This window comes from Hevea brasiliensis, unplaced genomic scaffold (assembly GCF_030052815.1).
Source record: "Hevea brasiliensis isolate MT/VB/25A 57/8 unplaced genomic scaffold, ASM3005281v1 Scaf33, whole genome shotgun sequence".
NCBI classification, from domain to species: Eukaryota; Viridiplantae; Streptophyta; class Magnoliopsida; order Malpighiales; family Euphorbiaceae; genus Hevea; species Hevea brasiliensis.
The window spans coordinates 226,784-298,872 of NW_026614840.1; the positions used below are offsets into that span (position 1 = coordinate 226,784).

Here is a 72,089-nt window from a genome sequence, read left to right on the forward strand (position 1 = left end):
TGGATCCTAAGAAAATAGAAGCAGTGATGGAATGGAAGCCTCCCAGAAACACAACTGAGGTCAGAAGCTTCTTGGGGCTAGCTGGGTATTACAGGAGATTTGTGAAGGGATTTTTCCTAATAGCTGCTCCAATGACCAAGTTGTTACACAAGAATGTCAGATTTGACTGGAATGACAAGTGTCGCACAGCTTTTGAGAAATTGAAGGCTATGTTGACAGAGGCACTAGTGTTAACACAACAAGGTCCTAAAGGACTTTGTGGTCTATAGTGATGCCTCACATAATGGGTTAGGGTGTGTATTGATGCAAGAGGGGAAAGTGATCGCCTATGCTTCCAGACAGCTAAGGCCACATGAACAGAACCACCCTACCCATGATCTAGAGTCACACCCTACCCCTCTGTAAGGCATAACATGATCCCGTAGTATACCTAATGAATTACCAACTCCGTCTACAGATAACCCATTAAATATACTACAAGGGATTTTAAAAACTTTTCTTACTTCTTTTACCGTGGTGAGCACTATTTACAGTGTTAAAAACTTTGGTGAATCAAGTGAAACAACTAACTCATTTGATTTATTTGGAATTTCAGAAAATTTTGGCAGAGAACCATCAGTATTTTGGACAAAACAGTTTTTCAGAAAACCTGTAAAAAGCACTTCAATAATGTTCCAAATCTCAACTCCAATATATTTCTCAACACAACAATTTATCAACTCAATTCCATAGAAATTTTTCAAAGTCTGAGATAAGGAAATATAATACAATTTTCACAAGTCAAATAACTCATAATTAATTTACAACTTCAAGGTACAATTTGAATTTACAACTCAAAACCAAAAACAAAATGTACATACAAAGGTCATACATTACAAGACAAAATGCAAAATATTGGTATACTCATTATACTGTAATCCTCATTGGATGTACTAGCACCTAGTCTCGCTCGTCTGCCTCTCTACCGCGACAAAGAATAAAGCTATCACGAGACAATGTCTCAGTGGTGCACAACATTAACCAAATACAAATTTAAATCACAATTCATAAATCATGTAAATAGTGGATACTTAAAACCATAGTCAAATTCAAGACAATAAAGGTCAATAAGAATTTAAACTCCATTTCTCAATATCACAATAGATTTTCATAAGTCAGGTCATGTTCGAATTCAAAAGACAGTATATGTCAATGAGAGTTTAAATCCATTTCACAATCTCACAATACACATCAATAAATCACACACAGCTTAATCATGATCCATAGTTCAATTCGTCCCAAAAGCCAATGGCTAATGAGGTATTCAATTCGTCCCAAAAGTCGATGACTAATGAGGAATAACATAGCTAGCTAGCAAAAATATGAGTACTCATCCAATTCGTCCTCAACAGGCACACACCTCAACACTTTAGCCAGAGAGGGAATTCAATTCGTCCCACTAGACAAGCTAATGAGGAATACAATCAATATACATGATAGCTGTGGTTTCAAACCATTTCCAATGCTTTTAAATCAATAAGTATCCATTAATGTCATTCAAACAAATTTTTCACAGTTTCAAACCATTCACAATATTTTTCAATCAATAAGTGTCTATCAAACACATTTCCACAATTTGAAACAATAATATATAAATAGTCAATATTTATTTCAATTAAAAACAATTCAAAAGAAACAGTTGTTGTGCACAAACCTCTGATCGTCCCCTCGGTCCGACTCGATGTTTCCTTCCCTTTTGCTGAGTCCTTGTTAACTGAGAAATACAATTTGAAGTGTTTCAGTGCTAAATTAAACTGTCTCTAACGATAATGTTCGAAAAACAATTCACTGAATACCTTTATTTGCTAAGTCACCTAATATACCGACCCTCGACGTGTTCTAGGTAATTTAGGTCTTAGTGTCATTAATATGTCATATTCGATAGGGTTTTAGGTTTGGTATGTTTTACCAAAGTCATTTCCTTGTTTAGTGCATTTTAATGCAAATTGCTGGATTCCGGGACACTGGTTTGACCTAGCCGGACGATCTAGTTCCCTCGGTTTTCGGGTCTTGGTCGAAACTACAAACTTGTAGATCTAGGTCTTATGGACCGCGATGCAAAATTTTAGGTCAATCCGAGTTAAGTAGACCAAGTTATGGTCATTACACTATTGCTGGTCAAATGGCATCAATTAGGTCATTTTTTTGGTCAATTTGGTCAACTTTGGTTCGGCCAGTTTTTGGACCCGAACTTGTGCAAGCTTTTTGACTTGCTTATGGTCATTTCTGGGCTTTGGTGTCTTCATAAGACTTGTAGGTATGGGTCCTAACTATTCATGGTTAAAATTTCAGGTCAATTGGACCTGTTTTGAGTGAGTTATGGCCTAAACACTCACTGCTGCCCAATTGGTCATTTTTCAGGTCCTAATTGCACCTAATCCGAATTGGTCATTTTCTTACGTCACCTTGCAAGCAGAATTTTGGTATGTTTTCTCAATGAAAGTTGGCACATTTTGTGCCTAGTTCCACCTCCAATTGGTCTCATACCAATTGAGGTTACACATTTAAACTTATTGGCTAAAATGTACACTGCCCTCTATATGTCTTTCAAATCCCAATTCAAACACACATTTACCTTGCAATTTGTTCACTTCCCTACCAATCTGTTTTGGTACATTACCAAAAGCATATTCTACTTTACATTAACATTACTTTGGGTAGATTACAATTACCCTCAACACACCAAATATAATTCACATTCACAAGTTCTAAATACCATTACATACACACCTAACCATTACAAATCTTACATACACTTTACAATATCAATCTACATACATATCCATCAATCCTTCTAGGTCAATATTCTGCCTACACTTCCATAACTACATACATTTACTCAAGTTTTCCAAGCTGCCGAAAATTGTCCTCCAACATCAAAGTGCCCTACAAATTAACCAATTCCCATCCAAGTGCATAAATCAACATATATATGTGAAATAATTCACTAGGATATTAAATCACCATGATCAACATTATTTCTCATCAATTATATGCATAGTAAATCACTAAATGCGTGACCCCATGGCTGTCCAAAAATGGCTATCTCAGTAACTATTTAAACTTTAAAATTTCCTTCACAAAACTAACACCCATAACATGAACATAAAGTTTAACAAAGGAATTCTCAAAAGTGTAAACTTACCTTTGATTGTAACTTGCTAAACCTTCACCAAACTTCTCAAATTTGGTATCAATATCTTCCTTGTGATGTGTAGACAAAGTTTAATGAAGAACCCTAGGTGATTTGGGGTTGAAATGAGGGATTAGATGAGCTTGGAAGAAAACGTTAATGGTGGATCCTTTCTCCTTCAATTCGGCTAGGTTAAGCCAAGTGAGGAAGATGACTTTTGAGTGGGAATAATCTGCCCACTTATAAGTATATTTAATCATTTTAATGTTCTTAGCGGTCCACTAAAAAATTTAAATCATATTTTAAGCTAACTTTCACTTAATCCCACATTAAACCCTTGATTTTAGCTATTTACTTTAGGTACCACCAAATTAATTTTTCATTTCATTTTCTAAGTGTAATATTATTTATTTTTAATGGACATTTAGGTCAAAAGACAATTCGGGGTGTCGAATGACCATAATGCCCCTGTTCGGATTACGTTCCCGATTTTTCAGTAACACCGGGTTTTGTCTGTTTTTCAATTTCTCCCTTTTCTTTATACTAATTATTTAATTTTTCTTTGATCTTTCTAATGATATTTATTCTTCAATAAGGTTCTATTTAAGTCCAAAAAATGTTTTCCAGGGTTCCCCGCAGTCCAGGTCTAGTCAACGGTCCACGCCGTGACTTCCCAAAGGCCACCCATCGTTAGGTTTCCTACTGCTTAACTTGATCACATTTCTTTGCTATCATTTTTCCTTTGTTTTTCTTGTACTTTATTTTCTTGTATTTCATTATTTTATGTCCCCTCACTCATATCGAAGTACGGTTCTAGGCATCCTAGCTGTCCGGACAACACTGGTCACCGAAGCAGTAGAACGCACTATCGAACTTTGGGGTGTTACATCTAGAGCTTGCAGCAATTATCTTCGAACTGAAGATATGGAGGCATTATTTGTGTGGTTAAAAGTGCTACGTTTATACAGACCACAAGAGCCTAAAATATTTGCCAACCAAGAAGGAACTCAACCTTAGACAGAGGCGATGGATTGAGTTCCCAAGGACTATGACAAAGGTAATTGATTACCATCCCGGGAAGGCAAATGTAGTTGCCGATGCTTGAGCAGTAAAATCCATGACACCTTGAGATCATTGAATGCCCGTCATCTTTGGTTCGTGATGGAGCTATCTTGGTTGAGTTGCAGTGAGGCCAAACTCACAGCAGATTTTAGATGGGCGTAAGGTAGATGAGAAGCTAATGGCTATTATGAGCAAAATCCTGCAGGGAAAAGCAACCGACTATGGGGTGAAAGTCGATGGGTGTCTCAGACTACAAAGAAAGACTGTGTGTACCAAATGATGGGGAATTGAAAGCCAATATTCTAAAAGAGGCACACACTAGTGTATATGCTATGCACCCAGGAAGTACAAAGATGTATCATGATCTGAAGCTTCAGTATTGGTGGCCTGGTATGAAGAGGGACATAGCCGACTATGTGACTAAATGCTTGACATGTCGGCAAGTCAAAGCAGAACATCAAGTTCCATCAGTTTGCTACACCATACGCATACCGAGTGGAAATGGGATCGGTCACCATGGATTTTGTAAGTGGGCTACCTCTCACCCTAAGAAACATGATGCAAAGATGGGTGGTAGTTGATAGATTGACAAAGTCAAGACACTTTCTCGCCATTTAGACCGACTACCACCGGAGAAGTTAGCGTAATTGTATGTCGCTGAGATAGTTAGATCGCATGGAATTCCACTTTCCATCATATCCGATCGAGACCCAAGGTTTACATCGAGATTTTGGAAGAAGTTACATGAGTCCTTTGGTACACAACTCCATTTCAAAGATGCCTTTCCATCCTCGACGGATGGGCAATCGTAAAGAGTAATCTGTAAACAATTGAAACCCATGAAATTGATACAAATATAGAAATGAAATGATAATAATAACATGAAATACTTGTCAGATCCTTGAGGATATGCTGAGGAGTTGTGTCATTGAGTTTGAGGGAAGTTGGGATAGATACCTCCCATCGCGTAATTTGCATACAACAATAGCTACCAAGCTAGTATCCAAATGGCTCCGTATGAAGCTACTGTATGGGAGAAAATGTAGAACTCAGCAGGCCGGACTGAATTGGGCGAAGACAAATCGGTAGGGCTGCACTGTGAAACAGCCGAGGAAAAGGTAAAATCAATCAAAGCCAATCTCAAAGTTGCCTCGCATGCATAAAAATCTTATGCCGACCAAGAGAAAAGAAATAGAATATGGGGTTGGCGACAAAGTGTTCCTCAAGGTGTCACCATGGAAGAAAGTGTTGAGGTTTGGAAGGAAAGGTAAGTTAAGCCCTAGGTTCATTGGCCCATATGAAGTTATTGAACGCGTGGGGTCCAGAGCCTATAGGCTAGCTTTACCACCGTGAGCCGACAAGATCCACAATGTGTTCCATGTATCCATGCTCGTAAGATACCGCTCAGATCCTTCACATGTCATCTCCAGAGAAGAAATTGAAATACAGTCGGATTTGACATACGAAGAAGAACCTCTACGGATCTTGGCTCAGGAAGTGAAAGAGTTGAGAAACAAGCAAATTCCATTGGTGAAAGTGCTTTGGAGGCACCACAACACCGAGGAGGCAACTTGGGAAAGTGAAGAGTGGATGAGGCAACAGCCTCAACTGTTTAGCACGTAAATTTCGAGGACAAAATTTAAATTAGAGGGGAAGAGTTGTAACACCCTCCCGATAACCACTCCATACATCCTACTGTTCCGGTGACCGGTGTCGGTCCGGACAGCTAGAATGTCCGGAAAAATATTCAAACTAAAGTCAGGAACCATAGTTAACTCAAATATTAACAAGAAAAATTTAGTAAAAATTTTAGAAATAAAATACAATCAAGTTAAACGAGCCTGTTCTAGCGATGGGTAATCGGAGGGAAGTTGTTCTTCGTGAACGAGGAGCCCTAGACTGGGAAAAATTATAAAATAATTTTTGGGACTCCAGAGAAGGGTAATTGAGGTTCCCATGGCATTAGAATGCCAAGAAAATACCTAGAAAAATTTTTCAATCGGTACAGACGATTTTGACCCGTTAAGCCAAACAGAGGGCATTTTGGCCATTTCGCCTTCAGAGGTGATTTTTGGCCGACTTGTCCAGTTGAGTAAATAATTAATATGACATAAAATATGAAGAAATATTGCTAGAAATTAAATTGAAAATGAGTAGTGGAGGAAAGAAAAGAAAATTGCAACAAATGCAAATTATGACCTCAAAGTGATGTCATTTAAAATGTCTAACCAATCACCATTAAGCCATCCATTGACTAATTAATAAAAGGACTAAATGAAGACTAAATAACCAAAAGAAAATTTCAGCAGCCACTCCTTCCTTATGCAGCCAAAACCCTAGTCTCCATAGCCACCTCCATGAAAGCTCCTTCAACCTTCAATTCTCTCCTTCATTTCACCCTAAAACCCTAGTTTCCTTTCACTAAAATTTGCCCTAGCACCTTGCTAAAGCCTTTGGCAGCCAACAAGAGGGAAGAAAGTAAAGTTTAGGGCTTTGGAAATTCTGCCCAATCAAGGTTAGTGCATATATGTAGTTAAAATACATTAATTCCATGATTTAGGTTTGTAATGAACTAGAAATTGTGAAATAATGAAACAAATTCGATGTGTATCTCCACCAAAGAATTCGGCAGGCCTAATAGAGGAAGGGTTTTGAATGTTTTGAATGGACTTAGCATGAGTTGGAGATTGTATTTAAGTTATATATTTACATATATGTTGAACTAGGGTGCTAATTGAGGGTTTATGGGTAAAGTGCATTGGACATTAGGGTTTTGAGGCATGAAAATGTGACTTGGCTTATTAAACTGTTAAAGAACAATCTAATGGTCAATAAGTGACCATTTGAGGTATGTTGAACACAATTTGGACTGAAAAATGGTATGGTAAACTCAAGGTGTAAACTGCCCTAGGACAGCAGCAGAGGGACTGAAAATTCAGTCCCTTTGCACTGCCATAACTTGGGCTGTGTTAGTCCAATTGATGTTTGGCCAATTGGACATGAAACTAGGCTTATAATGGCACATTTTTGCTGAAGAAACCATGCCCAAAAGACCAAAGCAAAAGGACCAAAACTCAGCCCCAATCCGGATACCCTGCACTGAATTCTGCAGAATTGACCAAATGAACAGTAACTGTTCCTTTGGCCATAACTCACTGTAGATTTGGTCAATTGACCTGAAATTTTTACAGAAACAAGTTAAGACATATACAAACAACTTTCATGAAGGAACTTACCCCAAATTATGGCCAGAACCCATCCAACCAAGTGACTCTAGTTACTGTTAATGCACTGTAGATATGGTAATTTTCTGCAGAATGCACTTTCGGCCAGCTTGGGTCTTTGGACCATATCTAGAGCTTAAAAACTCCAAATGGAGTGATTCAAAAAAGGAAATTCAATTAGACAAAATAAGGAACAATTTTCATGTTTTACATTTCTTCAAATTCCTACAGTAACAGTGTCTAATGGAACAGTGAATTTGACTCACCAAAACTGAAAATTCTGCTTGTGTTGAGTTACACTTTGAAATGGTATTAACACTTAATGCCAACAAGTTTTAAACACAAAATGTGGTATATTGGGAGTGCCAAAGTCAATGTACATATTTGCTATCAAAAAGTCAACATTTTAGTTGACCATAGAGGTGAATAGTAACACCAAAACTTGAAATTCAAAGATTGAAGAATTTAAAAGTTTCAAATGCCCTAGTTTACCTAACAAGATTGGTTTGGATAGTTTGGCATGCCAATAGGGTTCAGTTAGCAGTACTGCACATGGCAAAAATGCCATTCTATGATTTCATGGCTTTTAGCCATTCTGACTTTGCATTGAGACTTGGCCTTATGCCTGAGATTATTCTGACTTGGTAGTCGCTCGTTGCACACCGGTGATGCATATGCGACGATGGTGTGACGGCGAGGTACTAGATACCCAAAGTGCGGCTTACCCGTTATCCACCCAATCGTCTAGTGTAGGTTACTTGGGCAACCAAATGAATGAAAATGAGCAATGTAGAAGAAATAAATGAATGGATATACAAATACATGACAAACAAAACATGTACATGCAATACATATTTATATCTGTTATTTCTTGTTATTTTATTATTGCACCACTAAGCATTATTGCTTAGCGCGTTGCTTTTGCCACGCGTAGGTACTGGAGACCCCGATCGTGAGCCCAGTAGACCACAGACTGGGTGAGTCCATCCGACAGTTCTGCTCAGTGTCTGTGTCACCTCGTCACCTGCAGTGCATTGGTAGGACACTAGATGTCATTTTGTCATTTTGTAATTAAATTTTTATTTCTCGTATGTATTTGAGATTTATGTAATGTATTTTGAGCTTTATGTAAATAATAAAGATTTATGGTCATGTATGGTATTAATTTGAGTATTTAATGGTTGTTTATATATGAGAACCCTGAGAAAGGGATGTTTTGAGCAATGAAAAGGTTGTTGAGACCTGAAATAGAAAAATTGTTGAGATCTTGATATTGAGTTTTATGATGATATTGGAGTTGAGAATGAATGAAATTGTATATTGGAAGTGTTTTTAACAGGTTCCGAAGAACTGTTTTTTTTCATTTTTAGCCGGTACTCCGCCGGATTTTCCTTAAAATCTTCGGAACCTCAAATGAATAATACTTTTGATAAATGGTTAAAATAAATCATATTTCATAAATTAACTTCAAAAGCATGACACAAATTAAGTAAGGTATATTAGAGTGTGCCAGTATACCGTGTGGCATTACTTATTCGGGTATACTGTACACGAGTAAGGGGTGTCACACCATGTGTCACCATCTCATGGTGCCACATGTCACCCTGTGAAATGACCAAAATACCCTTGTGTCTTAATTTTGAGTTCTCAACCCAAAATAATTATTTCTCTTCTTTTAATCAATTTATATCAAATATAAATTAATTAAGTAATCTCTATTAATTAATTTCTCATTAATTAAATTCATATTTAAACACTTTAAATATAAATTTAACTTATACTATATATCCAATAACCTAGATTTGCTTTCAAGCCATGCTAGGGACTTTACAATCTAATTGCAAACCAAACCTACTTAATTAATTACTTAAACTCTTTAATTGATTAATTAAATCATATTTAATTTGGTGATTACTTGTGTATATGTGTGACTTACTGGGCTCATCACTAATTGGCAATGAGACATGATATCAACTCTTAATATCATCAGAACTCTTTCTTACCATAAATGATTTCTCTAAATCATTTTATGCACCTCATAGACCATGTTTAACACCTAGCATAGCATGCCATGGCCACCCAATTAGTAATAAGGTTTACCTTAAGTGAACCTATAATCATATGTAACCATGCACTAGAATCTCTCTGTTATAAAATTCTAATTCAAGCTAGAGTCATGATTTATGTCAAACCCCATTTGCTATGAATATTATGTTCTCTTTTAATTCCAGTTCTTGATTAAAAAAATTTTCTCATCAGAAATTCTTTTCTGAATAAATCTATTTGTCTTGGCCAGGAACTTGAAACATCAAGAACAATTAAATGAACATAGGATTTTATCCCTATTTACTTAGAGGAACAGATTCCATCTTGATCAACACCTACCTCCACATATAACTAGTAGGAGCCAACACATGCCCGTATACACATACACAGTACAAGTATGAAAGCAGTATCAAACTCAAACCACCTATATACAAGATAACTGTGCTATCTCAGGTCTAAAGATTATATGCATTGATATGATTTATGACAATACATTGACAAGAGTAAACTCCATGTGCTTGTCATAAATGTCACTAGTTCGACCTACTTGTCATGTATAAGTGCCTATCATGTTTGTTATATGGCATGAGACTCACCATTCCATCTTATTTACATCTCATATAAATAACTTGGGAACAAACATGATTACAATCTTTCTGGATAAGTTATGTCCTTATTGTGAAGTATCCTCGATTGTGAACCTATTTATAATACTTTGTGCAAGAAATACTGTCACTCATATTCTTTACAACCTAAGAATAGAATTTCTAACAAAATATCAATGGACCTTTTTTATTACACATAAATGTATTATGTAAACGGAAAAGTAAAAATGCTTTTTATTAATAAAATATATATAAGATACATACTAAATGATATGCTCTAGGGCGTACTACTAACAATCAGAACCCTATTGGCATGCCAACCTATCCAAAATAATCACATTAGGCCTACTAGTGCATATTACTAAGTTATTTCTTGAATATTTATGCTTAACAAGTAATGTTACTATTCAATTGATCATTTAAGTCAAAATATTGAATTTCTCATATATAATAGTTACATGAGTTTTACTCATATAGATTTACCACATTTTGGTTCCCAAAAGTGTTGGCATTAGTTGCCAATCCATACTTCCAACCAATGGTGAATAATTCAGAAATTTCAGTTTTTTGTGCTAAAATTCATTATTCCATTAGGCCATTATACAGTGAGAATTTGGCCAAATATTTTTTCATTAAAGTTGTTCCTTATTGTGTCTATTTATATTTCTTTTTTTTAAATCACTCCATTTGGAGTTTTTTAGCTCAAGTTATGGCCTAAACACCATAACTACACAGATTATAATTTTTCCAGAATTTCTAGGCAGAATCAATTCTGTAGTTTTTGTACACTGACTGCAGGTCAGTTTTGGACAAGTTGTAATCAAAATTTGGGTTTATTTTCTTCATGAAAGTTGTAAGGCTATGTCTCAGCTTTCTACTAGTAAAAATTTAGGTCAATTGGACCTTTCTACACTGAGTTATGACCAAATGAATAAATATTGTTTATTTGGTCATTTTCCAGGGACAGCTTGTGTGTTACCCAGAAGCAATTTTTAGGTCAACTTAGGTGGGTTTTCTGGGTAGGATTTCTTCACAAAAAATGTTGCATTATGTGTCCAATATCACCTCCAATTGGCTTTGCACCAATTGGGGCAACATAGCTTAAGATATAACCCCATGAACACATTGGACTCACAGAGTCCATAATTGATCACAAAGGGTAGCACACCAATTCCTAATCTAATGCCACATTTCAGTCTAAATCAAAGTCAATTCATCTCAAATGGTAACTAATTGACCATTAGAACTTTAATGTACCATCAATATGAAGGAACAGAAGCGTGAAAAACACAAGATTATACCATTGAATTCAAAAATTTTCACCTAGGGTCACATGCACCATGCAAGATTTATTTTTATCTATTTGATTTCAATGATAAACAACATATTAAAACTCTTTTAATATGTTTTTGGATCTGTATTTTCCATTTAAGATTTTAAAATTAATCAGATTAATTTTAGAACCCTAGATTAAATCAAGAACGATTACACTAACCTCTTGATGTGCTGCAGCGTGTCTACGCCTTTGAGATTCGTCTTCAGGACACCAGATGTTGTCCCTCTAGCTTGTCCACACCAAGAACACCTATGGCAGCCCTTGAATAGCTTCTAAAGCTTTTTCTATTAATTAGAAAATCAAGTTCTGCCTTTTAAGAGATTAGAGATGTAAACAGGACACTAGAAACAATTTCTAGTGTTCTTAATTCAAGAGATTGATGGCTAATCTCTTTGAATTGATGAGAGATGAAGAGAAATAGCTGGAGAGGCTCAAAGTGGCATGACAATTGAGAGGAGAGGCTGCTGGTTATGTTTTCTTTTCATAACCACACTTAAATAGCTAGGTTAACACATTAAACCCTAGCCACATGTCACCTTTTGATTAGCTCTAGGTTTAAGTGACCCAATCACATTGTGCCAAGTGTCAAACCTATATTTAATCTTGATTTTAATCATCTTACATGATTAAAAAAAACATTTGGCAAGCTTATGTGTTATGCCATGTGTCACCATCTCAGGGTGCCACGTGTCACACTGTGAAATGACCAAAATGCCCCTGTGTCTTAATTTTGAGTTCTTAACCCAAAATAATTATTTTCTTCTTCTAATTAATTTATATCAAATATAAATTAATTAATTAATCTCTATTAATTAATTTCTCATCAATTAAATTCATATTTAAACACTTTAAATATAAATTTAATTTATACTACACATCCAATAATCTAGATTTGGTTTCAAGTCATGCTAGGGACTTTGCAATTTAATTGCAAACAAAATCTATTTAATTAATCAATTAAACTCTTTAATTAATTAATTAAATCATATTTAAATAGGTGATAACTTGTGTATGTGTGTGACTTACTAGGCTCATCACTAATTGGCAATGAGACATGATATCAACTCTTAATATCATCGAACTCTTTTCTTACCATAAATGATTTCTCTAAATCATTTTATGAACCTCATAGACCATGGTTAACACCTAGCATAGCATGCCATGGCCACCCAATTAGTAATAAGATTTACCTTAAATGAACCTATAATCATATGTTACCATGCACTATAATCTCTCTGTTACAAAATCCCAACTCAAGCTGGAGTCATGGTTTATGTCAAACTCCATTTGGTATGAATATTATGTTCTCTTTTAATTCCAGTTCTTGATTAAAAGATTTTTCTCATCAGAAACTCTTTTCTGAATAAATCTATCTGTCCTGGCCAGGAACTTGAAACATCAAGAACAATTAAATGAACATAGGATTTTATCTCTATTTACTTAGAGGAACAGATTCCTTCTTGATCAACACCTACCTCCATATATAACTAGCAGGAGCCAACACATGCCCATATACCCATACATAGTACAAGTATGAAAGCAGTATCAAACTCAAACTACCTATATACAAGATAACTGTGCTATCTCAGGTCTAAAGATTATATGCACTGATATGATTTATGACAAAACATTAACAAGAGTAAACTCCATGTGCTTGTCATAAGTGTCACTGGTTCGGCCTAGTTATCATTTATAAGTGCCTATCATGTTTGTTATATGGCATGAGACTCACCATTCCATCTTATTTATATCTCATATAAATAACTTGGGAACAAACATGAATACAATCTTTCTGGATAAGTCATGTCCTTATTATGAAATATCCTCGATTGTGAACCTATTTATGATACTTTGGGCTAGAAATATTGTCACTCATATTCTTAACAACTTAAGAATAATATTTCTAACAAAATATCAATGGACCTTTTCTATTACACATAAATATATTATGCAAACGGAAAAGTGTAAATGCCTTTTATTATTAAAAATATGTACAAGATACATACTAAATGATATGCTCTAGGGCATACTACTAACAATCTCCCACTAGCACTAGAGCCATTCATTACAATATCTTAGACCTATCTTCTCAAGATGTCAGTCTAACTGAGTCTGTGACATAGGCTTAGTGAATGGATCAGCTGGATTTTTAGCTGATGCTATTTTCTGCATGGCTAAATCGCCTTTCCCAACTATATCTCTGATAATGTGGTAGTGCCTTTCTATGTCTTTGGATTTTGATGAGACCTTAGTTCCTTAGCCTGTATGACTACTCCATTGTTGTCACAAAGGTAATGGAACCGACTCAATGGAAGGAACTACTATAAGTTACATGAACTTCTTCATCGAACAGACTTCTTTTGCGAGATCGATGCAAGAATATACTCACCTCGAGTGGAATCTGCAATGTGCTCGCTTGGAACTCTTCCAACCGATCGCACCTCCATTACAAATGAACACATATCCAGAGGTAGACTTTTTATCATCGATATCCGATCGAAATCGTAATCGTGATAACCATCCAATTGCAAGTCTCCACCTCCATAAATCAAGAATAAATCCTTAGTTCTTCTCAAGTACTTAAGGATATTCTTGACACTATCCAGATGTTCCAAACTCGATTGGATTGATACCGCTAGTCAAACTAACAAGATATGCGATATCCGCCTAGTACACAACATTGCATACATTAAACTTCCAATAGCCGAATCATATGGAATCCTCGCCATCTTATCTCTTTCTTCAGGTGTCTTTGGAGACATCTCTTTAGAAAGGTGGATACCATGTCTCACTGGTAACAATCCTCTCTTGGAATCAAGCATGTTAAACCTCTTTAACACCTTTTCCAAGTATAGACTTTGGGATAAACCAATTATTCTTTTCGCTTTATCTCTATAGATGCGAATCCCAAGAATATAGGTTGCCTCCCCTAAGTCTTTCATGGAGAATGTATTTGACAACCATACCTTTATAGTCGTCAACATACCTGTATCATTACCCATCAACAGTATGTCATCCACATATAAGACAAGGAAAGTGATAGCACTGTCACTAACCTTCTTATATACACATGGCTCATCCTCATTTTTGATAAAACCAAAAGATTTAATGGCTTCATCAAAACGGATGTTCCAACTCCTCGAAGCTTGTTTCAACCCATAAATGGATCGCTTTAGCTTGCATACCTTGGAACCATCTTGGGATTCAAATCCCCTAGGTTATTCCATGAAAATGTTTTCTTCAATGTATCCATTGAGAAAAGCTATTTTGACATCCATCTGCCAAATTTCATAATCAAAGTATGCAGCTATTGCTAATAAAATCCTAATTGATTTAAGCATGGCAACAGGCGAGAAAGTCTCCTCATAGTCTATTCCTTGCCTTTGGCGAAACCCTTTCGCTACTAGCCTTGCCTTATAGGTCTCTGCCTTTCCATCAGAACCAATTTTCTTCTTGAAAACCCATTTGTTCCCTATAGGTACAATACCTTCAGGTGGGTCAACAAGATCCCAAACTTGATTCTTATACATGGAATCAATCTCAGATTTCATAGCATCAATCCATTTTGAAGAGTCTATATCTGATATAGCTTCTTCATAGGTATGTGGATCATCTCTATGATCTACTTCTTCATGAGTAGACAACTCTTGTTCTTCTTCATGAAGAAAACCATATCTCACTGGTGGGTGAGATACCCTGGTTGTTCTACGAGGAACAAATTGTAGATGTTTCATCAATGGGTATAGGTTGACTAGATGGATCTATATCCATCTGATCTGTTGGTTGGTCAGAATTCTCCAATTCTAACTCTATTTGCCTTCCTTTGCCTCCTTCTTGAACAAACTGTTGTTCAAGAAATGTGGCATCTCTACTTATCACAACCTTTTGTGAAGTAGGAAAAAAAATAATATCCAAAACTATCTTTTGGATATCCAACAAATCGACCTTTTTCTGATCTGGTCTCCAATTTATCGTTGTTCACTTTTGATATAAGTCGACAACCCCAAATCTTAACATGCTTAAGACTTGGTTTTCTTCCATGCCATATCTCATAAGGTGTGGAAGAAACTGATTTTGATGGAATCCTATTCAGAATATACAAAGCTGATTCTAATGCAAATCCGCAAAAGGAGATTGGCATATCAGTATAGCTCATCATACTACGTACCATATCCAATAGGGTATGATTTCTCCTTTCAGATACACCATTTAGCTGTGGCGTTCCTGGAGGAGTCAGCTGAGAAACAATGCCATGCTCTCTCAAGTATTCATCAAATTCAGTACTCAAATATTCACCTCCACGATCTGATCGAAGAGCTTTAATACTCTTTCCTGTTTGATTTTCTACTTCAGATTTAAATTCTTTGAACTTTTCAAAGGATTCATGTTTGTATTTCATCAAATACAAATACCCAAACCTTGATTTATCATCAATAAAGGTAATAAAATAATGAAAACCCCCTCTAGCCATTTCTTTAAATGGACCACATACATCACTATGTATTAGCTCCAAAATATTTTCAGCTCTTAGCCCTTGTCCAACAAAGGGTGATCTAGTCATTTTGCCCTGAAGGCAAGATTCACAAGTTGGAGTAGGCTCAGAGCCCAATGAGGATGGAATCCCCATTTTCTCCAATTTTGTAATCCTATCTTCTGCAACATGACATAACCTTAAGTGCCAAATATATTTTGAACTTGAGTTGGTTTTTCACCAAGGCATTACATTCATTTAGATTGCTATACTCTGGCCAGTGGAAACACTTTCTTACTGGCAATGGAAACACTTTCCTATTGGCAATGGAAACACTTTCCTGTTGGCAGTGGAAACACTTTCCTTTGCCTTCATCAGCTTTAGTCTTCCTTTTTTATTTAGCTATTTTCTTAGAAGGACCAAAAATCTGAGGTTTCTTTTTCTTATTGCCCTTCTTCTTGTTGGACTTTCCAGCAGAAGAAGATGCAACCAAAGCTACCTCTTTTCCTTTATTGCCTAGCATATTCTTTTGGGCAATAACCAGCATGTTGAGTAAACTAGCTAAGGTGCATTCCTGTTTAGTCATATGGAAATTTGTCACAAAATTCCCAAAAGACTCAGGAAGGATCAAGGATCAAATCCGTCTGTAGTTGGAAATCCATGTTGAAGTCAAGATGTTCCAACTGCTCAATCAGCCAAATCATCCTGTGGACATGATCCCCAACATTCTGTCCCTCAGACATCCTCATACGGAATAATTGCCTAGATATCTCATACCTAGCATTCCTGCTGTGGTCACCATACAACTCTTGTAGGTGAAGGAGGATCTCACTTGCACTCTGTAAGTTTTCATGCTGCTTCTGTAACTCATTACTCATGGAAGCAAACATGTAACACTTAGCTCTCATATCATGCTCCTTCCACTTGTCCAAAGTTTCATGTTCCTCTTAAGTGGCCTCTGGAGGTAAGGGACCAGGAACATTTGAATCTAGAACATATCCTATATGTTCAAGGTTCAAGACAAGTTTCAAATTTCTTAGCCAATCAGACAGATTAGGTCCTGTCAACCTATTGCGATCAAGTATGCTTGCAAGGTTATTGGATGGTAGTGGTTGTTCTGTGCTCATTATTATCAGAAAATTAATTGCAGAAATAACCAGATTAATTAGTAAATGTATCATTTAATTAACCAAATATGATTATGGTCTTTTAATCAAATTGGTCCTCCCACTAACTTAGCGAATCCTACACTTCCAAAGTAGAAAACGGAAATCCTAGTTGGATGGATTTCTAGTGGGTGATTGAATTCTTATAATTCTATTGATCATCCTCATGTACATCCATTATTGGAATTACAATAAACTATAAGTGAGCAACTCATTGCCCATCACATCTCATGTGAGGTTCAATCCTTTACCTAGCCCCTAATGCTCAAAATCTCAGGTACATCCATTATTGACTTATCTTGCATTAGTTAAGTTGATCCCATTGAGCCAGTAATTATGCAAATAATTTTAATGTCCTCAGGTACATCCAATATTGGCCACCAAACCATTTACATATTTACAACATCTCATGCTTAATAATTATTCTTAAGAAAATCTCTTAAATTAATTGCATCTCATGCAACTATTTAAAATTTCTTAAAATAATTGCCCCAATGGAGGGCTTCTGTTATAATTACTTTAATTATAGCATTTCCAACTTAATCATTTATTTGGAAGATTTTATAGCCATCCTAATTACTATTAAGGTCTCACTTTGTACATTATCCATTTAGCATGCATATATCATATAATTGCATACATTCCCATACATCTCATGCATTCATGGATAAGCAGTAAATATGGTATGATCATGGACTTTCTAAGGGATTCAATTCTGAGCCACCAAGAATTGAATCAGGGCATTCCTAGGTGCATTTCATTCATTCATTTTACAAGAGTTGCTGAAGGAGTACATAATCAACACTTGATATTGAATTCCACCCACTGGTCCCACCAATGCTCTTGACCTCCTTGAACTTCTTGCAATCCAATATTACATAGTAATCCTTGGCATACCAAGGCGAATTTACAATAACTTAAATAAATGAAATTACAACCCAAAAATATTACAAACTTAATAATACATGCCCAAAATAAATTAAAATAAATTAATTAATTTACAATCCCAAAGAAACATAAAAGAAATAAATCCAATCACATTGGTCTTTTATAGTCCATGATCATCCATCATGCATATCACTATTTAACAATTAAATAAAACATACATACTTAAATTAAATTGAATATCTCATATTCAACTTAAAAATCCAGATTTGAATATGATTCAAATAAATTTAAAAATTCAGATTTGAATCTCATTCAAACAAATTTAAAAATTCAGATTTGAATCACATTCAAACAACTTCAAAAATTCAGATTTGAATCACATTCAAACATTTTTAAAAAAATCAGATTTGAATCAGATTCAAATATTTTTTTAAAAATCATATCTGAATTTTATTGAATCAATTTTAAAAAATCAGATTTAAATATGATTCAAACAACTTTAAAAATTCAGATTTGAATCACATTCAAAAAACTTTTAAAATTCAGATTTGAATCACATTCAAACAATTTTTTAAAATTCTGATTTGAATCATAATTTAATTGTGTGATTAAAACAACTAATTAAACACTTTAATTAGTCAAAGAATAGGCCTTAGATCATACAACAATTGCAGAATTAAAAGCCAAACCTTGAACCACCCAAGGAACCATTGTTGCCGCCACCAATGGTGGCTTCACCATGTGTGCCGCCACACCTCATGATCCAACCAGCAATGAATCTCTTGATCTCATGATCAAACACACAATTAAATTATATAATCAACAATCTAAATGACAAATATAGTGGCTTTGATACCAATTGAAGGAACGGAAGCGTGAAAAACACAAGATTATACCATTGAATTCAAAAATTTTCACCTAGGGTCACATGCACCATGCAAGATTAATTTTTATGTATTTGATTTCAATGATAAACAACATATTAAAACTCTTTTAATATGTTTTTGGATCTGTATTTTCCATTTAAGATTTTAAAATTAATCAGATTAATTTTAGAACCCTAGATTAAATCAAGAACGATTACACTAACCTCTTGATGTGCTGCAGTGTCTGCGCTTTGAGATTCGTCTTGTGACACGGATGTTGTCCCTCTAGCTTGTCCACAACAAGAACACCTATGGCAGCCCTTGAATAGCTTCTAAAGCTTTTTCTATTAATTAGAAAATCAAGTTCTGCCTTTTAAGAGATTAGAGATGTAAACAGGACACTAGAAACAATTTCTAGTGTTCTTAATTCAAGAGATTGATGGCTAATCTCTTTGAATTGATGAGAGATGAAGAGAAATAGCTGGAGAGGCTCAAAGTGGCGTGACAATTGAGAGGAGAGGCTGCTGGTTATGTTTTCTTTTCATAACCACACTTAAATAGCTAGGTTAACACATTAAACCCTAGCCACATGTCACCTTTTGATTAGCTCTAGGTTTAAGTGACCCAATCACATTGTGCCAAGTGTCAAACCTATATTTAATCTTGATTTTAATCATCTTACAGGATTAAAAACATTTGGCAAGCTTATGTGTTATGCCATGTGTCACCATCTCATGGTGCCACGTGTCACATCGTGAAATGACCATAATGCACCTGTGTGTTTATTTTGAGTTCTTATCGCAAAATAATTATTTTCTTTTTCTAATTAATTTATATCAAATATAAATTAATTAATTAATCTCTATTAATTAATTTCTCATCAATTAAATTCATATTTAAACACTTTAAATATAAATTTAATTTATACTACACATCCAATAATCTAGATTTGGTTTCAAGTCATGCTAGGGACTTTGCAATTTAATTACAAACCAAATCTATTTAATTAATCAATTAAAATCTTTAATTAATTAATTAAATCATATTTAAATAGGTGATAACTTGTGTATGTGTGTGACTTACTAGGCTCATCACTAATTGGCAATGAGACATGATATCAACTCTTAATATCATCAGAACTCTTTCTTACCATAAATGATTTCTCTAAATCATTTTATGAACCTCATAGACCATGGTTAACACCTAGCATAGCATGCCATGGCCACCCAATTAGTAATAAGATTTACCTTAAATGAACCTATAATCATATGTTACCATGCACTAGAATCTCTCTATTACAAAATCCCAACTCAAGCTGGAGTCATGGTTTATGTCAAACTCCATTTGGTATGAATATTATGTTATCTTTTAATTACAGTTCTTGATTAAAAGATTTTTCTCATCAGAAACTCTTTTCTGAATAAATCTATCTCTGTCTGCCAGAACTTGAAACATCAAGAACAATTAAATGAACATAGGATTTTATCTCTATTTACTTAGAGGAACAGATTCCTTCTTGATCAACACCTACCTCCATATATAACTAGCAGGAGCCAACACATGCCCATATACCCATACATAGTGCAAGTATGAAAGCGAGATCAAACTCAAACTACCTATATACAAGATAATCGTGCTATCTCGTGTCTAAAGATTATATGCACTGATATGATTTATGACAAAACATTGATAAGAGTAAACTCCATGTGCTTGTCCTAAGTGTCACTGTTGTTGCTACTTATCATTTATAAGTGCCTATCATGTTTGTTATATGGCATGAGACTCACCATTCCATCTTATTTATATCTCATATAAATAACTTGGGAACAAACATGAATACAATCTTTCTGGATAAGTCATGTCCTTATTATGAAGTATCCTCGATTGTGAACCTATTTATGATACTTTGTGCTAGAAATATTGTCACTCATATTCTTAACAACTTAAGAATAATATTTCTAACAAAATATCAATGGACCTTTTCTATTACACATAAATATATTATGTAAACGGAAAAGTGTAAATGCCTTTTATTATTAAAAATATGTACAAGATACATACTAAATGATATGCTCTAGGGCATACTACTAACACAATATTGCCAAACTCTAATATAGCTCAAAACCCTAACTCAAGGTCTCAAGGTCAAGCATAATCAATCCATACAACTTTCAATACATAACAACTCACTAGACATCATCACTAAACTTATTTACATCCATAAAAAGCATCAAACTCCAATTAATCCATGGCTGATGAAATTCACTTCCTCCATAAGTTGTCATTTCCTTTTTATTTCATGCAAATTTTAACTCTTCTTAAGTCCAAATCAAGAATAAAGAAGAGAGATAAGGATATTAAGCACTAACCTCTCTTGTGACCTAACTTGGACTTGCCCAACTTCAAAATTTCCTCTAATTTCTGCTGCCTTATGCTTCCTCAAGGTTTAGGGATAATTTTTTACGAAAGAAGTTTAGGATTTTAGGGTGGAAAGCTCAGGGAAAATCAAGCTTGAGCAAGAGCTTTCATGGAGGTCTTTTGTTCTCTCTCTCTCTCTCTCTCTCTCTCTCTCTCTCTTGGTTCAGCTCATATGAAGAAGAAGCGGCTAGTTTCTTTTGTTTTTTTTATCTCATTTTAAGTTCATTTTTATCCCTTTTTATTATTTTATCAAATGGTGATAAGTTGGAAACTTTTTATTACATCATGTGTGCATCATGCATATGTCATAATTCCCAATTTAACTTCTTTTTCTTTCTTTTCTTTTCTACCAAATTTCAATTAAATTTTTAGCAATATTTATTCATATTTTATGTCATAATAATTATTTAATTAATTGGACAAGTCGGTCAAAAATCATCCCTAAAAACAAAATGACCAAAATGCCCTTCGTTTGGCTTATTAAGTCAAAATCGTTTATACCGATCTAAAAATTTTTCTAAGTCTTTTCTTAGCATTCTAATGCTATAAAAACCTCAATGACTCTTCTTTGGAGTTTCAAAAACTATTTCATGAATTTTCTCTCGGGTTGAGGGCTCCTAGCTGCGAGCACCGCAACTTCCCACTGGGTTACCCATCGCTAGTGCACCGGCTCATTTAACTTGGTTGTATTTTATTTCTAAAATGTTTTCTAAATTTTTCTTATTATTATTTGAATTATTTATGACTTCTCACTTTAGTCTAAATATTTTTTCAGACGTTCTAGCTATCCGGACCGACACCGATCACTGAAATAGTAGAATGTACGGAATTACTATAGTGAGAGTGTTACACCATATGCCCCAAACAACGTCGAAGGACTTACCAAAAAACATTTGCCATGAAATGTTGTGGGTTCGTATTTAGGACCGCAGTCCTAAACTACCTACGTATCTCCCTCGCTATCCTGAGGAAGAATCAGATCCCCTCGTAGTTTGACACTTGAAACTGTGGTGATGTATGTTCTTCTGTGCCTTACACACCTACAGGTGACATGTTGATGCATGTTTTTCTATGTCTTACGCAACTATGTCGTGCTCTCTAAAAAACATTCAAGGACTTACCAAAAAAATATCTATTTCATGATTTGAAAAAATTAAGATAATTGTGCCTCAGAACTCTTTTTGTGATTTTTGTGCTTCTTGTATCCTACTTCCTATCATGGGCATGCTAATTTTGCTAGAGATTCCAAAAAAAAACTTAGTCCTCTGGGGGACCTCTTTTTGCAAAAACTTTCTTATAAACTCAAAATTTTTTAGAAGAATTGTTTACCAAAAAAGACTTCCTTAAGGTCACAATATAATTTTCCTCTGATTTTTCTTTTTCCTCTCTTCCCCCATGCTTCATTATTCTAAAGCTATTTCAAAATTTTGTTCTACCTCGACTCATTTCTCTTCCATGAACTCTATTCTTTGTGCCTTAGCTTTTGCCTAAAATGCCTTTTTGGGTTTTCATCTCAACGGGCTTGCTCTAACTTTTGCCTAAGCGGCCCTTTTAGGTTTTCCACTTAGCGAGCTCCTTTTTTTTTTCCTTTTTGTCTCTCTTTTTTTTTTTTTTTTTTAGAAATTAGACAATTGTTAGGGCATTCATATCAAGCACCTATCTTGTCATGCTTAGAAGACATAGATTAAATCAAAACAATGCAGTTCAATTACTTAATCATTTGATGTATCCCTCAAGACACAAACATTTGCAATCATGATTAAATAAAACCTATTCCTAGTTAATGCAATAAAACTTCTTTATTTATTCAAGCACACCATTACTCCCTCTTACATTTAGTTTTGCCAAATTTCTAACCTTCTAAAGTTAGAAATAAGCTTTATAATCTGCTGAATGGCCTTTTCAAGTTTTCCATCCAGATCTTCTCTCATCTCTCCTTTTACCTAGACTACGTTTCGCAGGTTTTCAATCTAACATTTATTTTTTTACCCTTACTTTTGCATAGACCTCCTTTTGTAAGTTTTCAGCCTAGCAGGCCTATCTCACATAAAGTACCATTTGAGCCTGTCTAAGTTGACTGGTTCTTGAAATTCATTTCCATCCAGGTCTGATATTCTTACAGGGCCTCCTGGCAAGATCTTTTTGATTATGTATGGACCATCCCAGTTTGGTTTAAACTTTCCTCTTGGATCAAAAGGGATGGGTCGAGCTTATTTCAAAACCATGTCTCCCTCTTTGATCTTTCTTGGCTTCACCTTCTTATTAAAGGCCCTGGCTATCTTCCTCTGATAAGCCTGCATATGATACAAGACTCACATCCTCTTCTCATCAATCAAAGGTAGTTATTCATATCTTTTTTAGGCCCACTCATTTTTCAAGATCTTAGCTTCTAGTATCACTCTCAAGAATTTGACCTCTAGCTCAATGGGTAGCATTGCTTCAGTCCCATACACTAAAGAGAATGGCGTTGCCCCTGTGGATGTTCTTGTAGTAGTGTGATAACCCCAAAGAGCATAAGGGAGTTTCTAAGGCCAATCCTTATAGGTTTCAACAAATTTTCTCAAAATGGTTTTCACATTCTTATTTACTGCTTCTACTGCTCCATTATTCTGTGGCCTGTATGGTGAGGACTTGTGATGCTTAATCTTGAATTCGCTAATTAATTCTAAGAAATTACCTTTGAACTGACTGCCATTATCTGATACCATCTCATGAGGTACCCCAAACCTGCAGATCAATTTCTTTCACACAAACTTACTTATCTGCTTGGCCCCTACTACTTTATAAGATTTAGCTTTAACCCACTTGGTGAAATAGTCAATTGCCACAATGATAAATCTATAGCCATTAGAAGCCATGGGAGAAATCTTCCCAATAATGTCTACGCCCCATATTGAGAATGGCCACAGTGAGGTCATACTGTAGAGTTCACTAGACAATAGGTGATTCAAATTCCTATAGATTTGGCACTCATGGCATCTTTTCATGAATTTAGCATAGTCAATATCCATGGTAGACCAGTAATAGCCCCAATCTTAAAATTTTGCTCGCTAATGCCCTTCCGTTCATATGAGGACCACACACTCCTACATGTACTTCCTCCATTATCTGCTCAGATTGTTTTTTTGCCATACACAAGAGCAATAGTCCTTCAAAGAACCTTTTATAGAGTTACTCTGCAGCCAAAGTGAACTGAGTGGCTAATCTACGGATTGTAGCTTTATCTCTACTATTGGTTGATTGTGGATATTCTCTTACCTCTAAGTATCTTCTTATGTCCTCATACCATTTCATCTCATCTTCTAGATCTAAATGTGCTATTATTAACCCTTCATAGCATGGGATTCTACTCCTCATCAGGATAACTGGCTGGGTTAGCTTCTGATCGCCCTTCTCCCATAAGGATGCCAGTGTGGTTAGAGAATCAGCCATCTGGTTCTGAGTTATAGGCACATGCTTCACAGTCACTTCCTCAAAGCTAAATAATAGTTTATTAGCATACTCTAAGTATGGCCTCAACTTTTCTTCTTTCAATTCCCATACACCTTTAACATGGGAAACCACTGGCATTGAATCATTGAACACCTCCACTTTTTTAGCCCTAATAGCTATTAATACATCTAGGCCACAAATGCAAGCCTCATATTCTGCAACATTATTAGTGGCTAGAAAACATAGCCTTTTTAACATTAATAATTGTTCTCCATTTAGTGCTTCCAAAACTACCCCTATACCAGCTCTGCTCTTATTCATGGCCCCATCAAAGTACATTTTTCATGCTTGGACCTCTCCTAGCTTGAGACTCTCATCGGGGAAGGCTGTTTTGACTTCTTCCTCCTCATTAACTGGATTTTCAGAAAGAAATTCAGCCACTACATGCCCTTTGATGGTTTTTTAAGTCTCATACACAATATCAAATTCAGATAGTAGGATTAACCATTTGGCCAATTTTCCAACTAGCACCATTACTTCAAATATGTACTTTAAAGGATCCATCTGGGATACTACAATAAATCGATGGGTCTGAAAGTAGTGCCTTAACTTCTTAGTTGCCCATACTACAGTCAGACAGGTTCTTTCTATTAGTGAATAATTCTCCTCATAAGCAAGGAGTTTCTTACTGATGTAATAAGTGGCTCTCTCTAGATTCTCTACTTCTTGTGCCAACATTTCCCCCAGGGCTATGTTTTCCACTGATAGGTAGAGGATTAGAGGGATGCCAAGGATGGGTGGTGACAAAATTAGTGGATTGCTCAGGTACTGCTTGAAGGAGCGGAAGCATATAAATTGTTAGATTAGAGCATTGAATTTCAAAAATTTCTTCTAGGGTTTCATGCATTATGCAACATCCATTATGTGTCTAATTAATCTCAATGCTCAATTGCATATTAAAAAACTTTTAATATATATTAGGATCTATGTTTTCCATTTAAGATTTTTGAATTAACAAATTAATTCAATTGAACCCTAGTTTGAAAGAAGAAAATGTGCACTAACCTTTTGATGCGCAAGTGGTGTAATTGCCACCTTTAGGAAGCACCTAGGACCACAATTGTTGTCCCTCTAGCTTGTCCACACCAAGATCACCAATGGGCAACCCCAAAATCAAATTCTCAAGCCTTGCCAACCAATTGTAATTTAGGTTTTTGCCTTTAGAGAGGTTATAGATGTGTATAGAACACTAGAAATAATTTCTAGCAATTTTAATTCAAAGAAAACAATTGATTTCTCTTTGAATTGATGAGAAAAGAAGAAGAGAGAAGAGGGAGCTAAAGGTGGCAGCACCCATAGACAAAGAAGAAGAATGAGTTTTATTTTTCTTTCTTTTCCCTTTTATAATTAAGTCATCACTTAAAACCCTTGCCATATGTCATCACCACATTGCATCTTAATTTTAATTGACTTAATCACATTAAGCCAAGTGTCAAAGTTAGACTTAATCTTGACTTTAATCATCTTACATGATTGGAAGACAAATGGCAAACTTATATGGTGCCATGTGTCACCATCTCATGGTACCACATGTCACCCTGTGAAATGAACAAATTACCCTTATATTTTAATTTTGAGTTCTCAACCCAAAATCATTATTTCTCCTCTTCTAATCAATTTATATCAAATATAAATTAATTAATTAATCTCTATTAATTAATTTCTCATAATTAAATTCATATTTAAACACCTTAAATATAAATTTAACTTGTACTATACATCCAATAACCTAGATTTGGTTTCAAGCCACGCTAGGGACTTTGCAATCTTATTGCAAACCAAACATATTTAATTAATCAATTAAACTCTTTAATTAATCAATTATATCACATTTAACTTAGTGATTAACTTGTGTATGTGTGTGACTTACTAGGCTCATCACTAATTGGCAATGAGATATGATATTAACTCTTAATATCATCAGAACTCTTTCTTACTATAAATGATTTCTCTAAATCATTTTAGGTATCTCATAGACCATGGTTGACACCTAGCATAGCATGCCATGGCCACCCAATCAGTAACAAGGAATACCTTTGAATGAACCTATAATCATATGTTACTATGCACTAGAATCTCTCTGTTACAAAATCCCAATTCCAGCTGGAGTCATGGTTTATGTCAAATCTCATTTGCTATAAATATTATGTTCTCTTTTAATTCTAATTCTTGATTAATTAGATTTTATTGTTAGAAACTCTTTTCTGACTAAATCTGTCTGTCTTGGCTAGGAACTTGAAACATCAAGAACAATTAAATGAACATAGGACTTTATCCCTATTTACTTAGGGTAACAGATTCCATCTTGATCAACACCTACCTCTATATATAACTAGTAGGAGCCAACACATGCCCATATACCCATACACAGTACAAGTATGAAAGCAGTATCAAACTCAAACCACCTATATACAAGATAACTATGTTATCTTAAGTTTAAAGATTATATGCACTGATATGATATATGACAATGCATTGAGAAGAGTAAACTCCACATGCTTGTCATATGCGTTACTGGTTCGGCCTACTTATCATGTGTAAGTGCCTATTATGTTTGTTATATGGCATGAGACTCACCATTCCATGTTATTTATATCTCATATAAATAAATTAGGAACAAACATGATTACAATCTTTCTAGATAAGTCATGTCCTTATTATGAAGTATCGTAACGCCCTCACTTTACGTAGTCCATACATTCGACTACTTCGATGACCTAATGTTGGTCCAAACAAGTCAGGATGTCTGGAACTACACTTCAGTGATAATAAAAAGGCATAAAATGATGAAATAAATAAAAATAAAGTACAAAAAAAAATTATGAAAAAATAAAAGAGAGAAGATGAAACTAGGTTAAATGAGCCGACACCAAAGCGATAGGTGACTGCACTGGGAAGTTACGGCGAGGACCGTTGACTAGCCCTGGACTGCGGTAAACTCGGGAGAATATTTTTGAGACATAATTAAAGGTCTACTGAGGTGCAATTGACATTAGAAATGTCAAAGAAAAAAATTAATAAGTTAGTATAAACGAAAAACGAAAATTAAAGAAATCGACTGTACAAGGAGTTAATCGGTAGTATCGAAAAAATCTAAAATATAACCCGAAGAGGGGCATTTTGTTCATTTGACATCGAGAGTTGGCTTTTGACCTAAATGTCCATGAAAAATGAGTGGTAGTACATTTTGAAGAATTGAATGAAAAATGAGATTAAAGATAAAATGTGATTAAGAGAAATTAAGTGGAAAAATATGGCAATAATTAAAAGCTTAATTATAATATTCTTAATCTACCTTTAGTGGACAATTAGTGGACCTTAGTGGGATATATATATACATATAAAATGTTAAAATTCTGTCCATTTCCACTTTCTTCTTCCTCATATCTTCACTTTGCCAAAATTGTTTCTTTCCCAAAATCACCATTGTCGTCCTCACTTCAAGCTCCTCTTCTCAATGATCAAGCCACCATTTCTTTAAGAGTTCTTCATTAAACTTAGTCTAGACATCATGGGCAACACATAGGCAGCAAAAAGAAGAAGTTTATGTGAGGTTTTACAAAGCTCAAAATGTTAGTACTAAATTTCCTTCCTCCCTTAATTAATCTTTGATTTAAGGCTGTGATGAGTGTAATTATTAAGAAATTTGAAGAAAAAGATGAGTATTTGATGGGGCATGAATTTGGCAGCCATGGAAGTGTATGGTTATTGAATTATTCTTACATGTATTTGTTGGGATTTAATGTTGATTAAGGTAATTTCAGGTGCTAGTAAGTTAATTTCCATATGAATGTATATTTGAGCATTTGAATTTAGAGTTAAAGGAATTGTGGAAGATTTGTGCCTTTTTGGGCAATTCGGTAGCCTTATGATTCATTGAAGAGTGCTTGAATCCATGAAGTTATTTGATCAATTGTGGTATTAAGGGATTAATGGAAGTGCATGTAAATTATTGTTGGAATTATATGTAATAATTAGGTGTATTCATGTGTATATTATGTTGATTTTGGACTTTGTGATTTAGGGTTATATATTGTACATTGAGGATTTGTATATACTGTTCAAAATGACCTTAATGAGATGTGATGAATGATGTTAGTACATTAGGAGTCCAGAATTTAGGCATGGGAAGTTAAGCTACAGCAAGTTGAATGTGTAAATTGATTAGTATTTGAGGACTGTATTGAGAGCAGTATGCATTTGAGCCTATAACCCTAATGATGTGATCCAAATTGGTATGAGGCCAATTGGAGGCAAAATTAGACATGTAATGAACCAACTTTCATGTAGGAACCTTACCTAAATTCTGTCCAGAAAGTGACTCAAAAAGTGACCTAATTCGAAATTGGCAATTTGCAACCCAGATTTTTTACCATATGAACAGTAGCCAGTATTTTGGCCATAACTCACTCAAAACAGGTCCAAATGATTTGAAATTTATATCATTGGAAAGATTAGACATAGGGCTACAACTTTGGTTAAGACCACCAAGCCCAGAAATACCATTAAGCAAGTCAAATGGATTGCCCAATTTAGGTTACAAAAACTGGCAGAATTGATTTTGACTTAAAAATAACCTAATTATGCAATATAAATGCAACTTGACCAGCTATAGTAAAATGACCATATCTTGGTCTACACAACTCCAAATGACCTAAAATTAGTGCCAAAAGTTCAATAAGACATAGACCTAAAATATTGAAATTTTTGACCAGAACCTAAAAATCAAGGGAACTAGGTCAATTAAATTGATTAAGTTGACACACTAAATCTAGAAATGGTACAATTGACCATTAAGTCCAGAAAATTCAAATAGGCATATCTCCCACAAGAAGTTTCCAAATGTAATGAGTCATACCAATCTGGAAAGCTAAGAAAGAGACCTAAAACTTTGTTTTAGACAACTTCCTCAAATTATAATTGTATAAGGTCAGAATTTAAGGTCAAAACCATTGACCTAATTGAGGACTATGCCAATATAGGACCTTTGAGTCCAAGTTAACAATTTATCTATAAAGAATTCCATACGACTTGAAAAATGGTAAGCAAAATTTCTGATTGACCCTAAGACATAGGGCAACAATACTTATAAAGAATACTAAACCTCAATGTGATTACAAATAGTCCAAATAAATTAGCAAATTCATAACCGAAAATGCCTAAAAAGGAAACTAAAATTTAGATTTGACCTAGTTATGGTTAATTGACCATAACTTGAGCTATACAACTCAAAATTGAATGATTCAAAAAGGAAATTAAAGAAGACACAATGAGAAACAATTTAATGAAGAGAAATCTGTTAAATTTGTTAGTAGTATGCCCTAGAGCATATCATTTAATATGTATCTCGTACATATTTTTATAAATAAAAAGCTTTTCTACTTTTCCATTTACATAATATATTTATGTGTAATAGAAAAAGTCCATTGATATTTTGTTAGAAATATTATTCTTAAGTTGTTAAGTATATGAGTGACATTATTTCTAGCACAAAGTATCATAAATAGGTTCACAATCGAGGATACTTCATAATAAGGACATGACTTATCCAGAAAGATTGTATTCATGTTTGTTCCCAAGTTATTTATATGAGATATAAATAAGATGGAATGGTGAGTCTCATACCATATGACAAACATTATAGGTACTTATAAATGATAAGTAGGTCAAACCAGTGACACTTATAACAAGCACATGGAGTTTACTCTTGTCAATGTTTTGTCATAAATCATATCAGTGCATATAGTCTTTAGACCTGAGATAGCACAATTATCTTGTATATAGGTAGTTTGAGTTTGATACTGCTTTCATACTTGTATTGTGTATGGGTATAAGGCCATGTGTTGGCTCCTACTAGTTATATATGGAGGTATGTGTTGATCAAGATGGAATCTGTTCCTCTAAGTAAATAGAGATAAAATCCTATGTTCATTTAATTGTTCTTGATGTTTCAAGTTCCTAGCCAGGACAGATAGATTTAATCAGAAAAGAGTTTCTGATGAGAAAATATTTTTAATCAAGAACTGGAATTAAAAGAGAACATAATATTCATAGCAAATGGAGTTTGACATAAACCATGACTCCAGCTTGAGTTAGGATTTTGTAACAGAGAGATTCTAGTGTATGGTAACATATGATTATAAGTTCATTTAAGGTAAACCTTATTACTAATTGGGTAGCCATGGCATGCTATGCTAGGTGTTAACTATGGTCTATGAGGTGCATAAAATGATTTAGAGAAATCATTTATGGTAAGAAAGAGTTCTGATGATATTAAGAGTTGATATCATTTCTCATTGCCAAGTAGTGATGAGCCTAGTAAGTCACATACATACATAAATTATCACCTAATTAAATATGATTTAATTAATTAATTAAAGAGTTGAATTGATTAATTAAATAGGTTTGGTTTGCAATTAGATTGCAAAGTCCTTAGCATTACTTGAAACCAAATCTGGATTATTGGATGTGCAGCATAAGTTAAATTAATATTTAAAGTGTTTAAATATGAATTTAATTAATGAGAAATTAATTAATAGAGATTAATTAATTAATTTATATTTGATATAAATTGATTAGAAGAATAGAAATAATTATTTTTGGTTGAGAACTCAAAATTAAGACGCAAGGGCATTTTGGTCATTCCGCAGGGTGACATGTGGTACCATGAGATGGTGACCCATGGCATTACAAATAAGCTTGCCAAATGTCTTTTAATCATGTAAGATGATTAAAATCAAGATTAAATATAGGTTTGACACTTGGCACAATGTGAATGGGTCAATTAAACCTAGAACCAATCAAAGAGTGACATGTGACAAGGCTTGTGTTCTTCTCTTCTTCTTCTTCTTTAATTAATCAAAGAGATTAGCAAACAATCTCTTAAATTAAGAACACTAGAAATTATTTCTAGTGTCCTGTTTACATCCTTAATCTTTTAAAAGGCAGAACTTGATTTTCCAAATAGTAGAAAAAGCTTTAGGAGCTGTTCAAGGGCTGCCATAGGTGTTCTTGCTGTGGACTAGCTAGAGGGACAACATTTGGTGTCCTGAAGACGAATCTCAAAGCCGTAAATACACTATAGTGCATCAAGAGGTTAGTGTGTTTGTTCTTAATTTAATCTAGGGTTCTAAAATTAATCTGATTAATTTTTAAAATCTTAAATGACAAATACAGATCCAAAACATATTAAAAGAGTTTTAATATGTTGTTTATCATTGAAATCAAATAGATAAAAATAAATCTTGCATGATGAATGTGACCCTAGGTAAAAATTTTTGAATTCAATGGTATAAACTTGTGTTTTTCACGCTTCCGTTCCTTCAATTGGTATCAGAGCCACTATATTTGCCATTTAGATTGTTGATTATATGATTTATTTGTGTGCTTTTATCATGAGATGATTGATCCATTGCTGGTTGGATCAAAAGGTATGGCGGCATGCTTGATCTTCCATCTTTGGTGCGTACTCTTTGGGTAACCCATGGTGCGCATGGTTTGATTCTTGATTTTGCAATTGTTGTATGATCTAAAAAAAATCATCCTATGTATAATTAAATTGTTTAATTAAAATTTTACTCACACAATTAAAGTTTGAGTCAAATCAGAATTTTAAAAATTATTTGAATGTGATTCAAATCTAAATTTTAAAAGTTGTTTGAATGTGATTCAAATCTGAATTTTTAAAGTTGTTTAAATCATATTCAAATTTGAATTTTTAAAGTTGATTGAATAATATTCAGATCTGATTTTTTAGAAAATGTTTGAATGTGATTTAAATCTAATTTTTTAAGAAATGTTTGAATGTGATTCAAATCTGAATTTTTAAGGTTGTTTGAATATGATTCAAATCTGAATTTTTAAATTTGTTTAAATAAGATTCAAATCTGAATTTTTAAATTTATTTAAATCATATTAAAATCTGGATTTTTAAGTTGAATATGAGATATTCAATTTAATTTAAGTATGTATGTTTTATTTAATTGTTAAATAGTGATATGCATGATGGATGATCATGGACTATAAAAGACCAATGTGATTGGATTTATTTTTTTTATATTTCTTTGGGATTGAAAATTAATTTATTTATTTTAAATTATTTTGGGCATGTATTATTAAATTTGTAATAATTTTTGGGTTGTAATTTCATTTATTTAAGTTCTTGTAAATTCGCATTGGTATGCCAAGGGTTACTATGTAATATTAGATTGCAAGAAGTTCAAAGAGGTCAAGAGCATTGGTGGGACCAGTGGGAGGAATTCAATATCAAGTGTTGATTATGTACTCCTTCAGTAACTCTTGTAAAATGAATGTATGAAATGCACCTAGGAATGCCCTGATTCAATTCTTAATGGCTCAGAATTGAATCCCTTAGAAAGTCCATGACCATAGCATATTTATTTATTGTCCATGAATGCATGAGATGTATATGAATGTATCCAGTATATGATATATGCATGCTAAATGGATAATGTGCAAAGTGAGACCTTATAGTAATTAGGATGACTATAAAATCTTTCAAACAAATGATTAAGTTGGATATGCTATAATTAAAGTAATTATAACATGGGCCCTCCATTGGGGCAATTATTTTCAAAAATTTAAAATAGTTGCATAAGATGCAATTAATTTAAGAGATTTTCTTAAGAATAATTGTCAAGCATGAGATGTTGTAAATATGTAAATGGTTTGGTGCCCAATATTGGATGTACCTGAGGACATTAAAATTATTTGCATAATTACTGGCTCAATGGGATCAACTTAACTAATGCAAGATAAGTCAATAATGGATGTACCTGAGATTTTAAGCATTAGGGGCTAGGTAAAGGATTGAACCTCACATGAGACGTGATGGGCAAGGAGTTGCTCACTTATAGTTTATTGTAATTCGAATAATGGATGTACCTGAGGATGATTAATAGAATTATAAGAATTCAATAACCCACTAGAAATCCATCCAACTAGGATTTTCGTTTTCTACTTTGGAAGTATAGGAATCGCTAAGTTAGTGGGAGGACCAATTTGATTAAAAGACCATAATCATTTTGGTTAATTACATGATACATTTACTAATTAATCTGGTTATTTCTGCAGTTAATTTTCTGATAATAATGAGCACAGAACAACCACCACCATCCAATATCCTTGCAAGCATACTTGATCGCAATAGGTTGACAGTACCTAATCTCTCTGATTGGCTGAGAAATTTGAAACTTGTCCTGAACCTTGAACATATAGGATATGTTATAGATTCAAATGTTCTTGGTCCCTTACCTCCAGAGGCCACTCAAGAGGAACATGAAACTTTGGACAAGTTGAAGGAGTATGATATGAGAGCTAAGTGTTACATGCTTGCTTCCAAGAGTAATGAGTTGCAGAAGCAGCATGAGAACATACAGAGTGCGAGTGAGATCCTACTTCACCTACAAGAGTTTTATGGTGAGCACAGCAGGAATGCTAGGTATGAGATATCTAGGCAGCTATTCCGCATGAGGATGTTTGAGGGACAGAATGTTGGGGATCATGTCCACAAGATGATTCGGCTGATTGAGCAGTCGGAACATCATGACTTCAGCATGGATTTCCAACTACAGACGGATTTGATCCTTCAGTCCCTTCCTGAGTCTTTTGGGAATTTTGTGACAAATTTCCATATGACTCAATAGGAATGCACCTTAGCTAGTTTACTCAACATGCTGGTTATTGCCCAAAAGAATATGTCGGGCAATAAAGGAAAATAGGTGGCTTTGATTGCATCTCCTTCTACTGGAAAGTCCAACAAGAAGAAGGCCAATAAGAAAAAGAAACCTCAGATTCCTGGTCCTTTTAAGAAAATAGCTAAAAAGAAAGGAAAGACGAAAGCTGAAGGAGGCAAAGGAAAGTGTTTCCACTGCTAGAAAGATGGGCACTGGAAAAGGAACTTCCAAGAGTATCTTGCTTCTCTGAAGGACAAGAAGGATACACCTTCGGAAGGTATGTCCATATCTTGTTATTTAGATTCTGATGATACTAATAGTTAATCTACAGCTTGGCTTTTAGATACTGGTGCCAGTTCTCACATTTCTAATAATATACAGAAACTAGCAAGTAGTAGCAGCTTGCGTTCTCAAGATGTTAGAGTTCAGATTGGCAATGGCTCAACTGTTAAAGCTTTAGCCATAGGATCTAAATCTTTTTACATGTTTGGACATGTTTTGTGTTTGGATAATATTTTATATGTACCTAATGCTTTTAAGAATATTATTTCTATATCTAGTTTGACTAGAAATGGCTATGAATTTCAGTTCACAGATGATGTTTGCAATATTTATTTTGGAAATAAATATGTTGGTTCGGGTTATATAAATGATAGTCTTTATTATTTGGATAATAATGACAAACACAAATTGAATGCAAGTGATCTAAAAGAATGCAATGCCATGGTGAAAACCAACTCAAGTTCAAAATATATTTAGCACTTAAGGTTATGTCATGTTGCATAAGATAGGATTGCAAAATTGGAGAAAATGGGGATTCTATCCTCATTGGGCTCTGAACCTACTCCAACTTGTGAATCTTGCCTTCAGGGCAAAATGACTAGATCACCCTTTGTTGGACAAGGGCTAAGGCCTGAAAATATTTTAGAGCTAATACATAGTGATGTGTGTGGTCCATTTAAGGAAATGGCTAGAGGCAGTTTCCGTTACTTTATTACCTTTACTGATGATAAATCAAGGTTTAGGTATTTGTATTTATTGAAATACAAACATGAATCTTTTGAAAAGTTCAAAGAATTTAAATTTGAAGTAGAAAATCAAACAGGAAAGAGTATTAAGGCTCTTCGATCAGATCGTGGAGGTGAATATTTGAGTACTGAATTTGATGAATACTTGAGAGAGCATGGCATTGTTTCCCAGCTGACTCCTCCAGGAATGCCATAGTTGAATGGTGTATCTGAAAGGAAAAATCGTACCCTATTGGATATGGTACGTAGTACGATGAGCTATACAGATATGCCAATCTCCTTTTAGGGATTTGCATTAGAATCTGCTTTGTATATTCTGAATAGGATTCCATCAAAATCAGTTTCTTCCACACCTTATGAGATATGAAATGGAAGAAAACCAACTCTTAAGCATGTTAAGATTTGGGGTTGTCCAGCTTATATCAAAAAACTGAACACTGATAAATTGGAAACCAGATAAGAAAAGGGTCGATTTGTTGGATATCCAAAAGATAGTTTTGGATATTATTTTTATTTGCCTACATCACAAAAGGTTGTGGTGAGTAGAGATGCCACATTTCTTAAACAACAGTTTGTTCAAGAAGGAGGCAAAGGAAGGCAAATAGAGTTGGAATTAGAGAATTCTGACCAACCAACAAAACAGATAGATATAGATCCATCTAGTCAACCTACACCCATTGATAAAATATCTACAGCTGTTCGTCGTAGAACAACCAGGGTATCTCACCCACCAGTGAGATATGGTTTCCTTCATGAAGAAGAACAAGAATTGTCTACTCATGAAGAAGTAGATCATGGAGATGATCCACTTACCTATGAAGAAGCTATATCAGATATAGACTCTTCAAAATGGATTGATGCTATGAAATCTGAAATTGATTCCATGTATAAGAATAAAGTTTGGGATCTTGTTGACCCACCTGAAGGTATTATACCTATAGGGAACAAATGGGTTTTTAAGAAGAAAATTGGTTCTGATGGAAAGGTAGAGACCTATAAGGCAAGGCTAATAGCGAAAGGGTTTCACCAAAGGCAAGGAATCGACTATGAGGAGACTTTCTCACCTGTTGCTATGCTTAAATCAATTAGGATTCTATTAGCAATAACTGCATATTATGATTATGAGATTTGGCAGATGGATGTCAAAACAGCTTTTCTCAATGGATACATTGAAGAAAACATTTTCATGGAACAACCTAGGGGTTTTGAATCCCAAGATGGTTCCAAGGTATGCAAGCTAAAGTAATCCATTTATGGGTTGAAGCAAGCTTCGAGGAGTTGGAACATCCGTTTTGATAAAGCCATTAAATCCTTTAGTTTTATCAAAAATGAGGATGAGCCATGTGTATATAAGAAGATTAGTGACAGTGCTATCACTTTTCTTGTCTTATATGTGGATGACATGCTGTTGATGGGTAATGACACAGGTATGTTAACAACTGTAAAGGTATGGTTATCAAATACATTATCTGAGAAAGACTTAGGGGAGGCAACCTATATTCTTGGGATTCGCATCTATAGAGATAGAGCGAAAAGAATAATTAGTTTATCCCAAAGTTTATACTTGGAAAAGGTGTTAAAGAGGTTTAACATGCTTGATTCCAAGAGAGGATTGTTACCAGTCAGACATGGTATCCATCTTTCTAAAGAGATATCTCCAAAGACACCTGAAGAAAGAGATAAGATGGCCAGGATTCCATATGCTTCGGCTATTGGAAGTTTAATGTATGCAATGTTGTGTACTAGGCCGGATATCACATATCTTTATTAGTTTGACTAGCGGTATCAATCCAATCCAGGTTTGGAACACTGGATAGCTGTCAAGAATATCCTTAAGTACTTAAGAAGAACTAAGGATTTATTCTTGATCTATAGAGGTGGAGACTTGCAATTGGATGGTTATACTGATTCTGATTTCCAATCAGATATCAATGATAGAAAGTCTAACTCTGGATATGTGTTCATTTGTAATGGAGGTGCAGTCAGTTGGAAGAGTTCTAAACAGAGCACGACTGCAGATTCCACTAGCGAGGCTAAGTATATTGTTGCATTAGATGCTGCAAAGTAAGCTGTAAAAAAGTTCATGATAGAACTTACAGTAGTTCCTTCCATTGAGTCAGCAGTTCCACTACACTGTGACAACAACGGAGCAGTCATACAGGCTAAGGAACCCAGGTCTCACCAAAAATCCAAACACATAGAAAGGCGCTACCACATTATCAGAGAAATAGTTGGGCGAGGCAATGTAGCCATGCAAAAAATAGCATCAGCTGAAAATCTAGCTGATCCATTCACTAAGCCAATGTCACAGACTCAGCTAGACCGACATCTTGAGAAGATCGGTCTAAGATATTGTAATGAATGGCTCTAGTGCTAGTGAGAGATTGTTAGTAGTATGCCCTAGAGCATATCGTTTAGTATGTATCTTATACATATTTTTATAAATAAAAAGGCTTTTCTACTTTTCCATTTACATAATATATTTATGTGTAATAGAAAAGGTCCATTGATATTTTGTTAGAAATATTATTCTTAAGTTGTTAAGAATATGAGTGACATTATTTCTAGCACAAAGTATCGTAAATAGGTTCACAATCGAGGATACTTCATAATAAGGACATGACTTATCCAGAAAGATTGTATTCATGTTTGTTCCCAAGTTATTTATATGAGATATAAATAAGATGGAATGGTGTAAGTCTCATGCCATATGACAAACATGATAGGTACTTATAAATGATAAGTAGGTCGAACTAGTGGCACTTTTGACAAGCACATGGAGTTTACTCTTGGCAATGTTTTGTCATAAATGATATCAGTGCATATAGTCTTTAGACCTGAGATAGCACAGTTATCTTGTATATAGGTAGTTTGAGTTTGATACTGCTTTCATACTAGTTATATATGGGCATGTGTTGGCTCCTACTAGTTATATATGGAGGTAAGTGTTGATCAAGATGGAATATGTTCCTCTAAGTAAATAGAGATAAAATCCTATGTTCATTTAATTGTTCTTGATGTTTCAAGTTCCTGGCCAGAACAGATAAATTTAATCAGAAAAGAGTTTCTAATGAGAAAATCTTTTTAATCAAGAACTAGAATTAAAAGAGAACATAATATTCATAGCAAATGGAATTTGACATAAACCATGACTCCGGCTAGAGTTGGGATTTTGTAACAAAGAGATTCTAGTGCATGGTAACATATGATTATAGGTTCATTTAAGGTAAACCTTATTACTAATTGGGTAGCCATGGCATGCTATGCTAGGTGTTAACCATGGTCTATGAGGTGCATAAAATGATTTAGAGAAATCATTTATGGTAAGAAAGAGTTTTGATGATATTAAGAGTTGATATCATGTCTCATTGCTAATTAGTGATGAGCCTAGTAAGTCACACACATACACAAGTTATCACCTAATTAAATATGATTTAATTAATTAATTAAAGAGTTTAATCGATTAATTAAATAGGTTTGGTTTGCAGTTAGATTGCAAAGTCCCTAGCATGACTTGAAACCAAATCTAGATTATTTGATGTACAGTATAAGTTAAATTTATATTTAAAGTACTTAAATATGAATTTAATTAATGAGAAATTAATTAATAGAGATTAATTAATTAATTTATATTTGATATAAATTGATTAGAAGAAGAGAAAAAATTATTTTGGGTTGAGAACTCAAAATTAAGACACTGGCATTTTGGTCATTTCGCAGGGTGACATGAAGCACCATGAGATGGTGACACATGCCATTACACATAAGCTAGGGTTCTAAAATTGATAAGAGGTTAGTGTGTTTGTTCTTGATTAAATTTAGGATTCTAAAATTAATCTGATTAATTCTTAAAATTTTAAATGGCAAATACAGATCCAAAACATATTAAAAGTGTCTTAATATGTTGTTTATCATTGAAATCAAATAGATAAAAATAAATCTTGCATGATGCATGTGTCCCTAGGTGAAAATTTTTGAATTCAATGATATAAACTTGTGTTTTTCACGCTTACTTTCCTTCAAAATTTATACTGTAGCTTGGTCCAATAGATAGTAAACATTGGCCATGAAATCTGAATAATTGTAATAAAAATGCAATAAGCTTTGAAATGAAATTGGTAACATATGTCAACATGTGAGGAACGAAAAATGGAACATATTAGTGACATTAAAACTAATTCACCTAATGTGCATTAAAGGTTAACATTATAGGTTGACTAATGAAAGAAAAAGTATTAATAAAATTTAATTATTGAACCCTATTACTAGAAACAATTTAAATGAGTACTGAAACACTTTAAATTGTGTGTTTCAATTAGAAAAGACACTGGAAAGGGAAATGACCCAATGAGTCAAGGCCAAGAGGTGACTTATTGGAGGTTTATGTGAAGAAACAGAAGCACGAAAAACACAAGTTTATGCCATTGAATTCAAAAATTTTCACCTAGGGTCACATGCATCATGCAAGATTTATTTTTATCTATTTGATTTCAATGATAAAGAAAATATTAAAACACTTTAACATGTTTTCAGATCTATATTTTCCATTTAAGATTTTAAAATTAATCAGATTAATTTTAGAACCCTAAATTAAATCAAGAATAAATACACTAACCTATTGATGCACTGCAATGTATTTGTGCCTTTCAGATGCATCTTCAAGACACCAGATGTTGTCCCCCTAGTTTGTCCACACCAAGAACACCTATGGCAACCCTTGAACAACTTCTGAAGCTTTTTCTATTAATTAGAAAATCAAGTTCTGCCTTTTAAGAGATTAAAGATGTAAACAGAACACTAGAAACGATTTCTAGTATTTTTAATTCAAGAGATTGTTTGCTTCTCTTGGAATTGGTGAGAGATGAAGAATAAGAGAAGGGAGAGCCTCAAGGTGGCAGCACAAATAAGAACAGCAGCTGGTTGTATTTTTTTTTTCTTCATAACAATACTTATATAGCTAGGTTAACACATTAAACCCTTGCCACATGTCACCCTTTGATTAGTTCTCAGTTTAATTGACCCAATCACATTGTGCCAAGTGTCAAACATATATTTAATCTTAATTTTAATCATCTTGCATGATTAAAAGACATTTGGCAAGCTTATGTGTAATGCCATGTGTCACCATCTCATGGTGCCACATGTCACCCTGTGAAATGACCAAAATGCCTCTGTGTCTTAATTTTGAGTTCTCAAACCAAAATAATTATTTCTCTTCTTCTAATCTTTATTAATAAATTTCTCATTAATTAAATTCATATTTAAACACTTTAAATATAAATTTAACTTATATTGTACATCCAATAATCTAGATTTAGTTTCAAGTCATGCTAGGGACTTTGCAATCTAATTGCAAACCAAACCTATTTATTAATCAATTAAACTCTTTAATTTATTAATTAAATCATATTTAATTAGGTGATAACTTATGTATGTGTGTGACTTACTAGGCTCATCACTAATTGGCAATGAGATATGATATCTACTCTTAATATCATCAGAACTCTTTCTTACCATAAACGATTTCTCGAAATCATTTTATGCTCCTCATAGACCATGGTTAACACCTAGCATAGCATGCCATGGTCACCCAATTAGTAATAAGATTTACCTTAAATGAACCTATAATCATATGTTACCATGCACTAGAATCTCTCTGTTACAAAATCCCAACTCAAGCTGGAGTCATGGTTTATGTCAAACTCCATTTGCTATGAATATTATGCTCTCTTTTAATTATAGTTCTTGATTAAAAGATTTTCTCATCAGAAACTCTTTTCTGATTAAATCTATCTGTCCTGGCCAGGAACTTGAAACATTAAGAACAATTAAATGAACATAGGATTTTATCCCTATTTACTTAGAGGAACAGATTCCATCTTGATCAACACCTACCTCCATATATAACTAGTAGGAGCCAACACATGCCCATATAACCATACACAGTACAAGTATGAAAGTAGTATCAAACTCAAACCACCTATATACAAGATAACTATACCATCTTAGATCTAAAGATTATATGCACTGATATGATTTATGACAATGCATTGACAAGAGTCAACTCCATGTGCTTGTCATAAGTGCCTACTTATCATTTATAAGTGCCTATCATGTTTGTCATATGGCATGAGACTCACCATTCCATCTTATTTATATCTCATATAAATAACTTGGGAACAAACATGAATATAATCTTTCTGGATAAGTCATGTCCTTATTATGAAGTATCCTCAATTGTGAACCTATTTATGATACTTTGTACTAAAAATACTGTCACTTATATTCTTAACAACTTAAGAATAGATTTTTTAACAAAATATCAATGGACCTTCTCTATTACACATAAATATATTATGTAAATGGAAAAGTGGAGTTGCCTTTTATTAATAAAAACATGTACAAGATACATACTAAATGATATGCTCTAAGGCATACTACTAACATTGTGCATAACTAGTTTTTAATTGATTTTGTTCTAAAAATTTCATATGACTAAATGACGTATTTTCCTTATGTGTTATGTTTATCAAGTATTGGATTTAATTCAATGATTATTGAAATTATTATAGTATGTATGAATTTAGCTTTGTGAAATGGTATTTCAACATGTATTAAGCATTGTTGTGGATTGAATAAATTATATTTTGGAAAATTGTGATAGAATATATTTTAAATTGTGATGGGCGATTTGCATAGAAAAATACAAATTTATGTTTTGAATTGCGATGAGCATAAAAATTATTGGATATTGGAATTGACTTTGAATCGAATTGTGTTGTGATTTATGCTCACAAAAAGGATAAAGAGATTTATGATATTGTTTTATATCTCACTATAGATGCTTGACTAGGTTATTACCTGTCTCTCTCATTTATTGAGGAGATAATGGAGTTAGCTTTATTTTGATTACCATGGTATGTGCACAGGCTTAGATTCTCCTCTTATTAGAGGTTAGATCTAAGTTTTTCATAGCCCTTTCGGAAGTTTTATTATTGTGATGTGTACTGTGCATGATGATTCAACCTCCCATATCATAGGGAATTAGAATCCGATTCGATCTCCCCGACCATAGAGAGTTAGAATCACCCCGGATATGACCCTTTCGGATTAGTCTTGCATAGTTAGTGAGATAAAGAATGATTTTTTGAATAGTAAAGAATTTTGATTTCAAATAGGATTTATGCATACTTGATTTTATTGAAATTAATATTTATTTCCATAAATTGCTGGAATTACTTTAATTGTTCAGTTGTGATTTGACAAAGTGAAACTTTTTATCAAGGTTATTTTAACAAATGATTATATTATTGGCAACAATTATTTTGACCTTTGAAATTTTTATGAAGTACAAGATTTCCAAATTATTTGTTATAATTTTGTCAACATATATATGGTATTATATTTTAAACTATAGTTGTGCACCACTGAGTTCACCACTCAGCGATAGCTTTGCATGCTATCGCAGGTGAAAAGAGCATAGAGCAGTTGAGTAAGCTTCCTTGAAGACACATTTAGATCAGCTCCCAGTATATCATAGGTATACCCATGTACATAGATTTTGATGTATGCATGTAAATATATGTATGTAAATTATTTGAGCAGTCGTATAAAAACTCTTGTAAAATATTTTAGTATGTAATTAAATATAAATTATTGTAATATAAATTTGAGATTTCATTTACCTTTATAGTTTTGTAATATTAATTTTTGAGTCTTGTAAATAATGAAATGTTTCTTTTATGATGAGGTTGGTTTGGAAATGAAATGATTTGATTGTTGAGATTGAATTGTGAGATGAAATGAAGTTTATTGGAGTTGTATTTGAGAAAACATATTAGGAGTGTTTTTCTTTTCAGGTTTGAAGAACTATTTTCTCAAAATACAGTCGGCACTCTGCCGAAATTTTGAAGAATTTTTGTAACACCAGATTTTAATCGATGATTTGATATATAATCAAAATTTCACTAAAAGGCTTTTTAAGAAATATTCAACATTCCCACCACTCTTCAATTTCGCGAAAATTGTTTTAAAATCCCTTGTAGTATATTTAATGGGTTACCGGTAGGCGAAGTACGGTAATTCATTGAGTGTATTACAGGATCATGTTACATCTTATGGAGGAGTAAGGTGTAACATATTTAGAGGTATCAGAGCAATGGTTTTAAAGTAAATTTTGAACATGAATTCGATATCTTTTTGTCAGTAAATACAACTGCTCAAATATTTGATACATATAGTACATTTGCATCATAAATATGAACTAATGGGGAGAAATCTCCTTGTGATGGTTGTACAGGGAATAGAAAATCCTGTGAAAAGACAAGGAAGAGAAAGATGAGACAATTGAACAGTCTGTGATGGTGGAAGTATAAGGGGAGGCCCCAGCTCCTCAGAGTGTCGAAGGCTCGACTGTACCAGTTTTATCGGTACAGATTACTACACAAATGGCCCAGCAAATGGCCACTTTCTTTCAACAAATGGCTGATAATCTCAGCCCAAGCCCAAGCACAAACACAACCGCCACAAGGGCAGTGTGAAATAGAGAAGAGGGATAAACCTATGGGTTAGAACTCGAGCAGTAATTTGGGAAAGAGAAAAGAATTTGAGGAGCCCCGAGCTCAGGGAGATGACAGAGGTGGATCATCAGGGCAGAGGTCACCAAGATCTAGTCGTCAAACAACCAGAAGTGCCTATTATGCCCGTATCTGCCATGTTTGTGGCAAGTTACGCGGGGGTATTTGTCGTAAGGCCACTGGAGCCTGCTACAATTATGGAAAGCTCGGACACTTTGTTAGAGATTGTACTAGAGCACCCTGATCTGCTCTCCGAAGTTCACAGACAGTCAGTACAGGTCGAGATAGAAATAGGGTTGGTACTCCTCACAACCATAACACAGTGAATCAACCTGAATATAGTAGCACACCAGTCAGAGCGTCCACTATGCGCCAAGGAGAAAGATCAGAAACTTTGGATGTAGCTGCTGGTAAGTTTTTAATTTTTTAAAGAAACAATGAGTTATTATTTGATCCTAGCACTACTTATTTGTATGTTAGTGTTAGAATTATATGTTTTGTTGCTATTTCTTTACATGGGATTAAATTTTGATGTATTAGTGACTAGTCCTTTAGGATCAAAACTACGATAACAAGTATGATTGACATTAATTTAAAAAAAAAAATTGTCAGTTATAAAAAAGTAAGTTACAGTAATAAAATTGCTCTAGATGAGGGCAAAGATGTTACTGTTAGTAATTGTCAATGGATATTGTAATCAGAATAGGTTTAGGATATTAGTGGATTCGTAAAGGATAAGATGTTAGAAAACCTAGTCCATGAGGTTATAACATAGTGACTATGTAATGTTCTCGATGTTTATATTATTGTGTCGCAGATTCTGATGCAGACATGGGATTATTGTGTAGAGCTACGTACTTCCTCGTGGTACACCAAGATAAGGATGTTTGTAAGTAGTCTTTGATTTGGTATAGAAGAGTACTATTACGGAAAATAAATATGAAAATTTTAGTTAGAAATTGAAAACTTTAAATGTAACACCCCTATTGGTATAGCCTGGTCTATTTCACTGTTCCGTTGACCGGTGTCGGTCCGGACAATTAAGGAGATTAGAACCATACTGAAGACAACTTGAGAAACCATAAACACAAATAATTAGTAACGTTTAATTAGTTAACTATGAATAAGAAAAACAGAACATAAGAGGTTAAACGAGCCGAGAGTCACAGCGATGAGTGACCTCCTCGAGAACGGCTGCGAAGTCATTTTAAACTCAAATTTCGAATCGTAAAAAGTGACGCTGTTGTCCTTAGGACCCTTATGAACATAGTGGAAAAGAGTAAATAAACAGTAACTGTTAATTTAGTCATAATTGGAGCTAGACAGGTCAAATTGACCTGAAATTTTACCAGCAATTAGATAAGATATAGATATAAAACGTTCATGAAGAACACCACCCAAAATTATGCCATTAACCCATTCAAATTATTGAGCAAAGTTAAGTTACTGTACCTGCAACTCTGCAGAATTGCCATTGAGCAGTAAAGTCCAATGCCTATAACTCTCTCTAGAAAACTCTGATTTAGGTGATTCTTAAACCGATGGAAACCTAAGACATAGTAGAACATTTCATATGAAGAAAGTTAGACCAAATTATGAACTTAACTTGATCAAATTATCGAACAAAGTTGGACCAAAAATGCGGAACCAAAATCTCGGCATGAGCGATTGCGTGAGCGAATTGTATTTTGGCTATAACTTGAGCTAAAAAACTCCGATTGGGGTGATCCAAAAATGAGAATACACTTAAGACAATAAGGAACATTTTCTATGAAGGAAGATTTGCCAAATTCCAACAGTAGATTGACCAATGGAACAGTGCAACTTCGGAGCACCAAAACCAAAAATTGGCAATTTCGCCAAAATGACCTAAGCTTTGAGAAAATGACCAAAACCAACAAGTTTAATGACCAAAATGTGGTATGTGGGTGAAGTTGGAGTTCCCATACCTATTATGCCTTAAAAAGTCAACAATTTGACTTGAATAGTGTAGTGAATAGTAACCCGAAACACAAAAATTTCAAGAACGTCGAATTTAACACAATAGAGCTAGTTAAAATGAAGCTAAATTTATTTTTGATTTATGTTAAGTTCTAGTACTGAAACATTATAAAATTGTGTGTTTCAGTTGAAAAGAATATCGGGAAGGAACCCGAGGAACGGAGTCGAGGCTAAGGAACGACTTGTTTGAGGTTTGTGCACAATAAACCCTATTTAAGCATTTTATCCTTGAAAAATTGATTTAGTACGCATTATGAATTTATGAACTTTTGTGTTGCCACCTTATGATCAAATTATAACTTTGGAAATTGATTTGATTTTTGTATGCAATATTTGAATTAAATGTTTGAAATAGATTTTTGATTCACACTTAGCATGATAGTTACTTATTATTCCTCCTCCATTTATGGGGTTGAGATCGTTTATTTTCCTCCCTCTCTGGCTTGCCAGTTGAGGTTGTAGATCGAATGAGTACTCATTAGCTAGCTAGTCACCTCCCTCATTGATTTCGATTAATGGGGTTGTAGATTGCTTTATCGTGGTGTACAACGCGGCATTGATCAGAAATTTTTTGTCATGGCTTAAGTTGTGTATGACTTGGCAACACTGTGTTTATGAAATTGTTTGACTAAACTGTGTTTAATAAATTATTTGACAAAATGGTGTTATTATGAACCTGGATATTGTGAAATGTGATTGAGAAATATTTAAAGTATGTTTGGCAATGAATGATTTATTTATGGCATTTTAAATTTTTATTTTGCACCACTGAGTATTTTTATACTCAGCGATGGCTTATTTTGCTGTCGCAGATAAGAGCAAGGAAAAAGCAGCAGAGTGAGCTGCTACTGAGTTGAAGATCACATCAAGCTTTTGTACGAGTATTATTTTATACCCTTGTTGATAGTTTTGATGTAAATATGGAAATATTGTATGTATCAATGTAGTTGAGAAGTTGAAAATAAATTTTAATAATATTATTTTGAATTTTCTACTGTAATTTAATATTTGTACGTATGAATTTCCTACTTTATGTTTTGTTAATGAAGATATTAAATATTTTGAGATGAGAAATCTTGATTTGTATGGTGAAATTATTTTGAAGTGCATTGAATTGAGATGACTGAGTTATTGAAAGTTGGGAGTTGTGAAATATTTTTGGAAGTGCTTTTTACAGGCCTTTGAAGAACTGGTTTCTCAAAATACAGAGGGAACTCTGTCAAAATTTTTATAAAATTGACGGCAAAATTAAAATGGACAAAAATTTTTATTAGTATTTAAACTTGAATAAATGATTTTAAATTCTTACCAAAATGCTCACCACTTCCAAAATGTAAGAAAATCGTTTTAAAATCCCTTATAGGGTACTTAATGAGTTATCGGTAGGTGAAGTTCGGTAGTTCATTAAGTATTCTACGGGATTATGTTATGCCTTACAGAGGGGTAAGGTGTGACATTAAAACTAACATATCGAAAGATCACTATTAGTCAGTGACTCGAATACACTAATGTGAGCTACCGATACGGCAGGAATTACTATAAAATTAGAGATTTTAGTATGACTATAAATTAAAAAGAATACCTTGAGGATAAAGATATCTAGACCTCGATATGGAGTCTTATAGTTATTTTGATATTTTTGTCAAAAAGAAATGATTTAGGCATTTGAGATATTTATGTGAGATAAATGTAGAATACCTAGACGAGGGCAAGCTAATAGGATTGGAGTATGTAAAGGAGACGGAAGGACTAGTAAGGATTATAGTATGAGAAATCAAGAAACTACTAAATAAGAGAATTTCATGAGTGGAAACACAAAAGGCAAAGGACACAGTGACGGGAGAGTGAGTAAAATTATGAGATAACGATATCAGCTATAAGAATACGATAAATTTCGAGGATGAAATTTTCATTTAGAGGGGAAGAATTGTAACGCCTTCACTTTACGTAGTCCGTACATTCGACTACTCTGATGACCTAATGTTGGTTCGGACAAGTCAGGATATTTGGAACTACACTTCAGTGATAGTAAACAGGCATAAAATGATGAAATAAGTAAAAAAAAAATATAAGAAAAATTAAGGAAAAATAAAAGAGAGGAAATGAAACTAGGTTAAATGAGCCGGCACCGAAGCGATGGGTGACCGCACTGGAAAGTTACGGCGAGGACCGTTGACTAGCCCTGGACCGCGGAGAACTCAGGGAAATATTTTTGGGACATAATTAAAGGTCTACTGAGGTGTAATTGACATTGAAAATGTCAAAGAAAAATTAATAAGTTAGTATAAACGAAAAACACAAATTAAAGAAATCGGCAGTACAAAGAGTTAATCAGTAGTATTGAAAAATCCGAAATATAACCCGAAGAGAGGCATTTTGGTCATTTGACATCTAGAGTTGGCTTCTGACCTAAATTTCAATGAAAAATAAGTGGTAGCACATTTTGAAAAATTGAATGAAAAATGAGATTAAAGATAAAATGTGATTAAGAGAAATTAAGTGGAAAAATATGAGAATAATTAAAAGCTTAATTATAGTATTCTTAATCTACCTTTAGTGGAAAATTAGTGGACCTTAGTGGGATATATATATACACATATAAAATGTTAAACTTCTGTCCATTTCCACCTTCTTCTTCCTCATATCTTCACTTTGCAGAAATTGTTTCTCTCCTAAAATCACCATTGTCGTCCTCACTTCAAGTTCCTTTTCTCAATGATCAAGCCACCATTTCTTTAAGAGTTCTTCATTAAACTTAGTCTAGACATCATGGCCAAAAAATAGGCAATAAAAAGAAGAAGTTTGGGTGAGGTTTTACAAAGCTCAAAATAAGGTTAGTGCTAAATTTCCTTCCTCCCATAATTAATCTTTGATTTAAGGTTGTGATGAGTGTAATTGTTGAGAAATTTGAAGAAAAAGATGAGTATTTGATGGAGCATGAATTTGGCAGCCATGGAAGTGTATGGTTATTGAATTATTCTTACATGTATTTGTTGGGATTTAATGTTGATTAAGGTAATTTATGGTGTTAGTAAGTTAATTTCCATATGAATGTATATTTGAGCATTTGAATTTGGAGTTAAAGGAATTGTGGAAGATTTATGCATTTTTGGGCAATTTGGCAACCTTATAATTCATTGAAGAGTGCTTGAATTCAAGAAGTTATTTGATGAATTGTGGTACTAAGGGATTAATGGAAGTGTATGTAAATTATTGTTGGAGTTATATGTAATAATTAGGTGTATTCATGTGCATATAATGTTGATTTTGGACTTTGTGATTTAGGGTTGTATATTGTACATTGAGGATTTCTATATACTATTCAAAATGACCTTAATGAGATGTGATGAATGATGTTAGTACATTAGGAGTTCAGAATTCAAGCATGGGAAGTTAAGGTATAGCAAGTTGAATGTGTAAATTGGTTGGTATTTGAGGACTGTATTGAGGGCAGTATGCATTTGAGCCTATAACCTTAATTGTGTGACCCATATTGGTGTGAAGCTAATTGGAGGTAAAATTAGACATGTAATGAACCAACTTTCATGTGGGAACCTTGCTTAAATTATGTCCAGAAAGTGACTCAAAAAGTGACCTAATCCGAAATTGGCAATTTGCAACCCAGATTTTTGACCATATGAACAGTAGCCAGTATTTTAGTCATAATTCACTCAAAACAGGTCTAAATGATTTGAAATTTATATCATTGGAAATATTAGACATAGGGCTATAACTTTGGTTAAGACCACCAAGCCTAGAAATGCCATTAAGCAAGTCAAATGGATTGCCCAATTTGGGTTACAAAAACTGGCCGAATTGACTTAGACTTAAAAATAACCTAATTGTGTAATATAAATGCAACTTGACCAGCCATAGTAAAATGACCATATCTTGGTCTACACAACTCCGAACGACCTAAAATTCATGCCAAATGTTCAATAAGACATAGACCTACAATATTAAATTTTTGACCAGAACCCAAAAATCAAGGGAACTAGGTTAATTAAGTTGATTAAGTTGACATACTAAATCTAGAATTGGTACAATTGACCATTAAGTCCAGAAAATTCAAATAGGCATATCTCCCACAAGAAGTTTCCAAATGTAATGAGCCATACCAATCTGGAAAGCTAAGAAAGAGACCTAAAACTTTGTTTTAGACAACTTCCTCAAATTATAAATGTATAAGGTCAGAATTTAAGGTCAAAGTCATTGACCTAATTGAGGACCATGCCAATATAGGACCTTTGAGTCTAAGTTAACAATTTGTCTATAAAGAATTCTATAAGACTTGAAAATGGTAAGCAAAATTTTTTATTGACCCTAAGACATAGGGCAACAATACTTATGAAGAATGCTAGACCTCAATGTGATTATAAACAGTCCAAATAAATTAGTAAATTCAGAACTGGAAATGCCTAAAAGGGAAACTAAAATTTAGATTTGACCTAGTTATGGTTAATTGACTATAACTTGAGCTATACAACTCCAAATTGAGTGATTCAAAAAGGAAATTAAAGAAGACACAATGAGAAACAATTTAATGAAGAGAAATCTGTTAAATTTACACTACAGCTTGGTCCAATAGACAGTAAACATTGGCTATAAAATCTAAATAATTGCAATAAAAATGCAATAAGCTTTGAAATGAGATTGGCAACATATGTCAACATGTGAGGAATGAAAAATGGAACATATTAGTGACATTAAAATTAATCCACCTAGTGTGCATTAAAGGTCAACATTATAGATTGACTAATGAAAGGAATAGTATTAATAAAATTTAATTATTGAACCTCATTAATAGAAACAATTTAGATGAGTACTGAAACACTTTAAATTGTGTGTTTCAGTTAGAAAAGACATTGGAAAGGGAAATGACCCACTGAGTCAAGGCCAAGAGGTGACTCATCAGAGGTTTGTACACAATTAGCTTTTAATTGATTTTGTTATGAAAATTTCATATGACTAAATAACATATTTTCCTTATATGTTATGTTTATCAAGTATTAGATTTAATTCAATGATTATTGAAATTGTTATAGTATGTATGAATTTAGCTTTGTGAAATGGTATTTCAACAAGTATTAAGCATTGTTTGTGGATTGAATAAATTATGTTTTAGAAAATTGTGATAGAATATGTTTTAAATTGTGATGGGCAATTTGCATGGAAAAATACAAATTTATGTTTTGAATTGTGATGACCATAAAAATTATTGGATATTGGAATTGACTTTGAATCAAATTGTGTTGTGATTTATGCTCACAAAAAGGACAAAGAGATTTATGATATTGTTTTATATCTCACTATAGATGCTTGACTAGGTTATTACCTGTCTCTCTCATTTGCTGAGGAGACAATGGAGTTAGCTTTGTTTTGATTACCATGGTACATGCACAGGCTTAGATTCTCCTCTTATTAGAGGTTAGATCTAAGTTTTTTATGATCTTTTCAGAAGTTTCATTATTGTGATGTGTATTGTGCACGATGATTCGACCTCCCCGACCAAGGGAGTTAGAATCTGATTTGACCTCCCTGACCATAGGGAGTTAGAATCACCCCGGAGATGGCCCTTTTGGATTAGTCTTGCATAGCTAGTGAGATAAAGAATGATTTTTTGAATAGTAAAGAATTTGAATTTCAAATGAGATTTATGCATACTAGATTTTATTAAAATTAATATTGATTTCCATAAATTGTTGAAATTACTTTAATTGTTCAGTTGTGATTTGACAATTTGAACTTTTTTATCAAGGTTATTTTAACAAATGATTATATTATTGGAAATGATTATTTTGACCTTTAAAATTTTTATGAAGTATAAGATTTCCAAATTATTTGTTATAATTTTGTCAACATATATATGGTATTATATTTTAAATTATAGTTGTGCACCACTAAGTTCACCACTCAGCGATAGCTTTGCATACTATCGCAGGTGAAAAGAGCATAGAGCACTTATGTAAACTTCCTTGAAGACACATTCAAATTAGCTCCCGGTATATCATAGGTATACCCATGTACATAGGTTTTGATGTATGCATGTAAATATATGTATGTAAATTATTTGAGCAGTTGTCTAAAAACTCTTGTAAAATATTTTGGTGTGTAATTAAATGCAAATTATTGTAATGTAAATTTGAGATTTCATTTACCTGTATAGTTTTGTAATATTAATTTTTGAGTCTTGTAATCAATGAAATGTTTCTTTTATGATGAGGTTGGTTTGAAAATGAAATGATTTGATTATTGAGATTGAATTGTGAGATGAAACGAAGTTTATTGGAGTTGTATTTGAGAAAACATATTTGGAGTGTTTTCCTTTTCAGGTTTGAAGAACTGTTTTCTCAAAATACAGCCAGCACTTTACTGAAAATTTGAAAAATTTTTGTAACACCAAATTTTAATCGATGATTTAATGGGTGATCAAAATTTCACTTAAAGGCTTTTTAAGAAATATTCAACGTTCCCACCACTATTTAATTTCATGAAAATTATTTTAAAATTCCTTGTAGTATATTTAATGGGTTACCGGTAGGCAAAGTACGGTAATTTATTAGGTGTATTACGGGATCATGTTACATCTTACGGAGGAGTAGGATGTGTTAAATATCATCGATTGTGAACCAATTTATGATACTTTGTGCTAGAAATACTGTCACTCATATTCTTAACAACTTAAGAATAGAATTTCTAGCAAAATATCAATAGAGCTTTTCTATTACACATAAATGCATTATGTAAATGGAAAAGTGAAATTTCCTTTTATTAATAAAATATGTATAAGATATATACTAAATGATGTGCTTTAGGGCATACTGCTAACACTGCTTTATCTTTTCAAATGCCTCTTGACATTACTCATTCCACACCATTGGCTGATTCTTTCTTTGTAGCTTAAGAATTGGTTCACAGTTAGTTGTGAGCCTAGCTATGAACCTACTGATGTACTGTAATTTTCCTAAGAAACCTCTAACCTCTTTTTCTACTCTCAAGGCTAGCATCTCCTAGATTGTCTTCACCGTATCTAGATCAACCTCAATCCCTTTCTTGCTGATTATATGCCCTAATAGTTTGCCTGAAGTGACCCTAAACACACACTTGCTAGGTTTCAGTCTCAATTTATACTTGATGAATGAAAAAACTTCTCTAATGCCTCAAAATGTCTCTCCCTAGTTGGGGATTTTACTACCATGTCATCCACATATACTTCAACTTCTTTGTGCATTATGTCATGAAACAACATGGCAGCCATTCTTTGATAAGTCGCACTAGCATTTTTTAGCCGAAAAGGCATGACCTTATAACAATAAGTCCCCTATTTAGTGATAAAAGCTATATTTGCTTTATCTATCAAATCCATGAGGATCTGATTATATCCCAAAAAACCATCCATGAAAGAGTACATGGCCATCCAAGCAGCACTGTCAATAAGCACATCGATGCGAGGCAATGGGAAATCATCCTTAGGAGTAGCCTTATTTGGGTCCCTATAATCTACACACATCCGAACTCGTCCATCCTTTTTGGGGACTTGCACAATGTTGGCTAACCACTTGGGATACTCAATTACTTCAATGAAATCAGCCTCAATAAGCTTTTTCACCTCTTGAGCTATCTTTTCTTCCCATTCTAGCCTAAGTCGATGCTTCTTTTGTTTTATTGGCCTCATGTTAGGGTCTGTGGGGATCTTATGCTATACTATGTCTCGATCAATTCCCGACATATCTTTATAAGACCAGGCAAATGCTTCTTGGTACTTTATTAATAAGGCTATAAATTTATCTCTTTCTTTTTAGGTTAAATCTTCAGCTAACTTAATGTCTTTAGAATCATCTGGTGCACCCAAATTAATAGAGATTGATTTTAATGCATTAACAGAAACAGATTCTAAATGATTATGAACTGTATACGTGTAGCCATTAGGATGAACATCAAACAAGTAAGAACAAGGACTAGTCATATTATTAATTTTTGCCTTAAAATCTTCATCAAGTACATAAGAAATAAAAATATCAGTATCACTACTGTGAGCATTACAAAAGACAGACTCAAACTTAGGGGTGTAGGTCTAAGTGCTTGGCTTCCATGTAGACTTTAACTTGATGGCACTGACCTCCTGTTCTAACTCCTTAACATGTGATAGCTCCTGGTCATCAGTCCAAGCAATTGCGTCTTCCCTGATGAACTTGGTGGGCTTGAGTCCCTCTTCATCTTCAGTTGGTTGATAGCCCAGCCCATATCTAGTGATCTGCCTCTTTATTTCTAGAAAAGTCACTAGGCCATTAGCTCATTTTCCCAGACTCATGCCAGAAAAAAACTTCATCCCTTTCATCATAATGGCCACCCTAGGGTCCATCTAGTCTTCATAGATCTCAACAACTTAGAAACCAGACAATAGTGGTACCAAACCATCCACTTGTAGCATAGTTACTTCCCCATCTCTTTCAGCATTGATAGTGATTGTACCATCTTAGTGCGGGATCTTAATCTTTTGGTGGAGTGTAGAGGGGACTCCACCTAAGGGATGGAACTAAATTCTACCCAACAGTAAGGAGAATGTCAAAAACAGTGAACTCAACTTCGGTTTCTATAAGCCCCACCTTAAGCATAGTCTTAAATACCCCTATCATGTTTCTTTTTGAATCATCATAGGCCCTGATAACTAGATCAGAACCAGTTAGTTCAGACATAGAAATTTCTTATTTTGGTAGAATCTTCAGAGGGCATACGTTGATGGCTGACCCATCATCTATCATCACACAAGGCACTTTCCACCCTCTAACCTTGGTAGTCACAAACAGAGCCCTGCTATGATTTCTCCCTTCAGCTGGGAGATCATGATCAGAGAAAGTAATATGACCCCCATCTTCTATAATCACAACTTTGGCAATCTTTTCTGGAGTTATCTCCGTGGAGACCTTGAGTACACTTAGGGCCTTGGTCAGCGTGGTTCAGTGTTTTTCTGATACCAATAGTAATTCCTAGACTGTTATGCTAGCATGAGTCCTTTTCAATTGCCTAAGGAACTGATCATCCTCTTCATCTGTGTCCTCTTTGGCCAACACCTTGGCTTTCCCTCTCACATCATCCTTCTCCATGGGTGGATTAGGATAATATCTACCACTTTTAGTCATGTGGCTCACCCTACTCTTTTCCTTTCCGTCGAAGTCAACCCAAACATTTAACAAACCTTCCTCATTACTGGAACTATCCCAGATATCAATTGTCATCACAGATTGAGGTTCATTAAGCTTTTGGATATTTTGAATAGGGTTGAGAATTTGGTCAGGGTAAATTGGGGTGATAGAAATCATATAAAGTCCTGGTGGGGGTGGAACATTATGGTTGGGCATCAGGTTAGTGCGTGTGTTGGGTCTATTTTCTAGGTCAGCTATTTTCTTGGCATCAATTAGGTTCTGAACTTCATATTTTAGCCAAAAACATCTATCAGTGTCATGGCCATGAGTTTGATGAAATTGGCAGTATAGGTTAGCATTGTAATTGGCTAGTAGTGGGTTTGGTGGCAGTCTAGGTGCCAAGGGTTGGAGGAGACCTCAAGCTTTGAGTCGATCAAAGACTTTAGATAGGGGTTGGTTAAACTGAGAGAACTTTCTAGGGGTGTGGGACACAGTTTGAACCTCAATGACTTTGTTTTCCCCAGTAATGTTGCCAACTAATTGGTATCTTTCCCTCTTGGTCTGATAACTCTTTCTTTCATTGTTCAATACATCCTCCACTAATACCCTAGTATCATATAGCTATTCAAAGGTAGCCAAGGGATAATAATAAAGTTTCTCATAATAACTAGGCTACAGACTTTTCACTGCCAAGCGAACCTAATCCTTTTTAGCAGGCCTATTGGTCATCTTCATGGCCTTTTTCCTCCATCTCAATAGATACTCAGAAAATGTTTCATTTGGTTTTTGCCTAATGGTCTCTAAGTCTCTCAGGGTAACATCTAAAACTGTATTATAGGAGTATTGTTGCACAAATCTCCTAACTAGCTCCCCCCAATCTTTTCTCACAGTGGCTTCTAGCCCATGATACCATAAAGATGCAACCCCTTCTAGTGACATAGAAAAGAACTGAGAGACTTGGTTCTTAGTCAAACCAGTTGTTCTCATGACTATCAAATAAGACTTGATTTGGGTTTTTGGGTCACCAGTACCATCAAATTTAGGCAAATCAGGCATGTTGAATTTTTTGGGTAGATTTCCATCCATCTGGATGTTAAAGTCATCTGTATCTAATAGCCCCATTCTAGTAAACTCAGCTTGCTTTTTCACACTGGCCAAAAGTTTTTCCATCATCTCAATAACAACTCTAATCTCTTCACTTGTCCCTTTTTCTTTCTTTTTGGCCTTGTCTTGGAGATAATCCTCTTCATCCCAGAGGTCATCAAAGGCCTTCTTTTTACCAGTCTCTTCTTCAGGCCTTTTCACCTGGATGTCACTAGGCCCACCCATCTCTAGCTTCTTCTCAAAGTTGGCCATGATTTTTCCTTCAAGCTAAGACATCTTGGCATTCAAAGCTTCCTCAAGCATTTGTTTAAACATGACCTTAGTGTCTTCCATTTTAGCTTGTACAGGTGTGACTCTTACTAATCTCTTTCCCTCCCTAACCCAAGTGACCTAGTTAGAAGTCTTTCCGATGTGTTCTAAAGCTATTTTTACTACAAGAGAAAAAAAAATACAAGGTTTTAACAACCTATGCTATGTACAAATGCAATGCATGAATACATGAATATGCACTTTCATTTTTACCTTTGCCTTTACAAAACCATAAACGAACCTTACTAATAGGACCAAAATTGAACCAAAACCAAACTGTATAAATCAAACTAAGATCGGACCAAAGAGTGAATAAAAAATCGAGAAGAATGTCTCTAGAACTAAATCTCCGCCCCTTTATACATTCAATACTCACGGGTAGTGTAGGAAAAAAAATTCTATCCTAGGCTATGATACATTAGACACACCAACAGGGGGTGGTCCAGGACGACCTTTCCTTCATAAACAAATGATTTATATCCTTAAAATTTAACCATAAGTAAGCATCCTCTTGCTTAACATGGGTTTTAAAATGGACTTGGGCCTATACACACATTGGGTTTATGCATAGGCCTAGGTTCATCTCAATTACCACCAGAACTTATGGTTTGAACAGTAAGGTTATAAATCCAGCACAACAAAAATCTATGCGGTACCTAGGGCTGAAATCTATGGCTCATGGGCTTCACCGGGTAGGAAAAGGGTCACCTATGTGAGAGCTTGTCCATTAAGCATAATGGTCGGAGCTGTGGCTCTTTTATATACTCAAAGGTATGGGTATGGGGTGCTAGCACTCACCAATTTATCATAGCTCGAGTGGAACTATAGTCTCCTTGGCTAGTATTAGCAGGGCTAAAAAGGGTAAGGGTGATCCATGTGATAGTGTAGTGCAATGCAAAAAGTTTAATAGAGGAATAATATTAGACTAATAGAAACATGTTGGAGTAACTATCCATTTAATCCCCAGTGGAGTCACCAAACTGTAGGAGTGGAGGGCGTGAGGTGAAATATCATCCACTAGAATTATATAAAATGCACCAGGTAATGCCCATGAAAGATGGTGGAGTCATAATGGTCTCACTTAAGTACCACCTTCTTAGACAACATTTCCTAGACATGCACTTTATACAATCCTAATAGAATCAAACCACTAGTAGGTACCGTATTCCCGTAACACTACCACGGTATTAAGGATTTATGCCACGAAGGCATAGATAGACAGGAGTCACCACTCGAGTAATAACCGGGACATATTCAGTGTTTTTTCCAAGGGTCATGGATGGCAACTTACTCCTTGTAGAGTTTCCACAACCATCATTACCATAGCCCAATGTCTAGGTTTGAGATAGTGGGTACGTAAAGGGAAGGTGTTAGGCACCTCTTATGCCTGGTCTAACCTTGTTAATTCGAGAGCCAGTCTTCTACTAATGTTTCTAGAAGTCTTGTTTATTATTCCTTTATTAAACTTTATTCTTAAAATGCAATTCTAATCCTACACACCCAAGTAATTCACAAAAGGGTTATTGTTTATAAACAATTTTCATGCACAAGAAATTTCTATCTATGGGGTTACTAATTATTTAAATAATATTTACTGGATGACTAAAATTAATTTATTATTGAGAATTTAATTTACAAACAAATTCAATTTCAAAGAACCCTAAGTTTTTATTTAATCTAATTAATTAATTTTTCACCAAGTTATCCTAAGGATAATTAAACTAAATTAATTATGTACATGTGTAATTTATTGTAACATCTCTATGTTCAGTAGTGTGTTCTACTGTTTCGGTGACCAGTGTCTGTTCGGACAGTTAGAATGCCTAGAACTACATTTAAATGTTAGTGAGGAGACATAAAATAATGAAATACAAGAAAGGAAAATACAAGAAAAATAAAGGAAAAATAATAGCAATGAAATGAAACTAAGTTAAACGAGCCAGCACCACAGCGATGGGTGACCGCACGGGGAAGTTACGGTGCAGGCAATAGCCGACCCCAGGACTGCAAGGAACCCTCGGAATTTAGTTTCGAGACATAATTAAAGACTTATTGAAGTATAAATGTCATTAGAAATATCAAAGAAAAATTAATTAATTAGTACAAAGAAAAATGAGAAATCGAGAAAATGACAAAACTCGGTGTTACCGAAAAATCGGGAATACAACCCGAATAGGGGCATTGTGGTCATTTGACACCCCGAGTTGCCTTTTGACCTAAATGTCCATCAAAAACAAATGATATTAAACCTTGAAAATATCATGAAAATTAAAATGGTGGTACATAAATTAAATAGTCAAAGAAATGTGGTAAATATGGAAATTTGGAAACTTTGGAATAAATAATCAATATACTATATTAGTGCTCCACTAAAATCATATTTGGGACACCTAAAGATTGAAGTGGGACAAGTGTACGATCAATTACTTTCTTCTTCCTCACAAGTTCACCTTGGCCGAATTCCCTCTCCCATGGAATCCTCCATTGCCGTCCACCATCAAGCTTAAGTCCACCATTGATTTAGCCATCTTTTTCACTAACTTCCTTAATTAAACTTGACCACCATACCTTGGGCAGCAATAAGGGAGCAAGAAAGATAAGTTTTGGTGGAGTTTTGAAGAAGTCTAAAAGAGGTAAGTGGTTATTTTCAATTCTTGTTTCATTAAAAGTGTAACTAAAGTTGTGGGTAGTTGAATTATGGAAGAAGTTTGATGTTTGATGAATTATTGGAGTTGAGCTATTTCGACAACCATGGAACTTCATCATGAATAGCTTGTCTTTGCATGTAAATTGTTGTTTGAGATGTTAAATTAAGTGTTTATTTTCATATATAAAGTTTGATTTGTAAGCTTGAAAAGTGAAAATGGAAGTTGATGTGTATGTGTAAACTTGTGGCAGCCTCATGATGAAGATTGAAGTGTTTAAGTTCATGAAATGTTGTTGAAATATTGTACAAAAATTGAAAGCATATATGTGTGTGGAATAGTAGTGATAGGTATGTAATTTGATGATGGAAGTTTGTATGATAATTAGAAATATTTATGTGTATATATTATTGGGATTGAACTTTGTGAATGGTGATTGCATTTGGTGGATTTTGAAGTGGTTATATTCGGTCCAAGTTGACCTATAATGTAGAGAATTGAATGGTTTTGGTTAGTGCCAAATGCAAAATGTTGTGGGGAAGTGAAGATGTAATTGATAAACATGTGTTTGGTTTGGTGTTTGAAAAACATGTAGAGGGCATTGTGCAAATGGACCTATAACCCTAAGTGTGTGGCTGCAATTGGTATGAAGCCAATTGGAGGTGAAACTAGGCACAAAATGTGCCAACTTTCATGAAGAAAGCCTGCCTAAATTCTATCCAGAAAGTGACTTGAAAAATGACCAAATCCGGATTAGTGACTTGAAAGCCAAATTTACCATTTGGGCAGCAGTTAGTGTTTTGGCCATAACTCACTCAAAACAGGTCCAAATGACCTGAAATTTTTACCATGAATAGATTAGACAAAATCTACAACTCTTTTGAAGATACTAAAACCCAGAAATGACCATAAGCAAGTCAAAATGCTTGCACAAATTTGGGTATAAAAACTGCCAGAACCAGAAATGACCTAAAAATGACCTAAAGTTGCCATTTTAGTGCAATCTATCTAGCTTTAGTAAATTGACCATATCTTGGTCTATACAACTCAGAATGACCTAAAATTTTGCCCCATGTGTAATAAGACATAGAGCTACAATTTTGCTTCTTTGACCAGAAGCTAAAAACTAAGTGAAATAGGACTTTAAGCTAGACCAATCTAGCACACAAAAATTGAGAACTTGACATTTACATACAATGATGCTTGAAATAATTTGGCAATGAATACCAACTTGTAAAAATAATAAGTTGCACTATATTGGTAGCATATTGAAATGCAAAATGTGACATATTGGTAACATTAAACCTAATTCACCTAGAGTGCATCGAGGGTCAACATTTTAGGTTGACTAAGGAAAATAATAGAATTAAATAAATTAATTATTAAACCTTATTATTAGAGACAGTTTAAATGAGTACTGAAACACTTCAAATTGAGTGTTTCAGTTAGCAAAGACTCAGGGAAGGGGAAGGAAACAATGAGTCAGGGCTAAGAGGCATTTATCAAAGGTTTGTACATAACAGTTGTTTCTTTTGAATTTTCAATTGAAATAAATTTTGACAAATTGTTTGTTATTGTTTAAATTGTGAAAATTTCTCTTAATGATATTTGATGGATACTTATTGCTTGAAACATATTGTAAATGGTTTGAAATCATAGCTATCATGTATATTGATTGAATTCCTCGCTAGCTTATCTAGTGGGATGAATTGACTTTGAATTCCCTCTCTGGCTGAAGCGTTGAGGTGTGTTCCTGTTGAGGACGAATAGAATGAGTACTCATATTATTGCTAGCTAGCTATGTTATTCCTCATTAGTCATCGGCTTTTGGGACGAATTGGACTATGGAATCATGCTTAAGCTGTGTGTGTGATTTATTGATATTTATTGTGATATTGTGAAATGGAGTTTAAATTCTTTATGAAATTCTTTCTCTTTTGAATTTAACTATGATTTTAAGTATCCACTATTTATATGATTTATGGCTTATGGTTTTTAAATTGTATTTTCTTAATGTTGTGCATCACTGAGACATTGGCTTAGCGATAGCTTTTTCATTACTATCGCAGGTAGACAGACGGACAGAGCAGCAGAGTATGCTGCTTGTGCCACATTTTGAGATTTTGCCGGGTATATCGAGTATACCATATTTTGTAGTTTTTGTTGTAATGTATGTGCACTGTATATATGTATTGTACTTAGTCTTGAGCAGTTGTAAATTAAAATTGTAAATTATTTTGGCTTGTAAAAAAATATTGTGACATATTTCTTTTATCTCATCTTTTGTAAACAGTGAAAAATTGATTGTTAAACTAAGTTGATAAATGTTAAGCAATTTATTATGTTGAACTGTTATTGGAGTTTGGGGATTGAACAAACTTATTGGAAGTGCTTTTTACAGGTTTTTGAAGAACTGTTTTATTTAAAATACAAATGAAACTCTGCCAAAATTTTTACCGATTTGTTATTTTGTTTCAATTCAGTTAAAAATTTTTAATACCTGTCAAAAGTGCTCACCACTGTAAAAAGAAGTAAGAAAATGTTTAAAATCCCTTGTAGTGTATTTAATGGGTTATCAGTAGATGAAGTTTGGTAATTCATTAGATATACTACGGGATCATGTTATGCCTTACGGAGGGGTAGGGTGTCACATTTATTCTAATATCACATAAGGCCTAAACAATGACAACCTAATAAAGATTTGTAACATGTAAATTTATTTCACAATTACCAAGTATTAAATTAAATTTATTTTACATGCCAAGGTTAGTTTAATTTACAAATAAGATTAATTTTAATTTACAAGGTATTTATTTAAATTAATTTCATGCAAAAGTTAGTTAAATTAAAAATAAAATTAATTTTAATTAAAAAAATAAAAATCCTATTATTACTATAATTTATTGCTAATTGTTATTTTAGGAATTTAGGACTACTTACTTGCTAGTAATTACAGTTGCCATTAGGGCAAGCTACCCTTAAAAAAGGGGGTCTTCTCTTCTAGTATGGCAATAATACCCCTAGCTTACTCCCGTTTAGCTCCATGTAAGCTCGACGCAAATGCCCTCTTTGGTACTTACTTTAGGACTACTTACCAATTTTGTTTGTAATAAAAATAAAGAAACTAAAAAATAATGAAACAAAAAAAAATAAGAAAATACTAATAACAATTCATATTTGATTCTAACTCTAGTCTCCTAATGGGGTTAAAATTCCTAATTAGTTACAACTACCTAAGAGTTCAAGTCTTCTAACATGATCCAAACACTTCATAACACTTCTTGAATTAAGAGAACTCAGAAAAATAAATCAAATATCAATTAGAACTCAAGAACACACAAGAACATACATAAATATACAATTCTCAGATTCTAGCAAATTGACAGTAGCAAGAAATTTGATTTTTGAAAAATAGTTAGACATGCCTAAAAATCATGAACAAATTACAAAAGACAGTCAAAACATCATACAACATTATAAAATTCATAGATTAAACAAAACCCTAGCCAAATAATCTACACAAATCATATATTTTCCTAATGACAGAATCACACTACTTTTTTATAAAATTCATAACTCACCAAACATAATAGATATGAATGCGAAACTAATTGGAAAAGATTTCATAAGATTCCAAACTTAATTTTAGACACTAGATTTAAGTAAAAAAATTAAGAAACAAGGGAGATATGGGCTCCGCAAATCGAGTATCCTGCAAATTAGATTTTATAGGAACCCTAACTTTAAACAGCCATAACTTACAAAATATTAAAGCTTTTTTAGTGATTCTTGAGCCTAAAATTAATGGAATTTCGTGCAGAATATGAATGTAATTGTTTCAAAGTTTTATAGATTCTGAAAATAATAAAAACTAATAAAAATATGAGAGATAGAAAACTGAACATGTGCAGAGTTGTGTATTCCCTCAAATTAAATATGATTACATGATCTATATGAATATACAAAATAAATGAAAAACAAAGAACATAGAATTAAACATTACATGATATAGATCTTGAAAAGAAAATAAAAGAACTAACCTTCATGAAATATCGCAAGAAAGAAAGAAGAACCAAAAGAATTTTGACTATTTCTCTTTTTAAAATTTTTTTTTCTTTCCTTTTTTTCTTTTTGTTTTTTGTTTTTTTTTTCTTCTCCTTCTCCTCCTTTTTTTTTCTTTCTCCAGTAGGGTTTTTATTGGGCTTTAGGAGAGAGGTGTGATAGGGTTTTGAGTCCTAGGGTGATAAAGTTCAGATAACTTAAACAACTAGAATTACAGAATTTGGGTGAGACTGAGACATGAATAAGGTGCATCAACCAATAGGAAGAGAGGGGAAGGGGAAGGCACCAATAGGGAGTGAGGAAGAGGAGTGGTATTTGAAGTCCTAATGTGATAAGGTTCAGATAACTTAAACAACTGGGATTAAGGAATTTGGGTGAGACTGGGATATGGGTGAGGTGTTCCAACCAATAGGAAGAGAGGGAAAGGGGGTGGCACCAATAGGGAGTGAGGAAAAGAGTGAAGCTAAAAAGGGAGAGAGAGTTTGTATGGGAGAGGGATAAAGAAAAAGATATTTTCTTATTTTAATTGTTAAAAAATAAATTAAATGGGTCCTATTTAAAATTTCTAACTATGCTTTCTTTGGCCCATAGGGCCCAATTAAGCTTAATTAGGTACATTTAAAAACTACCTATATTAAATTTAAACAAAACAAAATTTTATTTAAATTTAATTAAATTTATTTCCTAAAAAAAAATCATATTATTTTTTTTTTTCAAGATCATGCCACGGAATTAATAATTCAACTCTATGCCTCCAATTACATCTTACAGTCATATAATTTTTCATCATCGGGTTTCCTATAGCCTCAATGCACATATTCATCATAAAATAAGGGTCTACAATCTGCTCCCTAGGTTTGTAGGTGAGGAGGTAAGGCAGGACTTGATGCTCCTCTAAGATCTCACTAACCCACTAGCAATCATATCCATCCCGAATGCCCCTTTCATCGACTGCTTACCCTTTGCAGCTATAGTGAGGAGGTGCTAGCTTAGAACCAGAAGGACCTAGAAGGGTCAGACCTGCAACTATTTCCTATTCTCTAGTGGCCATAACTTCAGCCTCCGTTAATAGCACAACTTGTTGGGGCATTCCTCTTCTGAGCACTAATACCTATAGAGGAGGTGTGGTTAAGTCAAAAGAATCCTCGGTGGTATCTTGACCCAAATCGAGGTTTAGGGAACTCATTAAAAGGGAAAAAGAAATAAAAATTAACAGACAAAGAAAAGTAGTTTACCTTAAAAGAATTTTGAAAAAGGTTAGGAACTGCTCTCCCAGTCGTAGTCAAATCCAAATCTCTAACACAAATGGTGGAAACAAGGAAAGCAAAAAGAAAGAGGAAGGCTAAAAACAAAATAGGATAAAGTAACAAGCTTGATATTGAGTGTATATAATAGAAGCAATTAATGCAATAACCCCCAAAACATCAAACGAGATGCTTAGAACATCGCGTTGACATGATTACCACATGATTCTCCAAGATATAACTGATTTCAAAACTTTTCAAATCTTACCTCTCAACTGCTAATGCCTAAGCAACGAATGAAGAAGATGAAATAAAAAGTGACACCAAGACTAAGGACTCGAATACTCATAGGGGGACTAATGATATTGCTGTAACGCCCTCACTGTAAGTAGTCTGTATATTCTATTGTTCTGATGATTAATGTCTGTTCGGGCAGCCAGAATGTCTGGAACTACACTTAAACTAGAGTGAGAGGCATAAATTGATGAAATAAATGTTAAAAAAATACAAGAAAAATTAAGAGAAAATAAAAGAAATGAAATGCAACAAGGTTAAATGAGCCGAGGTTCCAGCGATGGGTGACCATAGTGGAAAGTAACTGTGTAGACTGTTGCTGACCCTAAACTCGGGAGGAACCCTAGGAAATAATTTTCAAGACTTAATTAAAAGTTTACTGAGGTATAAATGACATTAAAATTATCAAAGAAAATTTAAGAAAATTTACTTAATCGGTACAGATGAAAATAAAAATGAAATAGACATTACAAAAATTTAAGAAACCATCGGGTTAGGGATTTAGTCGGTATTACCGAAAAAGTTTAACTATAACCCGAATAGGAGCATTTTGGTCATTTGGCACCTAGAGTTGACTTTTGACCTAAACGTCTATTAAAATGAGTGACATTAAAATTTTGAAAAATCCCATGAAAATATGAAACTATATGTAAAGTAATTAAAGGAACATAAAGGGAATTATTAGAAATGTTAAAATTTTATTTATTGTAATTAATAAATAAATTTTTATTGGGGTAAGAAGACAAATCCAACCACTTAAAGTCATTTTCACCTTCATCTTCTTTATTCCTTCTCCCATGGCTGAATTCCACTCCCCATGCTCTCTCTCCATTTTCTTTCTTTTCAAAGCTTAATTCTCCCTCTTCCCACTCCAAAACCCTAATTCACCTTCACAAAAATTTGCCCCCACACCTTGGGAAGTCTATAAGCAACCAAGGAAAGAGGAAATAAGGAGGTTTTCACAAGGCTAAGAAGTAGCCATTAAAGGTTAGTGCATATTTTCTCTTCCTTCCTTTATTAAATCTTGAATTGAGGTTGAAATGAGTGAGTATAATATGAAATTGAAAGCAAATGATAAGAAACTTTGGAACCCTAGAATTCGGCAGCCTTAGGAAACATGGGAGTTTGATAACTTCATGCATGTAAATGGTGATTTGTGATGTTGATGAATGAGTAGATGTGAGTTATATGTTGAGTGATGAAGTTGCATGTACTAGAAATTTTATTGCATGTGTATGTTGAGATTGACAATTTGAGTTAGGGTTTTAACCTAACTATTGGAGATTTTGTGTAATTACTAGAATTTGACTTTGTTGAGATTAGTTGATGATATTTAGAAGTGCCATGAATGCCAATTTGTAGTTTGGGAGTTGGAGGAAATGAAATTGGAAGTGTACATTTCTTTGCAGGTTTGGGACTTTATAATCCAGTATATGTTTTGAGCCATGACTGAATTTGTGTTGCTCTAATCAGCATGAGGCTAATTAGAGATGAAACTAGACCCAAAATACTCCATTTTTCATGAAGAAACCATGCTCAAATTTTGTCCGAAAATTGACCAATTTACTGTCCCAATCCGGCTAACCATTCAATGAACCCAGAAAAATAACCAAATGAACAATACACATTCATTTGGTCATAACTCCCTCTAGACAGATCCAAATGACCTGAATTTTATACCATTGGAAATCTTAGACATAGGACTAAAACTTTCCTGAAGGACATAGAGCTCAGAAATGCTTTTAACCAAATCAAATTGCTGGCCTAAATTAAGTTACAAAACTATCCAGAATCATAATGCCCAGAAATTGCTGGACATAGGCTTATCCGACCAATTTTGGAAAAAAATGCCATAACTTGGTCTACAAAAATCCAAATGCAATGAAATTAATGGCAAAATTTCCACAAGACATCAATCTACAATATTGGTATTTTGACCAAAACCTAGAAATCAAGGGAACTAGGTCAATTCGCTAGGTAAAATTAGTATGCAAATTCTGGAAATTGCCTATATGACCACTTGACCCCCGAATAGTCTTTTAGCCATATCTCTCACTAGGAAACTCCAATTGGGATGAGCCATATTGTTTTGGAAACCTAAGAAATAGGGCTCAAACATTTTTTCATACACTTTCCTCAAATTATGAATGTAAGAATCCAAAAAGTTGAGTTAAAGCCACTGACCTAAACTGGAATCCTATTGGCATAGGGTACATGAGTGTAGGCTAGTTATTTGGCTATAATTAATTCTAAAAACCTAAAAAATTGCAATTTAAAATTATGAGTGACCATAAGACATAGGGAAACAAATTCTATGAAGAACACTAGGCCAAAATGTGGCTTCAACCTGTTCAATTAAATTGGTTAATTATAACTCTAAAATCTGCATAGTTAAGGATCCAAAATTAGGAAATGAATCAGTTATGATTATTTGACCATAACTAAAGTTCAAGAAATCCAAATAATATGATTCAAAAAGGGAAAATAAGGCAAGACATAGAGGAACAACCTCCATGAAGAAAGTATGACCAAACAGTGGCCACAAATTTATCAAATTGATAGGTAAATTTAAGACATTAAAACTGAACCTAAAGAAAGGTTCACAGGACAAACTATTTTATGGTAGGGTTTTAACCCTAATGTGTTACTAAACACTAAATTACATAAAATAGATATGTGGGACCCACTTTTCCACTGCAAATTAACATGAAATTTCTAATAAGTAATTGATAATGCTTAATTGCCCAAAGTAAACCTAGGCTTATATATATAGTTTGGATCGATTTATATACCAATTAGGGACTACAGATAGTTGTACTAAGTACATGAATGATCATTGAATGACAAAATATGTCTAACATGATTGTTCTATAGGCTATATGCTTATCTGTCGGCCATTGTGCCTAATTTCATTTATGGCTTAAAAGCCTACCCGCTGGCCTTGTACCTAACATGACAGTTATATACAGGGTAGACATATAGTTGTCCAACCAGTATACTCCCGTGTATCCAGCCTTTATAGTCTGTTATAAGTTACTTAGGTACTGATATGATTTTAAAAAGACTAAAAATAAAATAAATGCACCGATAAGATCCTGATAAATAAATTGATCCCAAAGTTAAATAAATCTATAAATATTTAGAATTTATGAAATTTTCCTAGAATAATTATTTTTAATTATTTAGTTATTTTTCTTGAAAATTATGCACCACTAAGCAATTTGCTTAGCGCGTTGGCTTTCCATCGTGTAGGTACTAGAGACCAGACACAGTCAAAGCAGCAGCCGTAGCAGTAGTGCCTTGACTGAGATTGACCAAATTTTTCAGTGTCTGGTAGTCACCTCAGTAGTTTATATTTTATTTGTCACACCCTACCCCTCTGTAAGGCATGACATGATCCCGTAGTATACCTGATGAATTACCAACTCCGTCTACTGATAACCCATTAAATACACTACAAGGGATTTTAAAAACTTTTCTTACTTCTTTTACAGTGGTGAGCACTATTTACAGGTGTTAAAGACTTTGGTGAACTGAAGTGAAACAACTAACTCATTTGATTTATTTGGAATATCTGTAAAAATTTTGGCAAGGTGCCATTTGTATTTTGGACAAAACAGTTCTTCAGAAAACCTGTAAAAAGCACTTCAATTATTTTCCAAATCTCAACTCCAACATTTTTCTCAATACAACACATTTCTCAACTCAATTCCATAGAAATTTTTCAAAGTCTGAGATAAGGAAATATAATACAATTTTTATAAGTCAAATAACTCATAATAAATTTACAACTTCAAGGTACAATTTGAATTTACAACTGCTCAAAACCAAAAACAAAATGTACATACAGTGTCATACATTACAGTACAAAATGCAAAATATTGGTATACTCATTATACCAGGTAATCCCTCACTGGATGTATTAGCAGCCTAGTCTGCTGCCCTGTCTGTCTCTCTACCTGCGACAGCAATAAAAAGCTATCGCTGAGACAATGTCTCAGTGGTGCACAACATTAACCAAATACAATTTTAATTCACAATTCATAAATCATATCAATAGTGGATACTTAAAACCATAGTTAAATTCAAGACAATGAATGTCATAAGGAATTTAAACTCCAATTCACAAATTATCAAAATTCATAATAACACAATTTAGTCAAATAGTTTAAGAATACCGTATTGCCAATTCATGCACAATTTGATCAAATAACTGAATAATACCTTTTTGCAAATCAATAACACAATTCGATCAAATAACTGAATAATATCGTTTTGCAAATCAATAACACAATTCAATCAAATAACTGAATAATATCGTTTTGCAAATCAATAACACAATTGATCAAATAACTGAATAATATCGTTTTGCAAATCAATAACACAATTGATCAAATAACTGAATAATATCGTTTTGCAAATCAATAACACCATTCGATCAAATAATTGAACAATACAATGTTGCCAATCAATAACACAATTTAGGTCATGACACAAATTTTTCCATATATGCCGTGTTGTACACCACGTGTAACACCCTAATTTGTGATGCGTTACTGCATTCGGTGACCGATCTTTGTCAGGACAGCTAGGATGCCTAGAATACTTCAATCTGAGTGAGGAGACATAAAATAATGACATACAAGAACAGACCAACAACGAAACAATCATAGCAACGAAATGTAACCGAGTACGTGAGCCGGGAAACCTAGCGATGGGTGATCAGACTGGAAGTCACGGCGTGGACGTTGACTAGCTCCCTGTGGGAACCACAGGAAACATTTTTAGTAATTTAATAGAACATTGTTTAAGAGTAAATATCATTATATATATCAAATAAAAATTAAATAATTAGTTAAAAGAAAATTGAGAAATCGAAAAAGCAGACAAAATACGATTATTCTAGAAAAATCGGAAAGCCACGAACAGGGGCATTATGGTCATTTGACATCCCGAAGTGTCTTTTGACCTAAATTTTCCATTAAAAATAAATAATATTACACTTAGAAAATGAAATGAAAAATTAAATTGGTGGTACCTAAAGTAAATAGTGAGAATTAAGGGTTTAATGTAGGATTAAGTGAAAGTAACTTATAATATGAATTAATTAGAGTAAGTGGACCACTAAGGGAATAAAATAAACACATTATGGGGCTGATGTAAGTCCACTATGTCCAGCAGCCACTTCATCTTCTTCATTTACCATCCAAGCCGTGAATGAAGGAGAGAAAACTCCATGGACATTTTCATGCAAGCTTGATCCCTCCTTCCATTTCAACTCCATTCACTTAGTGTTCTTCACTAAAATTTGTCTACACATCACAAGGAAGATATTGATACCAATTTTGGGAAGTTTGGTGAAGGTTTAGCAATTTACAATTAAAGGTAAGTTTGCATTTTTGAGAAGTTCTTTGTTAAAGTTTATGTTTATGTTATGGGTATTGGTTTGGTGAAGGAAAATTTTGAGTTTGAAGGGTTATTGTTGTTGCCATTTTGGACAGCCATGGGTGACGTTTTTGATGAGGTATTTGTGTATATAATTGATGAGAAATAATGTTAATCATGGTGATTTAGTAACCTAGTGATTTAATGCATGTATATATGGTGAATGATGCACTTTGATGGGAATTGGCATATGGTACGGCAATGTGATGTTGATGAATGAATTGTGGCAGCTTGTGGACACTTGAATAATGGTGTATATTGAAGGGAGTGTGGGCAGCATATTGACCTAGAAGGATTGATGATATGTATGTCAATTTACATTGTAAAGTGTATGTAAAGTTTGTAATGTTTAGGTGTGTTTGTAATGGTACTTAGAAATTGTAATTGTGAGTGATATTGGTGTGTTGAGGGTGATTGGAATCTGCCCAAAATAATGCTAATGTTATGTAGAAAATGTTGTTGGTAATGTGCCAAAACAGTTTGGTAGGGTATGGAAGTAAACCTTGCAAAGGTAAGTGTGTGTTTGAAGTTGGGATGTGAATTGCATATTGAGGGCAGTGTATATTTTAGCCTATAACCTTGAATGTGTAACCTCAATTGGTATGAGACCAATTTGAGGTGAAACTAGCCACAAAATGTGCCAACTTTCATTGAGAAACCATGCCAAAATTCTGCTTGCAAGGTGACCTAAAAAAATGACCAATTCGGATTAGGTGCAATTAGGACCTGAAAAATGACCAATTGGGCAGCAGTGAGTGTTTAGGCCATAACTCACTCAAACCAGGTCCAATTGACCTGAAATTTTGACCAAGAATAGTTAAGACCCATACCTACAAGTCTTATGAAGACACCAAAGCCCAGAAATGACCATAAGCAAGTCAAACAACTTGCACAAGTTCGGGTCCAAAAACTGGCCGAACCAGAATTGACCACTTTGACCTAAAATGGTACCATTTGACCAGCAATAGTGTAATGACCATAACTTGGTCTACTTAACTCGGATTGACCTGAAATTTTGCACCGCGTGCAATAAGACCTAGATCTACAAGTTTGTAGTTTCGACCGAGACCGAAAACCGAGGAACTAGATCGTCGGTTAGGTCAATCCAGTGTTCCGGAATCATGCAATGTGCATTAAAAGGCACTCAGCGTGTAAATGACTTTGGTAAACCATACAACACCTAAAACCCTATCTAGGGTGACATATTAACGACACTAAAACCTATTTTACCTAAAAGCGCGCGAGGGTCGGTATAATAGGTGATTAAGCGAATAATTGAGTTCAGTGCATTATTTACCATACCCCATCGATAGAGACAATTTAATTTAGTACTGAAACACTTCAAATTGTGTTTCTCAGTTAACAAGGACTCAAAGAAAAGGGAAAGAAATCTTGAGTCAAGACCAGAGACAAATATCGAGGTTTGTGCACAACAAACTGTTTCTTTTGAATTATTTTCAATGGAAATAAATATTATTTATTTATATATCATTGTTTTAAATTGTGGAAGTGTGTTAGATGGACACTTATTGATTGAAAAATATTGTGAATGGTTTGAAACTGTGAAAAACTATTTGAATGACATTGATGGATACTTATTGATTGAAAAGCACTGTAAATGGTTTGAAACCACAGCTATCATGTATATTGATTGTATTCCTCTCTAGCTTGTCTAGTGGGATGAATTGAATTCCCTCTCTTTGAAGTGTTGAGGTGTGTGCTGTTGAGGACGAATAGAATGAGTACTCATATTTTTGCTAGCTAGCCATGTTATTCCTCATTAGTCATCGACTTTTG

General features: G+C 34.0%; 1 protein-coding gene across 1 annotated transcript; it reads right to left on the reverse strand.

Moving 5' to 3' along the window:
• Positions 1–24,425: 24,425 nt before the first annotated feature.
• Positions 24,426–25,025, reverse strand: LOC131177097 (uncharacterized). The gene has a single exon (XM_058142082.1). The coding sequence runs from the start codon at positions 25,023–25,025 to the stop codon at positions 24,426–24,428; it is 600 nt and encodes a 199-aa protein (XP_057998065.1).
• Between the last annotated feature and the right edge of the window lie 47,064 nt (positions 25,026–72,089).

Coding starts and splice junctions, on each gene's coding strand:
- LOC131177097 (XM_058142082.1), bottom strand. CDS start 25,025: ATGTACTTTGATGGGGCCATGAATAAGAGCAGAGCTGGTATAGGGGTA.